The sequence below is a fragment of the Watersipora subatra genome, chromosome 1 (genome assembly GCF_963576615.1).
Source record: "Watersipora subatra chromosome 1, tzWatSuba1.1, whole genome shotgun sequence".
Classification (NCBI taxonomy): domain Eukaryota; kingdom Metazoa; phylum Bryozoa; class Gymnolaemata; order Cheilostomatida; family Watersiporidae; genus Watersipora; species Watersipora subatra.
Genome location: NC_088708.1, coordinates 7,134,536 through 7,206,624, shown reverse-complemented (window position 1 = coordinate 7,206,624; position 72,089 = coordinate 7,134,536). Strand labels below are relative to the sequence as shown.

Below are 72,089 nucleotides of genomic sequence, written 5' to 3'. Positions count from 1 at the left end.
TTAGCCAGTATAACTTGCCTCTGTTTATATTTTGGATAACGTGTATGTTACAATTTCTATTTCCATAATTCATTTCCATATTATTTCCATTTCCATAACATTTCCATAATTCATTTCCATATTATTTCCACTTCCATAATTGATTTCCATATAATTTCCATTTCCATAACATTTCCATAATTCATTTCCATATTATTTCCATTTCCATACCATTTCCATAATTCATTTCCATATTATTTCCATTTCCATAACATTTCCATAATTCATTTCTATATTATTTCCATTTCCATAATTGATTTCCATATAATTTCCATTTCCATAACATTTCCATAATTCATTTCCATATTATTTCCATTTCCATACCATTTCCATAATTCATTTCCATATTATTCCATAACATTTCCATAATTCATTTCCATATTATTTCAATTTCCATAATTGATTTCCATATAATTTCCATTTCCGTAACATTTCCATAATTCATTTCCATATTATTTCCATTTCCATACCATTTCCATAATTCATTTCCACATTATTTCCATTTCCATAACATTTCCATAATTCATTTCTATACTATTTCCATTTCCATAACACTTCTATATTTCTAAAATAAAATTTCCATTTCCATCAAATTATGGAAATATTTATGTTTATGGAAATGGATATGGAGAAGTAAACATTTTTATAACATGTTTAGCGATCCCTGCTTTGAGTGCACTTAAACAGATTTATCTATTGAATAGCTTTTCATCTAGTCTCTTCATGTAAAATCAAATTCATCTGCAAAAGCTTGCAAATCCTGCAACAATTAAAATGTTATGATTAACTTTATTTCCAAAACAGGCAAACTAAAAAAATCAAATTAGAAAAAGTTGTCACCAAACAAAGCTTATAACATTATAGTGCTCATCCATATTTCAGCTTGACGAAACAGTATTAGCAGTACTTCTAGCAAGCTCTTAATGCAAAGAAGCTGTCTATAAAACTCAACTCATATGTTTCTATAATAAACCGAATCAATGCTGCAAGCAAACACACACACACACACACACAGTCTTGTAAACGCATGCAATTGGGGACGCGATATTTTTACCATCACTTTGAGGACAATTTTCATCTATCATTAAAAGCTTTAAAAAATAACCTATTAAAACATTTTTTGTTGGGTTTACAAATGCACTGATTTTTGGAGCTGTCATCTTATCCGTTTTTCAGTTATAGCTCATGAGAATTTAACACTAACTTTGGGGACATCACATAACACATATGTATGAGTTTTTTATCTAATAAACGGGGACTTTTGCGTAGAGAAGATAACTCTGGCTTATTTTTGTTTTTTTCAACCATTTTGGAGTTGTCGGTATGTGATACTTTTCCCACACTTTTGTAAATGTGCTTGTAAAAGTTATCCATCACTTAATTTTTCCCTAAATGTCAACTTAGAAGTTTAATAGTTCTATATTAAACCTATTTAAAGTACTAATTCTACACATGTATGGTGCGCAAAGGTTGAATCGACCTTAGACTTTTATGTTTAGTAATAAATTCAGAGTAATCAATTGCTTCACAGAATTTCCGGTGATCTGTTCAAGTTAAGGTTTTGAATTGCAAACAGCCAGACCTGGGTTGCAGGCTGATGTCTATCTAGATTTAAGACTTTTCAACCTTTAACGCAAGTATGTTCAAGGTAAACATTTTAACATAGTTTTCATAGAACTCTTAAGCCCTGAATAGGCAACAAATTTAATTACTATAATCGATAAAGTATTTTGCTACATGTAATTTTATCACTTCCAAGAGCAGCCATCAGAAAATTTACATTGCGCGATCATGAGTTAACTTTTTTAAAACAAAAGTAAAAATAACCAGGCAAGCAAATGTGAGTAATTTTTTTTAAATCAGGAAGCCAAATAAATTTGGATACAGTTAATTTTAGTCGTACTTTTTTGTTTGGTTGCACACAATGATAACCACTTTTAATTTAAACTTTTGTGCAATTCCTTTGTTTGTAAGCCATGCATGAAAAGCCAAGCATAGGCAGAGACATATTAGAATCAAGCTTTGGAAATGAAGCATTGGTATCTCCAATATGCCTAATGTAAGCCCAATAACTTTAACCTTATAAAAATATCATTATGTTTAATAAAACGTGTTATCCGTACCAAAAATTTGCCTTCTATTACATTTTCCTAAAAATATATTGAGTTGCCCATTTTTGCAAAAACCATACATTTAATTGCAATCTATTCAAATGTTTAATAACAAGATTGACTCAATTTTTAGTGCAGATATGACCAAAAGTATGCAAAATATTTTAACCATCAGCTTGGGAGTGTTAAATAAATACTATCACTGCACACAATGATTTGAGCTATCTCGGTACTATTGAAATAAACTTTGTTCCATTTGAAGGTGTGTACGTCATCCAAATTATGTATGATACTACAGTCAATGTTTTTAGAAGTAATTGGCCAGTTATTGTAACTGCAAACCGTACAATATAGTCTCAAATATGTTGTCATACAATTTTTCTGATGTATGATGTAAACATAAAAAAGTGTGTTTGTATTAGTATACAAGTATATTCGTTATTTAGGTACAATTGACAAACTATTACAAATGCACACGATATCATAAATTCGCTCAATGCTAGTCTAATGGGGAGTCTGTACTTTTCACCATCAACTATTTAGAGGGCAATATGAACACAAGGGAATGTTTGGTGTTTTAATCAGCAAGTTTGTAACCATTAGTTTAACAAATTAGTAGAAATCTTATCATGAAAAGATATCCCCATATTGGTTGTAGAAAAATTATCGCAGGTGTGTATGATATTTTTACCATTGATTTGGGGACATTGACTGATTATTTTATTTGAAATCACAGTCATCATCATTCCTAATACCATTGCTGCTCGATGTTCCAAATTTAATGCCAAAATATCAATCCCAACAAATATGCTTCTTAAGCAGTTTCCTGAGCACATTGACCAATTACAACAAAATAACTCAGTCAGTCATAGACAATGTCAACTCCATTGCAACAATATGTCCCCAATTTGATGGTAAAATTATTCTCACAGATGTGCATGATATTTTAACCATTGATTTGGGGACATTCACTGATTATCTTATTTGATATCACAGTCATGAATATTCCTAATACCATTGCTGCTAGAGTTCCAAATTTAATGCCAAAATACCAACCCCAATAAATATGCTTATTAAGCAGTTTCCTGAGCACATTGACCAATTATAACAAAAGAACACAGTCAGTCATAGAATATGTAAACACCATTGCAACAATATGTCCCCAATTTGATGGTAAAATTATTCTCACAGGTGTGTATGATATTTTAACCATTGATTTGGGGACATTGACTGATTATTTTATTTGAAATCACAGTCATCATCATTCCTAATACCATTGCTGCTCGATGTTCCAAATTTAATGCCAAAATATCAATCCCAACAAATATGCTTCTTAAGCAGTTTCCTGAGCACATTGACCAATTACAACAAAATAACTCAGTCAGTCATAGACAATGTCAACTCCATTGCAACAATATGTCCCCAATTTGATGGTAAAATTATTCTCACAGATGTGCATGATATTTTAACCATTGATTTGGGGACATTCACTGATTATCTTATTTGATATCACAGTCATGAATATTCCTAATACCATTGCTGCTAGAGTTCCAAATTTAATGCCAAAATACCAACCCCAATAAATATGCTTATTAAGCAGTTTCCTGAGCACATTGACCAATTATAACAAAAGAACACAGTCAGTCATAGAATATGTGAACACCATTGCAACAATATGTCCCCAATTTGATGGTAAAATTATTCTCACAGGTGTGTATGATATTTTAACCATTGATTTGGGGACATTGACTGATTATTTTATTTGAAATCACAGTCATCATCATTCCTAATACCATTGCTGCTCGATGTTCCAAATTTAATGCCAAAATATCAATCCCAACAAATATGCTTCTTAAGCAGTTTCCTGAGCACATTGACCAATTACAACAAAATAACTCAGTCAGTCATAGACAATGTCAACTCCATTGCAACAATATGTCCCCAATTTGATGGTAAAATTATTCTCACAGATGTGCATGATATTTTAACCATTGATTTGGGGACATTCACTGATTATCTTATTTGATATCACAGTCATGAATATTCCTAATACCATTGCTGCTAGAGTTCCAAATTTAATGCCAAAATACCAACCCCAATAAATATGCTTATTAAGCAGTTTCCTGAGCACATTGACCAATTATAACAAAAGAACACAGTCAGTCATAGAATATGTGAACACCATTGCAACAATATGTCCCCAATTTGATGGTAAAATTATTCTCACAGGTGTGTATGATATTTTAACCATTGATTTGGGGACATTGACTGATTATTTTATTTGAAATCACAGTCATCATCATTCCTAATACCATTGCTGCTCGATGTTCCAAATTTAATGCCAAAATATCAATCCCAACAAATATGCTTCTTAAGCAGTTTCCTGAGCACATTGACCAATTACAACAAAATAACTCAGTCAGACATAGACAATGTCAACACCATTGCAACAATATGTCCCCAATTTGATGGTAAAATTATTCTCACAGGTGTGTATGACATTTTAACCATTGATTTGGGGACATTGACTGATTATTTTATTTGAAATCACAGTCATCATCATTCCTAATACCAATGCTGCTCGATGTTCCAAATCTAATGCCAAAATATCAATCCCAATAATTATGCTTCTTAAGCAGTTTCCTGAGCACATTGATCAATTATAACAAAAGAACACAGTCAGTCATAGAATATGCCAACACCATTGCAGCAATATGTCCCCAATTTGATGGTAAAATTATTCTCACAGGTGTGTATGATATTTTAACCATTGATTTGGGGACATTGACTGATTATTTTATTTGAAATCACAGTCATCATCATTCCTAATACCATTGCTGCAAGATGTTCCAAATTTAATGCCAAAATACCAACTCCAATGAATATGCTTTTTAAGCAGTTTCCTGAGCACATTGACCAATTAGAACAAAAGAACACAGTCAGTCATAGACAATGTCAACACCATTGCAACAATATGTCCCCAATTTGATGGTAAAATTATTCTCACAGGTGTGTATGATATTTTAACCATTGATTTGGGGACATAGAACAATTATTATGTGTGAACTCACAGTCATGAACAATCTAAAAACCGTTGCTGTAAGATGGCCGTTATTTAACAGCCAAATATCTCAAACATGTTTACGCTATTTTAAACATTTGTATGGTCGCATTAACCAATTATGATAAAATAATGTGCAGTTTTAAGCCATGTAAATTCATCATGCCAAGATGTCTCAATTTGATCACAGAACTATTATCATATATGCATATGACTTTACAAATTTTTGTAAGTTCACTTACAGTCACTAATCATTTCAAAGCATCTGGGCTGTGGGAAAATCTCTCTAATTTAATGGCACAAATATCACAGCAAGTTTTAGTTATATTTGAACCATTAGCTTGAAAAAATTGATCTATAATTGTAAGTGCACACTTATTCGCCAACCATCTTAAAGCGAATGTGTGAGAAGACTTGACCAATTTTGTGCTAAAACTATTATTGCAACTGTGAATGATATTGCTTCCATTAGTTTGAAACATTGATCAATTATTACCAATCTACACACAGTGATCAAGCATCTCATAGCTATTGTGACAAGATGTCCCCAAATAGATGCTAAAATACCATCACCAGTGTTTATAATTATGTAACTATTCTGGGAAGTTGGCCAATATGCAACTCCGCTCACAGTCGTACAACAGCTCAAAATATCTGTAATAAAATGTCCCTAATGCTCGTTTCATTATCTCCACAAAGCTTGTATGATTTTTTAACCATTTGCTTGGGGATATTGAGCAATTATTACAAAAGCAGTTTGAGTGATATAGCATCTCAACGCCATTGTGCTATGTGGTTGCTAATTTGAGGCTTCAAATATAACCACGAGTTTGCATGATCTTTTAACCATTGGTTTGAAACAATTGTCAAAATTTACTGGTGCATACATAGTATTAATTCATATCAAGGATGTTACAAAAAGTTTCCTTCAGTTTGTTGTTACAGTTGATGACAAAGAATAAAATATTTCTCTTTTGGAAAGATGAAGACCACAACAAATACTTATTATATTACAACCATTAGTTTGGAACATTACACAATGATTATTAGAGCACAATTAGTCGCCACCAATCTCAAAACATTTGTAATAAGATGTTCCCAAATTGATGGTAAAAATATCAGTGCATGAACATTTGCTTGTATGGCCATTGGTTTGAAAACCTAAAGCAAATATCATAACTGTACATACAGTCATAAAATTTCTCAATGCTGTTTCAATAACTACGAATATTATCAACACCGTTAATTAAAATAAAACCATTACTTTTAGAATATTAATGAATTAATTAAGTATACTTTCATCCATAAAAAATTCATGGAACATTTAGTAATCGGAGGTGTGTTTGTTGTTTCAACGATTAATTTTGCAAACATTAGTTTAACCAAATAATAGAAATATCATTGCGATAATATATCCTCATTTTAATTTTGGAATTATTATCATGGGTGTGTATGACATTTAACCTATTAGTTTGGGATTTTTACCAATTCTTGTACGAAAACTATTAGGTGTATTAAAATATATTTATTTTCTTTCAAATATTTGCATGATAGAAACTATTGAGCCTATAATTGGCACACATAAACAAGACAACAACACTAATGCAATACAAATATAATATAATTTGTGTACAGCTAAAAGACAATATTGCAACTAAAGGTAATTTGCTGTCCGCTAAGTAGGTATTTGCCAGATTATCTTCAGAATCTGTGAAACAGAATACAACCTTTCAAACACATTTCACTTGCTATGCCTGTTTGGCTTTTAATTCATATTGAAGTTCTTAAAAATAAAAATAGACAGTAACTATCAAATTCTTTAAGTATTTAATAAATTTTAAGTATAACATTTCAGTGTGAAGCCTTCGGCAATATTTTACTAAGTCAGTATTGTTTATGATAATAATTATCTATGTGAGCAACATCCAATAATATGAAATATTTTGATAAGGTGATTCGTCTTTACCGTTAACTGTTGTTCACTTTACTTTTTCGATTCAAAACGCATGGCATAACTCTTTGGCAACTGAGCAGTAAGTTGATAGATTGTGAAAGCTGTTTAGATTGGCAAATATGTACGCATGTCTTTACAAAATGGGCATAGTGGAAACCATGTGATATAAAATAAAAGTGAGCATGACTATCTGATGTTGCAAATAAAGTTTAAAATCTTGTGCCTAGGTAGATTTTCGACAAATTATTTGTAGTGTCTGTGAGATTTACAAGCTACCATTTCATTAACAACATGTCGCACTCACTGAATCTGCTTGGTTTTTAGCTAACCATAAAGCCTCGCACATAATAGAATATTATAGAACTGCGTAGACAGAAAATGTTAAGTTCATTTAATATTTGTAAAGCGTATATGCTATTGAGCACAAACTTTATAAGAGTTTAGGATCTTATTTGTCTTTGATTTAGTGTACAAGCAGAAAATGTTATAATCTTGTCATTGTGCATGAGCAGCGCTGAATTTTACTGATTGCAGTATTGAATAAGTCTCTTTGTTCCCTAAGTTTAATTGATCCTTCTTCAATATTACATAATCATAAGCAGAACAAGACATGTTCAATGTATGACAGGCAAAGTTTCAACAGTGATAAACATGTTGGCTCAGAAAACTCTCAAACAGAGCAGAAAGTTTATCAATGCTGTGAGACTTTTTCAAAGCAATTATTAATAAAAAGGGGTGGCTATATACATGTATGAGCTGCGCAAAGTAAAGTGAGATGAGTTTTCCAATCTTTAAAACTATAGGTAAGCTTTTCAACAAAGGTAGTGAATGGCCAGCTATAGAATAATTCTAAAAAAAATGTTTAGTTCACATTAGCAATCACAATAGAACAATAAGTAGGTTATTGCACTATTGCTATTGATATCTAAAATTATTTTGTTACAATGCAATTTCTAAAAAGACTTGTGTAGTTTTTCAAACCAAATTACAAATTAACAAAACAGGAGTTTTGGCTTGTGACCTTCCTTGAGTAAAAGACCAAAAGTAATAACTTTGTCAGCAGTAATAACAAACAGTTGACAAGGATCTTCAGGTAATTTTGCAAGTGTGCTTTTGCGAATTTTCAACAAGGAATCTACCAGTTGGTAATTATTGGTGCTCAACACAAGTTTTTGTTTAACTTTGTGTCTAAATTATCAGAAATACTTTTGCAAATTGGTATCATTCCTGCAGACTTTTTATTATTGTGAATTTTATAAGCAATTATCAGCCTCTCTTGCTTCATATAAAATTAGCATTGTAATTAAAACCGTTAAATATTTTTAAGTGTAGTATGTTATGGAGAGCATATCTTTAAAGAAAAAATTTCTTCTCTGGATGAGAGACTGTGTAAAAGTCGCAAACCATATGATCTTATTATTGCCTGCAAGTAACCGTATTGCATAATTTCCTTTGTTCTATTAATAGATCTTGTTGCTGTTTGATGTTGCATCATGATTACCTGGACCCTTGCTGCTTAATGTTTAGCAGAAAATAAGTGGAAAGTAATAATATTTACTTGGTTCAGGAGATTCTCTACCAACACTGAAAGTATACCAAAACGACGGATATTAAACAAAAATTATTACAAAAACAACGACACTAGAAAACAACTTTGCAATAATCACTCACTATTAAAGTTCTTGCTGTGCAAGCCGGTACATCAACTGAACTATCTAATGTGATGCAAAAGAAAAAAACTTTGGAAGTGTGATATTCCAACAATCAACTTTGAGAATCATGCATTTTGGGTTTAAAAGATTTTTTCCAATTGCAATTTAAATTAAAAACTAAAGCAAATCAGTAAATACATGACTTCAAACCTTCCATAGTTGGGGTGATATAATTCTATTGTCTATCATAATTTTCTTCTGGTATAAGTTGCTCATGGTTAAATTGCATTAAAATTGTCTAATTACTAAATTTCTCTTGAGAAATTGAAAAAGGTTTTATAAGAAATACCCTTCATATTTGTTTTAAAATATAACTGTTCAACTCTTTGTAAATTCGATAGTCCAATTAAAGAATTAATTTGTGTTCCATATTACGTTTTGTTTTTCATAATGTTATCAAATAAATCATTTGACAATATTGCCCTATGTCAGTATAGCGTATGATAATAGTAGTCTATGGGAACAACATCAATTTAGATGAAATATTTTAAAAATATGATTTGTCTTGATTGTTAGCTTTTGTTCATTTTATTTTTCCTATTTAAGATGCATGTGATAACTCTTCGGAAACTATGCAGTGATTTGATGCACTGCGAAAGCTGTTTAGATAGGCAAATGTGTACGCATTTCCTTAAAAAATTGGCTTAGTGAAAATCATGTGATCTGAAATGAGCGTGAGCATGACTATCATTAATCCAAAACAAATGTAATATTTCCTGTTTGAGGCTAGCTAGGTGTTGTTGCAAATAAAGTTTAAAACCTGGCACCTGGGTAGATTCTTAAAAACTATTTGCAGTGTCTGGAGATTTTGAAGCCACCATAGCATTTACAACATGTATCACTTGCTGAGTCTGCTTGCATTTTAGCTAACCATAAAGCTTTGCGCAGAATAGAATACTGTAGAGCAAAGTAGACAAAAAATACTAAATTCATCAAATATTTGTAAATTATATATGCTAGCAAGAGCAAACTTTATGAGAGTAAACATTTGATTTGTCTTTGATTGGTGTATAAAGCATCAAACGTTATAATCTTGTTATTGTATATGACCGGCAGTACTGAATAAGTTTCTTTGTTCTCCAGATTTAACCCCTAATTCTTCGATATTACATAATCATAAGCAAGACACTACAGGCTCAAGGTATGACAGGAAAGATTGAGAAGCGATAACATGTTGGGTCAGACAAATCGCATATAGCATCAAATATTCACTAATGCCGTGAGACTTTTTCAAAGTAATTATGGAAAAAAGAGCAATTATCAGTAACACAAAGTACAATTAGATGGGTTTTCCAAACATTGAAACTGTAGATAAAATTTACAACCCAAGTTTTCAATGACCAGTTATAAAATAATTCTCATAAAACTGATTAGTTCAAATTAGCAATCACAATAACAATAGAACAATAAGTAAATTATTGCACTATTGATATCTAAAATTAGTTTGCTACACTGCAATCTATAAAAAATTCTTGCGAATGTCAAATAGGATGTTTCCATGGGAAATGTTTGACAACATTGATCTATGTCTGTATAGTTTATGATAACAGTGATCTTTGTGTGCAACATCAATTCAGTTGTAATATTTTGAAATTATGATCCGGCTTGATTATTACAGGTGGTTCACTTTATTTTCTCTATTTAAAACATATAACATTACTCTTTGGTGCCTGAGCAGTAATTTGATGCATTTTGAAAGCTATTTATATTGGCAAATAAGTACGCATTTTCTTAAAAAGATTGGCATAGTAAAAACAATGTGATTTAAAGTGAATGTGAACATGAGTATCATTAATACAAAACAAATACAATTTGTTCTGTTTGAGGCTAACTGGGTGATATTGCAAATGAAGTTCAAAATCTCGCGCCTAGGTAAATTATTGACAAATTATTTGCAGTGTCTGTGAAATTTACAAGCTACTATTTTATTAAAAACATGTCTCACTCACAGAATATTATAGAATAGAGTAAATGGAAAATAATAAACTCATTGAATATTTGTAAATTGTATAGCACAAATTTTATGGAAGTAAACATTTTATTTGTCTTTGATTTGGTGCGTAAAGCATCCGATGTTATAATCTTGTTATTACAGATGACCAGCAGTACTGAATAAGTTTCTTTGTTCTCTATATTTAACTTGTGGTTCTGCGGTGTTACATAATCATAAGCAAGACACTACAGGCTAAATGTATGACAGGCAAAGGTTGAGAAGCGATAACATGTTGGCTCAAACAAATCTCAAATAGCACGAAAATTTTACCAATGCTGTGAGAGTTTTTTAAAGTAACTATTAGAAAAACAAGCAACTATGACCAACAAAAAGTTAAATGAGTCGGTTTTTCAAACATTAAAACTGTAGGTAAGCTTTCCAACAGAAGTAGTCAATGGCGCGCTATAGAATAATTCTCATAAAACTGTTTACTTCAAATTAGGAATCACAATAACAACAGCACCATAATTAATTTATTGCCCTATCGCTATTGATATCTAAAATTAGTTTGTTACAATGCAATCTATAAAAAATAATTGCAAAGTTTTTGGAACAAAATTAAAAATAGCAAAATAACAAACGTTTATCTGTAAACTTTTTTAATTAAAACAGCGCAAGTAATAACTTTGTCAAGAATAATTAAAAAACAGTTAACAAGAAATTGCTAGCAGTTTTGCCAGTGTGATTTTGAAAATCTTTGACCAAGGATCTACTATTTGGTATTTTTTGGTGATCAACAGAAGCTTTGGTTTCATTTTGTGTTTTAATTATAAAAAATGTTTTTCTTTATATTGGTCTAACTTCTTTAGATTTTTTATTGTTGTGAATTTTTACAAATAGGTAGCAGCCTCCTTGCTTTATATAAAACAAGCAGATTGCCCGATTTTGCACGGGTAATAAAAATGACGGTTTCAAATGAAGGTGTTTTTTTTTATTTCTGCGTACTGCATTTATTTCTGTGTACTTTTTATATATTTGTGTAATTTATACTGTGCCTGTTTCAGTTTTACTACAGCTCTCTACTGATTGCAATATTCTTGCTTATCATATCAATCAAGCTTATGAGAGAGTCATATAAGTTATGCATTGTTATGTTAAAACAATGCATACTTATTATAAATGAACATACAATAAAAGACAAAAAGACACTGATAGTTATATGTAGATTTTCAGTATGCATTGCTTATTTGCTGAGACGTTAGCTAAGTGCATTTGGCTTTGTATCGTATAACAAACAAAGTTTCATGCATTCACTGAACCGTATTAGGCTCTTACATATATACACTACTGAAATCCAGCTAAAATTATATATGATGAATACTACAATAAAATTAAAAAAATTTTAATCTGTTGCATTCCCATGAACGAAGTAAAAATAAACATTAAAAAAATCATTCATGTTGAAGATTATTTGCGGTCAGTATTTCACAACCATTTAACACCCCAAAAAAATCTTTTTATTGTTTGCGAGTATGCAAAAACACTTTGCTTTTTTGTATACTTAATTTTTTGCCAATTTCATGTGCTTGGTGGACAATTTCATGTGCAATCTCATGTGCACACTTTCACAATTATGCTATTAAAAGTTTTGCATGACTTCATTTCTACTTCAAACTCAGTTCAAAAGTTCTATAGTTGTCTATGAAATCTTTGTTGAGTAATAAATATACATATTATGACACTTTTTTAATTTACTTTTAGAAACTATTAATGATGATACACATGTATGATGTACAAAGGATAACTCAGCGTTAGGCCATTAGCGATTGACATAAACAGACAACAAATTTAATTATGTTACTGAATTAATTTTGTTGCCGTATCTCATTTTATACTGCTAGCAATGCCAGTCATCAACATATTTACATTGCGTCAGCATGAGTTAACTATTATAAACAAAAGTAAAAAGAACAAGTGAGGTGATGACAAGCACTTTTTCAAAAATCCAAAAGCCAAAAAGAATTAAATATATTCATTAAATGTTGACACTGCTGCTTAGTTTTACACATTGATAACCGCAATTGATTAAACTTGAAACTTGTATAATTCCATTGTTTTCAAGCCATACATAAAAAGCAAGCATAGGGACATAAGAGTTAAATTACAATCAAGCTTTAGATAAAAAGATTGGTATTGTTAACATACTCAATATAAACTTGATGAAATATTTATATTTTCTAAAACAACTATAAGTATTTTCAATAAGGAGCGATAAATGTATGGCGGAATTTTCCATCTAGCTGTTTCATTCTCTAAAGATATACTACTTTGTCAAACAGCAACGAAAGTTTTTTAGTGGAGCTGATGAAAGAATACTACATAGTAAAAAAGTTCAATGATGGACCGTTGGTCTGAGAAAGAAAAAACAAAAAATTTCATTGAATTTTAACAACATACAGATCTCAGATTACAAATTTGCAGAGACACTTGAAATTGGTTTAATAATGTTTGTTTTAAATGTTTTGAACCAAAATTATCAGACATTCAAGTTAGCTTTTAAAATATATTTTAAATCAGAATTTTGACCATTATTATTCATAGATATAGGAAAAATGTAAACGAGTTAGAGAAAGCATTGGAGGCTACATGTTTTATTTTAATATTTTATTCAGTCTAAAAATATCAAGGAAGGATGATGTAGTAAAGTTCTTGCAAAAACATACAATGGATCAAGATTTGAAGTCAATAAAGTACATGTACAGAGATCTTATGCTTAAGACTATGTGAAATTAACCTGAGATTTTATGCAGCTATAACTTATGTAAGAAATGTACGTAATGAATTCAAACAAATCTTTTGAATAATAAAGCGCAATTTTTTTTAATTGCGTATAAACTACAACCATACTAAAAATAAAAGCTAGTAAGTAAAGAAGGATGCATATGTGAGAATATTTGAAAAAGTACAAGAGCTCTCAAGGATTATTAAAGGCCTGAGCTATTGAAGGAAGCAAACGAGACACACTTTCAAATGTCTGCTGAGCGTGTATAACTGCTGACCAAATACATTATATTGTAAAAAAAACTCTGCAAATGCTAAACTACAAAATACATTTGTAATGCAGAAGAGCAAATATAGCCTTTAGCTAAACATAAGTTCAAAAATAATGTAAACGCTCAATTTGCTTCCGAAGCTACATTTAAAAAAAAACTCACAAATATTGTGACTTTTCACTCACAAATATTGTGAGTTTTCATCTCTTGTAATTTCATTCTTGTAGCTACTCGCAAATATTTTGAGTTTTTACAAGGTAGAAATTAGCTCCCCAATAAGATATAATGTCCCCAATTGTTAGGTAAAAAGTTTCTATGAGAAGAAAACTCCGAAAATATTTGCCTACTAACAAATGGAAACAGGTCAAATGTGTGTAAGAATTTAACAAACTTTATGGGGACTTACATATTTTTTCACACTCCCACACTCACAGATGTTCTCGTACAAATGCAGGCAATTGGGGACAGTGCTCAGATTTTGTCGGGAGTTGGATTAAACTATATATTTTTTAGTTTTTTATAAGAAAAAAGGGTTTAAAAGATTGGGGACGTCCCCAATTTCCGAACGTCCCCAATTTGTCTGTTAAATTCTGGTGTGAGTCCCCAATTGCATGCATTTACAAGTTCACACACACACACACGCACGCACGCACGCACACACACACACACACACACACATAAAAATATGTTAGTCAACGTCCCAACCTTATAAAACAAAAGTATTCAACCAACCATATCTCATATTTATGTCTTTAAACCAATCCAAAGAAACCCTATTTATTAGACAAACTTACAATACGTATGGGATATTCTATGGCACATTAAGACTTGTCTATATCTGCATTTCAGCAACAAATAATTCAAGCCTTTTGAGTGTTTTGTCGTTTCACGATGATGTTCATGCAGTCTCGACCATAGTAAGGTTTTTACTTGTTTGCGGCCTATCTGTCGCATTGTCAGCATTGACGCAATTGTTCATCGTCAAACCTAGTGCTTTAGCTACCTCATTAGCAGTTGAAAATTCCTCCATCGATCTCTCAGTTAGTGTCTCCTTTTTAAGATAGTGGCGGCCTGAAGTATCATGTTTGCTAGGGGTTGGTGGCTCTTGGAGAATAAATTCATCTACCTGTTTTGGAGTTTGTGGTTTAGGGGATCTTTTTCTTGAAAAGGGCGGTGTTTCTCCACATATTTTTCGATGTTGCTTGAGAATGTGAGACTCTATGAACAAAATGATCCCCAGCTTTTGTAGATGCCATTGGTCTTGTTTAATATTTGACACTTGTGTACAGGTGTCAGAGAGAATGGCAATTACCATGTTAAGTAGCAAGATATAGGAAGTTATGAGAAAAGCAATGTATAAAAAGATGCCGAGTCCAGGATATTTCACATTTGGAAAAGTTGCATCAAGATCTGCTAATCCAAGCATTAATGAGAACATGGTAAGTGCGGAGTTCCAGAAGTTACTAAATTGATTGGGCTGTTCTGCGGAAGTTCTGTGTATTATTGTCATTGAGGCAGCGTATGGAATGAGAATGAAGATATAAACTACAGTAAACTTTAATACATCTCCTAGAGCAAGTTGCATCATAACGGTGAAAGAGCTCAAAAGCTTAACGCCTCGAGTGAAGAATAGCATGAATAACCATCCAATCAGAAGGCTCAGTGATTGTGTGGGCATTGCCAAATCTTCACTGAAAAACTGTAACAGGAAAGTTAAAAATATACATGGGCCTAGAAGTAGTAATAGCATCGTATAAGGTGCATTTCTATTACGGGTTGGGTTAAGCAACTCACACCATCGTTTCGGTAGCCTTATCAGCAACTGGCCTTCATGGACAGTCAACGCCATCGAGTAGAAAAACATCAGCAAACTGATTACGAAATTTCCCACATCAACTTTATAGAAGGATGGAACTGGTGCTGTTGTGGTAGTGAAGATTGTGTAAAACAACATCAAGACAATGTGAATCAACCCCCAACCAAAGTACCACCATTTATAGCTTTCCCATTTCTCTCGAATTATCTCAAGGACTGGACAAACCTCTGCTAGTTCATAAAACTTCTCTTTTCTTTCCTCATCACCAGTCGTAATGAGCTCCATAGCAGATTTGCCAGGATCGGCCAGGCAACTATCTATTTCCGTCACGTCGTACAAATAAACATTAGACACTGATGTCTCTTCATCGATGTCTGCTAGCCTATAAACATCAGAGTTGACTATGATTTCGAATAGTTGCTTGCAACCAACTTTGGCTGATAAGGTGAGGGGTGTGTAGCCATCTTTGTCTTTTTCATTCAGCACGCATGCGAGATCACGCAAATTTAAAGCTGGCACATTCGGTTCCACTTTTCGTGTTTGGGTTTCAACATTCCTTGTTTTAGCTGGAGTTGGAGATGCCTTCTTTGCTTGCCCTGATGGAGTTTGAGTTGCTTTCGATTTTGATTCTTGTGAAGTTTGAATGGTTTCCTCTGGTCTTTCAGGTCTTACCGGTGCTTTCTTTATTAAGTGTTTAAAGGTCTCTATTACCTTGTTGAGCTCTCCCTGACTATCTGGATCAGATAACATCTGTAATACAGAGACCAGTAGTAGAGAGTCAGGGAAGAACAACTGGTGCACTTTTATAAGTCCAAAAAGCCATAGGGTTTGTTTGCATTTCTTAACTGATGAAATCATAGCCGCTTATCTGCATGCATTAGACTGCGCTCACTCTATATCAAATAACTCTACATTTGAGTGCAATTGAAAAGCAGAGATTAAGCCACCTATTCATGAAAATCTTCCCGTTTCCATTGTTTACACTATTTGATCTTTCTGCAAATTTTAGCTAATTTCATTGGTATTGATTGCTTTTGCAAACAAATAACACCCTTAGCCTTTTTGGAATACGTTATATACACATGTGCGTTAGATTGCGCTCATCATTCATCTAGATATATGATGCAATATAATAAAAGGTTTCCAGGGCATTGCCCATCTCAACACACAAACTTATCATTTGCTGAGAACCTCTATGAGGAATTTTCAAACTCTACTAGGTTATCGAGTGTAAAACATAAAATGCACCTGCAACTTCTTATTGTTTATTTTTATGCTTCTAATTGCAGAATCAGATGAGTACGAACTAGTAATTTAGGAGTTATGATCAATTTTTCATTTTATTCAAACATTAGATCCAATCAAAGTAATTACTTACTTGCACTAAGCTGTGGAACACATTCTGCCCGTAACTGTTGATTTTCTTTATAGATGCTCCATTCTTAAGCAAAAGGTCTATCATTTTTTTATCTCCATTCCAGGCAGCCATAGAAAGAGGAAGTTCAACCTTGAGGCAGCCGTCGTTCTGAGAGTCGCCGCTCTCGTAAGGTACATGGATGTATTCATGCAAAACTACCTCCGAATGCTCCCTCCAAAGTTCCAAGATGAGTTCGGCCGCTTTAATAAAATGTGCAGAGCATCATCAACCAAAATGCTAATGCAAATGGCAAATAGCTTAAATTCCATAGTAGCGTTCAAAAATTATGTATTACCTTTGAAATCTTGTCTTGCAACAGCAATATGTAAGAGGGTTTCCTGTGGTTTCACATTACGAACGAGCTGTTCAGGAAACTTTTCAGCGAGGTACTTAAATATTCCGATATCTGTGTGAGAAAATCAGTGAGATGGTTAATTGTGTAGCGTACAGCATGTGTATTTTGTGTAGTGTATACAAGGTGATGACATGTATATCAGAATATAGCATGTATATTCATTTGCAGCGTGTGTATTGAATATACATTGTACAATGCATTGGTAGATAGTATTTATAGCAGTGCATAGTATGCATATCTGCGTATTGCATTTGTATCAGCATATAGCATGTACATCAGTGTGGACAATGTATATAAGTTTGTAGTGTATATACCTTCTTGCAGTATAGATATAATCAGGCAGCAAGAGTGTCAGAGAATAGTATATTATCGTTGAGACCTAGTAACTGGTAACTAATAATTAAAGAATAAATAATAAATAAATAATTAATATAGAATATTTTGATTACAAAAATTTTGAAGTTTTGCCAAGGTTAATAACAAATAATCCACATTTAATTATGGCAAACTAGCTTATTGTTGACCTACGTTGTAGTACATGATAGATTTGGGCTATTGTCAATCCCTAGAATAACTAAAACCAGAAAAACTACCGACCTTTCAAGGTAATCTTTAGCTCACCAGAACTATTGCAATAACAGACATAATGGGCTCTAATAGCTGGACCTTTGTGGTTCAGGAATATATTAAACCACTAATCGCCAACTGCTACCAAAGCCATCAATATAAACATATAGTAGCATCTTGCCCCAATAATGAAGTCTTCTGTGGAGGTGCATATTACGGTGACAAATGCACTGAGGTCCCCATTGCATTACTTGCAAAGGACAACATCATCTACTTTCTATATACTGCCTTGTATACAGAAAATTACATGCTGCTCTGCAAATTCGTTAATGTTGTGAATCAAGAAAGATTACTCATGATCTTCCTTAAAGGTTTACTTGCAACAAAATTCACATTACAGCTATTTGGTATCAAAAGATTCACCATGTCTTACTCTGTTGTGTTGTAGGTGCAAAATATGTGGAAATGTGATTACAAGCTCTTAAAAGCTCAAAAATGAACAGATAATCGCTGCCATCACGAAAACGCCGTAGGTTGGAATCAATTTATTTTTCTGACATACTCAAACAATTTGGTTATTGTTTTGACACGTGATGTTATCACGTGACATGAAAGGCCAATAAAAGGCTCAATATAAAACGTCTCGTAGCACTAGTTTATGGCAAACACTTTGGGCTCTACAGAAAGGCCCATATCAAATCTAGATGCTCGCTACTTTACAGTTTTGTTCCGGCTTGGTTGAATCGTCTAGTCGTAATCTGATCATGTGACCCATACTTTCTGCCAAACAGCACAAAAAACTTCTGCAGCATTTTTTGACTGTCACAGGTAACCAACAGGCCCGTCATGTTTATCAAAGAATGAAATGCACTCCTTCGAGCTAAGGTTAAAAAAATAAACGAATTTTCACAGTAGGTTTTGAGATATCAGTGTTCAAAGTGACAGCATTACAATGATGATGACACAGACGAGTAAGGACAATAGACATAGTTTTATTGAATGCGTGAAGTATATTTGTGAAAATATTTCGACGAATGAGGTTGCATGAAAGTGTAAACAGAAGCCATCTTGTTCAACTATGTCCCATTTGAGCCGTTTTGGAGAGGGATTCTAACCTACGGCGTTTTCGTGATGGGTGCGGTTAACTGTTCGTTTTTTTAGCTTTAAAGAGCTTTTAATCACATTTCCACATATTTTGCACCTACAACACAGCAGAGTAAGACATGGTGAATCTTTTGATACCAAATAACTCTAATGTAAATTTTTTTGCAAGTCAACCTTTAACTAGTAGACATATATGATGTCAACTACTATAATTCGCTCCCAGACAACTTTGGTATGCTGTCTTCTGTGATTTTTCACAATAGCGAATCACTCAATATTGAGATAATCAATGAACCACATCTTCAAGCAATGAACTATTATCTTATAATGATGACCGAGTCTTGGCTTACTTTAAGCAAAAAACTACTTTACAACATGGATTTTTATGACGAAACATGCTTAGATGGAGGTTTCTTTAATGGTCTTACCATTTTTTTTTCTTGAGATTAGAGCTATTTTTACTATGCTTTGCGTTACTGGCAGCTTGGTCTGAACTTTCTCCTCTTTGGCTACGTCAATGAGAATCTTCACTTTTTTGAGGTTGTTTTTCTTAATGGCTGTAGTTAGTGATTGGTTGAGCTTGAGAAGGTTTAACCATTCAACCTGCGAGTCTTGGTTTTTCAGTACTGCCCGCTTCTTTTCCTTGTAAGCTAATTCTCCTGCAGAGCTACATATAAAGTTGGTATCAGAAACAAAAGCCTGCACATTATTATTAAATGTGTATAGTAAACGTGTAGATCTGTTCTCATACAGAATATAATGAAGCCATGGTATTAGGATTTACAGCTACGGAGTAAATGGTACACTGAGCCATGCTTATCTAGCATGCTATGTTTTAAAATAAAATGAATCTTTTAGAGTTGAAAACTGCAAGCAGAGCTTATAAATTTCTCGAAGAACTGTGTTGCTGAAACGCATCAAAGAGTACCATTTCATGCGTAACTAATTTTTTCAATAAAAACCTCACATGTACAGCGTAGCAAAGTATAGAAGAGGTATTGATATGTCTAAATATCTTCACACGTAAATACCGTATAATAAAAGATAGCATCATGTGTCATGCAGCTATTGATGAGCTACTATAAACCTTTAACTGAACTAAAAATAACTTTTATAACTCACTGGTCAGCCATTTCTCAAGTAGAATCTTGTTGTCAGCGTCTGATGCCAACCTTCACCGCCTGTGTTAATGTTGCTAAGCTATTCTTTATTAATAGATAATTTATACATTGATGTTTTTGTAACCATAACTACGCCTGCCTTCCTTTTGTCACTCATTAATGAGTAAAAAAAAGAACGCTTCAGCTGTATAGTTAGCCTGTAGACCAAACAATAAGAGTGCAAACATTTACATAAAGTACGCTATTTTTCTTGCAGCCTGTTATTGTTTAGCAGCACCCACATATTAATAACAAATGAAGTACTACGATCAATAGCATCCCTAGCGGCCCAGGGCAGATGTTGCAGAGGGCAAAACAGCTAAGCATACTGAACTGGCAGGGTTATAGTGGACTGCAAAGGCCAAAGAAAATGACCCCATATCTGAAATATTATGACATCAGCTTATATGGACATTAGACAATCAATAGATACAGGAATTACATTACACATGTTGTCATATCTTTTATTTCCATATATTGTTAATTTTAGCCCAAAAAGGGAAATGGTGTATAACGTTAACACACGCCAGTATGTTGATATGTCTAAATATCTTCACACGTAAATAAAAGATAGCAGTATGTTGTTATAGCTGAAAATCATGTTTTTAAAATAGCTGTATATTAGCAATGTTCCCACAAACGTAAATGTCAAGAGATTAGTTAATAGGTAGGAAACTTAGCAGTTACAATACATTCCTACAGCATATATTATCTCCCACTAACGGAAACAAGTATGCATCAACAACCATTGTTTACATGCTGCATACGTGTACAATATTCTTACCCTTTGATTGTGGAGTTGGGAATTACTTACTCAGTCCATAGCAACACTATAGTAGGAACACAACTCCTATTCAGTCTATCAATTTATATAGAACTAGCTTTATAGTTATATGCATTCCATGTCTAGCAACTAAGGAAGCAACATCATTTAATTGTATACTAATAGTTGATCGATCAACATGTATATTATATCATAATATCTTACGTCTAAACTGCTAATCTAACCCCAACCCAGTCTTTAGAGGGTTGGTTGGAGGTGTACGTACATTAGCGTATATATGAGGCATCGTTACATGAACTATAGCATTGGATTAGCTTTGTTGTAGAACCAGACCTGCCAACCCAAGAGTGGGGCAACGCGTGAGATTTGGTTTTGGGGCAATTGATGTATCAATGATAGTATATATAAAATTGTGGAAATTGGGGCAAAAATCTCACGCATTTCCATTTTTTCTTTGGGGTGATTGCGTGAGTCTCACGGTAAGGCGCCATACTGATCGGTATTAGTGTGGGACAAGTAATACTTCCCAAATCGAGTAGACAATGCAGGAGGCCTTCCCTCTTTATCAGAACCACTTTCCCTGACTTTAACGCCCACATTTATATCAATATCGCCTCCGACGATTCTACCAAAAATATTTTTACGCTGTCTGGATCGTCTCTCCTCCAGCGATTCAAAAGAAGTATTCTCTCTTAAATTAGTGAAACTAGTAATTCCTTTTTTCTTGAAAATAAATCTCAGTGCTAGGTTTTGTGTCTGCTCTAATGATAAAATATCTTTTTTAAGATGTGGATCCCAAACCACGCACCCATATTCAAGGCCTGGTCTTACCAAGGATGTATATGCAGCCTTTCTAGTTCGAGCATCCGCATCTCGGAGTACCCTTCTAAGCATCCCAATTAATCGCTTCCCTTTAGATTCAATTTTGCAAATGTGTTTATTCCATTTTAAGTCACTCTGGAGCTCTACTCCGAAATACGGATTAGATAAGACGCTTTCTAGTTTTTGGGCACATAAGAAAAAAGATGTCTCTTTATTTGACATGAGATGGGATTTTCCTACTGAAAGGTGGTAACATTTCTTTGGATTAAAACTCATCTGCCAGAGATTCGCCCAAGCCTCAAGTGAATGCATATCTTGTTGCAATGTATTGGCTTGATCTCTTGTGGCATATACCAGGGCATCATCTGCAAAAAGTCTACACTGAGAATTTACCTTATCAGGAAGGTCATTAATAAAAAGTAAAAACAACAATGGTCCAGCACCGAACCCTGCGGCACACCAGAAGTTACAAACACAATATTTGACAGTTCATTTTCTACCTCGACTACTTGAGTTCTATTCTCTAAAAAAGATGTTATCCAGTTTAAGACTTGATCGTGTATTCCATAATTTCGAATTTTATAGACCAGTTTTCGATGATTCACACAATCAAATGCTTTAGAAAAGTCTAGTATTATTATATCTGTAATCAAATTTCTATCAAAGTTCTTAGCTAGATCATCTATTGTGCAAATAAGCTGTGTTTCACAGGATCGTTTAGCACGAAATCCGTGCTGCACATCTGTAAGGATATCATATTTATCTAGGTGGGCACTTATGTGGGAATGGATAATATGTTCCAATAACTTACAACATACGCTAGTTAATGATACTGGCCTATAGTTGGCCGAATCATGCCTTGAACCTTTCTTATAAATAGGCACTACTTTTGCATGTTTCCACACTGAAGGTAATTTCGCTGTGTTTATTGAATATTGAAAAATATTTGGGAGTGGCCGAGCAAGAAAATGCGAAAAAGTTTTTAATGTAATTCCTTTTATGTTGTCAGGACCCCCAGCCTTGCCAACTTTTACACCATTCAAAAGTTTAAGTACACCAATTTCAGTTATTTCTATGGGATTAGTGTCTTTAAAACGAGGTGAAGTTGTTGCAGGTAAGTAATCATTTTTATCCAAAGTAAAAACAGATTGAAATTGTTGGTTTAGTGCATTAGCTTTTTCAATTGGTGTTTTAGCCACCATATCACCCCCTCTCAGTTCAGGAATGATTCCACCATCATTTGAGCGACTGTCTCGCAAATATCTAAAAAAAGGTTTGGTTTCACCCTCCTGCAAAGGAACAAATAACTTGTCAGAGAGATACTGAGCCTTTCTCTTTTTTATAATCTTTTTATTTTGTTTTCTAAGTTTTTCATATTCACTGATGTATGTTTGCAACCCGGTCTGCTTCATTTTGTTGTATGTATTACGCTGTTTTTTTAATAGTCTTTCAGTTTGCCTATCCATCCATGGTGGTTGAGAGGATTGTTTTTGTATCTTAGAAGGCACACATTCAGTGATAACATTTTCCATAGCATGTTCAAAAAGTGACCAGAGGAGGCGATTGTTTGTTAGTTATTGATTGGTTTCTTTGGTGACGGCATGCAGTGGTTTCCAATTTGTTACTTCTACGATCTTCTCAGTAATCTGCAATGAGATTAAATACAACATGGTCTGGTAGTAGATTATATATATGTATACATGTATTTTATACAATCTACTTTTACTACTGTGCATGTACAGTAGTTGTACATGCACAGTAGTAAAAGTATGTAACACAATTATACTGCATGGCTGTAACATGTTTACCACTGCACTGCTAATGCAACTACATAAATTGCCAGGCAAAAACTTACTGCAATGCATTTTGCATCTGGCAGTCAGTGAGTATTTAGCAATGCGCAGTTAGAGTTTTTTACACAACTTTAGTTCCACACGATAGCAGCTACATGTTTCAAAAAATGCTAATATTCAGAGATGATAACTCTCAATCGAGTCGATGGTGATCAGTGGCCATTACACAGACACTATTACTTATATTTGGGACATCCAGCAAAAGGTTTCGTATGCGCATTTTACTGAATTTTGCTATTTGACAACGTTGTGGCATTAATGTATGGGAATATATGAATCCAATTGACAAGACAGAGGGAATCGCACTTTGTCATCATTATAGCAAAACGAAGCTTCAACAAATGCTTATTGACTTGATTCTTTAGGTTAGGTATATATATAATGTACACTAAGCGCATATACAGTGCACCCTCGAATTGACAACATTCCTGTTTTACAGTTTTTTCGCGATGTGGAACCCACAATGTTTTTTCGCGATGTGGAACCCACAATGTTTTTCATGTCTTCCACATGGCATTTTTTCACCATACGATATCAACAAAAATGATTCTTGAATTTCAAAACTGGTGGTCAGTGTGCGGAATAGATTGGAACAACAAAGATGCTGATGTGCTATTCGTCAAAATATCTTCCACAACATCTAAAAGTGTATTCATACATGTACCGTAAGTCCTCATGCTCAAGCCGCGCAGCTTGTGCTCAAAAACAGATGACTCACGTAAGAAAAAATAATCCTCTAACAAGCCGCATATGCCCACAGACCGCGGCTAATGACTGAGGTTTTGTCGTCCTTGACCCCTTCGAGAGCAAGAGTGTTGGGATGGGTTTCGCTATGCCCCCGTCCTCTTGAATAAGAAAACAGGTTACATCAGTACACGTGAAAAGAATTTTCTTTTACTCCCAAGTTCGAATTAAAATTTCTAAACCCTTGCATCAAGAACGGCAAGCAAGTTTAAAATACATGGCAAGCAAATGTCTCAGCTAGATTTTTATTGCGCTGTTAGAGGGCTTCACGTTTATGAAAAGATACCGGTCAAGAATGAAAAGGTGTTAATAACCTATGACTGTGGTGAGTTAAACACGAGCGATAAATTCTTCTTTAGTCTAAAGGATTCCATAAACATGACCTTGAAAATAAACGAGTAGGTCGCCAAAACCCCACACATAAAAGTGTATCATGACTGCGATTCTATGATTATAGCGCGAAACTGAGCAGAGACCGCATTTATCGAGAAGCCGCCCTGAGCCCCACGTATGTTTTAAAAACTTGGCTTTAACCTTGAACCAGAAGCCGCGGCCAACGACAAGATGCGCGGCTTGAGCATAAGGACTTACGGTATATATAGTAAGATTAGAAACCCATAGTGATTGTCTAATTCAAACACCCCCTGGTAAAAATCATCAAACTTTTATATGCGTACTGTACATTTTTAAATTAGTAACATAACAATATGTTAACCTTAGTAACTATATTTACTTACAGTAACTTTAGTGTATTTAGTGGTTATGATTTGCCAGAAAATGCAACATTACAATGTATTACGTGCAGTACATACTGTTGGAAGTTCTTACCTTCGAGACAGAGGTATAACATAGACATTGAATTTAACTTAAATGAATTTAGCTTACTAAACACATACTTGAAGCTATGTTTCGGTATGTATTCTACTAAACTAAACTTCAACTTTGTTATAGGCTAAAATTTTATCACCTTTCTATTTTTGGCTTCGTTCTTATTATAGCAAGTAACGTTGAACTGAGATAACGAGCTTCATATCTTTTTCAGGCGTGAGAGGGATTTCGGCGAATAGCATATCAGCGTTTTCACTATTTTGTTATAATCAGTACACCGACTGCCAAATTTTGAGCGAAATTTTGTTGCTATTGGTAAAAAAAGAATTTAGCATGTGCAATCGTGAAAATGATATACAGTATATGGTAAAAGCGATGGAAGTGGTAAGAACGGCTTATCCTTGCGGTTGGGTGCGCGTTTTTTACAACTTGTGGTTACAACCTTCCTGAGTTCAAATCCAACATGAATCGCGTTTTTCATTCCTTGATTTTAATCGCTATAATTGGTCAGACACACGACTAATTTTGAGATTTATATACAGTCAAACATGGATAACTCGTCCACGGATAGCTCGAACACATGGTTAATTCGAACATTTCCTTTGGTCCGTTCCCACGTAATGATAAATTGCTATAGATAACTCGAACTCAACACTGTTAATTCGAACTGTTTTTTGCCCAACGGCTACCGAAACGGTTGTTATCGCTTTAGAAAATCACTTTATTCAAAGCCATAGAGGTAAACTTCATCTTTTCGTAATTCATAAGCGTCGTTATTACCACCATCGGCAAAATATTTTTGTCAACGACTTTTCTAAAAGTTTGGTGAAATTTGATTTATACTGCGATACGATGAATAGCACGGGCTAGCCGGGTCACGGGCGCAAGGATTTTCGCCACGCACATACAAAACAAAAATCGCATGTTGTTTTGTATGTGCGTGGCGAAAATCCTTGAGTGCGTGACCCAGCTAGTCCGTGATGAATAGTTTTCCGACGTTGATTCCGTGTTGAATCAACGTCGGAATGTTGAATGTTTAAAACGTCTTAAAAAATGTTGTAATTAAACGTATACGTTGTCTGAGCTACAAAAAACTATTCATCGTTTGACCTAAACACAGGATACGTGTGTACATTCAATAAGTATCTATTAAAAAAGCGTGAGTGATATAGAATGTACCGTTAAACCTCGTAAAACTTCTAACTGAACTGCCTCGGAGTGTTGCTCTTAACGAATCCCAGGTAAAGTAAGGTAATCTGCATAAACTTCAAGAAAAAACGGCAAACTTGATCGTGGGTAAAACCCCAAAAGAAAAAAATGTCTTTTCTTTTGAGCATTTCAACAACGATCAAGTTTTGCCAATGTCAATCTGAAAAACGTCCTGGCAATAACATCACCTCAAACAACAAACCAATCTCAAGTGATAGAAAAATCTCTATACTTTTTCATGAAAACGTTTTAAACTTTACATTAGAAGCATTTAATTTGAAACAAGCCATTTGTGCTTTTGATTTATATTATAGTTTGTATATGTACATGTATCTACTAATAAATAAGTAAATACATGGACTTGTGACAGTGCTCTGATAACTTGAACGCTCTGATAATTCGAACACTTTTGCTCGGTCCCTTGAAGTTCGAGTTATCCATGTTTGACTGTATATAGATACACATATATGCATTAATATATTATAGTTGAAACTATCAAAATATATATATTTAATATATATATCCACACCCCAGGAAGTAGTAGGGTGATTGAACACAAAAACAGTAGATCTTGTTTAATAACTGATATATAATTTTTGAGAGGTTTTGCTCTAATATACGACGGGTTTGACATGTGAACAACTATTGTAGCAAATTAAGTTCGCATGCTGAGATTTGCCTTCACGTATCAGAATGTCGCAAAATAATTTTGTTGCTGATTTTAAAAACTAATTGTATTACCTAGAGGTGTTTACTGATATCGTACTATGACCATAACCTGTTCCCTGACCAATTATGCTGCTTTTGTGAGCAGCACTCCATGAGTTGAAAGTAATAACTCGAGTTAGTAAATGTACATATCACCGTGTTTCAAGAAGGGACAACTAAAAAGTATAGAGTGAATCTCAGTGTCGTACATAAAGTTTATAGAGTAGTTTCCTGATCAATTGTTAAAGAAAAATTTATGCATTCTATTTTAAACAATTATAGTTTATTAATGCCACCTTATCGTGTTTGTCAATAACAAGCATGGCATAATATATATATATATATATATATATATATATATATATATATTAAAGAGCTTTGTGCTATTATCAGAATGAATCTGTAAATACTGCAACGGTGCATTAGTAGTCTGGAAAACTTTTACCAATGGAAATATTTTAAGTACAGTAGACGCTCCTATAACTTATACCTCCTATGATGTAAATTGCAAATACCGTAAAGAATTTATGTGAAGTTTTTGCTTTATACTATGTAAAAAATTTCATATTATGTAGTGTTGAGTCGGGCGAGTTCTCACATTTGATTTGAATGGTAACTTATCTCGTCACACTTGTGAGAGAAAAAGCAACCTGCATATAGCATTATATCTAAATATATATACAACTCTTGTGACATTCCAGTTCGTCATGATAGATCGTCATGATAGATTGTCAGATGCGTCGACAAAACTGAGAATAGGTAGCTGCGCAATCATTCATAAACATGGTTAAGGCGATCAATCGGTGCAGGTGTTACAATGAGTCTACCAATTTTACACGGTCTACCAATGTGTTGGAGTATCGTCTAAAGGTGTCTTTTGTCCTCATCTTGACCACTGGATACAGATAGACGAAGAACAGGTAGTACTGCTCTTTTTATAGTAAAAAAATATTTTGTTTTCTTTTGTTGAAGATGTATGAAATAATTGCTACTAGTTTTAATTTGCAGAATAGACTTTGCTGTTTAAAAAGAATAAGCAAATAGTTGTGAATGAATGGCGACGATGTGCGCTCCCCATCAGTTTTCTTGTAAAATTACCGCAATCACAGTCTATAAAACCAGTGAAATTGATCAGCAAGGAGAAAATTTGGTGATGCAAACTAATAATATTGCAGTTGCGGTGCAGCACACAAATTAAAAAGTTCCCTCGTTTTTTTCCTTTTTGCATGGCCACAGGGGTGAGTTTGGAAAGATCTTGGAACGGATTAAAAAATTGTTATGTAATATAATGTAAAATCCCCATAACGTAAACGTTATTGGAACGGATTATTTACGTTGTAGGAGCGCCTACTGTAGTAGGTATAATTATCAAGATAAATCATTAGTTATTAATTACCGGATAAAGTAAGTCATTTTTCCATCCTTATTTGCATCATAGACAAGGATTGACAACAAAAGATACAGTGACACAAGCTTGTATCATGACACAAGCAGAATAATTTCAATCTCAAACATTTTCTCTAAGAAAATACAAAGGTTGCTCTAGCTATTAGCTTGTAACTCACTGTCAACTAGGTTCGCTAATGTGCTTATGTTATGGTTAATGTTTATTCACCTCATTGTTCTCGATCTTAGAGAATTTTGCAGAACTTTGTCTTATGTATTAGATTGTGTAATTCAATGCACATCGTTGTCAACTAATATAGCTAAGGAGTCAAAAACTCGCATTGTAGATACACTTGTGGGTGTGTTGTAATGAATTCCAATTTCCTTGAGCGTGTATTGCAAAAGAATTTGCATATTATTTGCTGCTAATTATCATTACGAGCCGTGTTATATTGCTTTTGTAATGTTTAAAAGCTGGTGAATATTGTTACCAAACCCACCAAAATTAAATTAAACCAAACCTTAATTAAACCAAAAGTAAGGCGTAATTTTGGTTTAAATCAACATGTATTTTACAAACAAAGACATTTCTCACTTTTTAATAATCTAAAAATACAGCAAACAACTAAATTGAGCAAATTTGTTCAATATACACTGATATTGGCAGACAAATGTACCATCCATATAATATCCATCAGGTATGCAATTTAGGCAATTTTTAGAAAATTTAAAAATTCAGAAAATTAGATTCAGGTTTTTATTTTTTCAAATGTATTCAATTATCATGTCGCATCTCCTTTTATTAGTGCCTTTTCTGGAAGTTATTGAAGATATTGATCTCAATCAAACTGAATACTTGAGATGAAGCTACGTTTACATACAATAAGCATCAAGCTTTGCGAGGACGTTAGTGTGATCTGCAACAAAAAGTGTGCAAATGAAATTGTTCAAATTGTTTGTGCATTGTGCTAGTTGACATCTCACAAAATTTTGATTGATTTTCTGTTTAAATTTTAGAATTTCATCGCGAATCCTCTAAATTTTATAACCCAACTTCCATCTACTAAGCATATGGCATGACTATACAACCCTTTAGTATAATTGATATTATTGTTGCTTAGATGTTTTTTTGTAATATTTAACAAATTGCTGTACCATTTATTACTATTTTAATATAATATAATAATAATATTGAATATTTTCTACAAGTGGTAATAGTTCATTTTATTGCTAATATTTTATGCAGATGGTATTGCAAGTGCTAGAAAGAGACCCAGTCGTAATGTCAAACGTAATCGTCGTATCACTCAGCAGGATGCTAAATCAGAATCACCCAGAAAGCAGGCAAAACCAGCTCCTATTCTCAAGAGTGAAAAAGAAATAGCTCAAAGCAATGGTTTGAGGCTAAAGAACATATTGAAGTTGCCCAAAGCCCATAAATGGGTGTGCTATGAGTGGTTCTATTCAACCCTTGATCAGTAGGTGCTTATAACTCACTGGCTGCTAATCTCTTTCTCTACCATATTTAACAGCTTCTTTACAAGTTTTCAGTTGTTCACTTCAGAAACAAATACTAGCATATAATTATGGAGCAGTCGGTTTTTACCAAGCCCTTGTGACTTTAGCTTTGTGAAGTCAGAGTTGTGTTGTGTTCTAGTCTTGTGTTATGTTCTTGCCAACATTTTGTAAACAGTTCAAGACATGAAGGGAGTTTGTGACTTGTTCGCCGAATGCTTTTTTATGGAATTTAGGTGTTGAGATATGAACTGGTCAAAAATATATCACACATTGTTGATCATTACTAGTTACAAAGAACAAAATTAAAAAAAGTTTTTCACATTTTCATCACTAAAAAAAGAGCGGCTAACTCTACGTCTCCTATCTTAATTAATTCTATGCCTCATATTTTATCACAGTTCCTAAACTTGTGATGTCGGGTCTGTTTTGCTGAACAGAACAGGTCACAAATTTATCTTATTAATTGGCTCTAGCTGATTTTCTGCAGGGCGCTTCTTCTTGGTGGAAACGATTTTCAAGCAGTACTGAGGGAAAACTTTCCTGACCTCGGCACCGAGCTCATGCGGAAGTCGGAGTGGAATAAGATACGCCGATTAATGGGTAAACCAAGAAGGTCAGTGATGTGATTTGTTCTTATTTGACACCGAAAATGCTTCTTGATTGTCACCCTTAGGCCGTTTCTGAGCATAGGATGTCAATTTCTTGGATTGATTAATTTTAATGTACTTTCATAAAGCGAGCGGCTTCTTATGTTCATGTACAGTCATACTTCAACTTACGAGCTTAATGCGTTCCGAGACTGAGCTCGTATGTCAATTTACTCGCATGTTGGTGCAATTTATTTATATATAGAACATGTAAATATATATTGATTGGTTTCCATACTCTAAAAAAAGCAAATAAAACACTCAAAACAAGATATTGTAACAGAAAGAACATGTTGGTTATTGTCCTTACGTAGTACATGCTTTCAAAAGGCAACAAATAAAAAATAATGCAAGGAAATGTGATTAATTAAAATGTAAAATTAAACACATACAATAGCAGTTATTCGTTTTGCAAAAATAAATTATTTTCAAGAAAACGATCGTAACTGCTACTCTCAATATGGACGAGGAAGACGTTTTAGGTCATTTAGATTCTGATATTTGCCAGGGAGGGAGATATAAGTTATCCTTTGTTACAACATTTGACTTTGATAAATTTGGATTTTATCAAAGTGTTAAAAGACAAACTTAGAAGCAAACCTAAAAGCAAACTTTCATTTTCAACTAAACGTAATTAAAATTTCTTCGGCGTTCATAGTTTGAAGTTTCTCGCTGGTTAGCGAGAAATTTTTCCTTTTTATTCGCTTTCACGACTACTGGCCGTTTTAAGATAAACCTATCTAAGGACGTTTGTCTTTGTCGCCCTTGCAACATGTTGCGATTAGGACGAACACAGGTGTCGTCACAAATGGTTAATGCACGACCACTAGCCAGCTGGTCCGAATGTCTATTAAACAGTTTGGATAGATAGCGCCGGCCTTTTCACATAGCATCGTGTCAGTTACGCTGTCACCGGCCAATTGTTTGTCCAATGCCATCAGCGGTCGTGAAGATCGCTGCACCGTTTTAAAACTATGGTTTAAAACGGTGCAGCGAAACTAAGTTAAACTTTGCAAACTAAATGCCCTGAATATAATCCTTCTGTTTGATAATTATGAATGTATTTCTGTCATATTGCCGAGTTAGCTCAATCACGCATACACATTTCGCATATTTTTCAATATTTTTTCCGTTTAATATCAATTGTTATCATTTGCTTTTTCTTTATCTTTCATTTTACTGGCAAACTTTCGGTCTACGCACAGTACGTTTAATTCACATGATTCTGCGCAGAAAATCGTGCACAAAGAAAACACGGTACAACAGTATAACCTGAGCAGTTGAAAAATACAGAGTGATGCTGTTCTCATAAAACACCTCCGGCATACTTGGCAACTGACTCAAGTGCTCGTATCTCAAACATGGCTCGTATGTTAGTGCTAAAACTTGCTTAAAAGCTGGCTCGTATCTCAAGTTTCTCGTAAGTTGGAGCACTCGTAAGTTGAAGTATTACTGTAATGTCATTTGCTTTTCTTTGCCGATAATCCTAGGTTTTTCTGGCCAACCAAGATATAAAACCACATGTCAACATGAGCTCAACCACATGTGCAAGTGGTTGACTACTGCGGGAATCCATTGGCCAGCTAAACCATTTCCTACACGTTTACCTCCTAGCTGGCCTAACCTTTTTTATAACATGAACAGAAATTATTTTTAATACTTTAAAATTCTTTGTGACATATACAACCAAATAATGCTTCTTAATAAAAAACAATACATTGCAGAATACCCATCAGATAATAACAGCCACATTCATTTCTTATTATTATGCTTAGCAAATCACTCACACACAAAATCATAACATCTTTTGAAGTAGTATTTCTTAGAACCTTGAGCGTGAATACAAGTGTTTTGGTTAAAATGATGATATGACATGGTTAAAACCATGAAAAACACCAAAATTCCTTGTGGTAATAATATGAGCAAACACCCATGTGCTCATATATCCTAGCTTTGAAGTTGCCAGTCTGGTCTCATAACTAGATAGATCACTGTGATATCACAGTTAGTGAGTCAATATTAATTTGACGAAGTCTCTCCTCTCTCCTCTCGAAGTCAACCTGATAACTTGGTTTTGGATCTATGGATGCTTTCATATTTGGCTTTCCATAACAGTCATATGGCTTTATCTGTATACGATGGGTAGTGACCCTTATAACTTGTAGTCTAGCCTCATTTGGGCACTAAAAAAAACTTTCTCTATGGCTAAGTATCAATATAGCAATGCTGCCGGAAATGTAGTACCTCAGCTTTGACTTAAAAAATTATTGATGGAGGGCGTTGGCATACATGAAGGCATCCAATCTTTATAAAGCGTTGTGACCTGGGAAGTCTAAACTTCCATCTGTATGAGCGTCTAGTTTTTCTCTGTAAATGCATATTGCAATACAATAAATCATTTGCTGGATTCGTGTCATCTTATTTCATAAGTATTTTTGAACAAACTAAATAAACAGTAAAATGCAGATCATAGATCAGTACCTAAAATAAATCAACATGTTGAAAAAGATTTTTAGATGTTTAAATCAATTTTGATGATAAGAAAATTAATATAGCTAGCAAACGATATGAACTAAATTTGAATTTTTCATGGCTGTTTTTCTGGCTCACGCTTGGCCTAACGCATGTTGCTGGCAGAAGTCTCCAAAGCTTAAGCCTTCGTTATTACAACAAAAGGTGCTGTTCACTAGGACATGGTAGCTATATATTAGGTACAGCTGCTTTGCATTCAACATTTAACCTGAACATAAATTTAAAAGAAAAGTAATGTTTGAATTACATATCCTTCATGAGAAATTGTTTCATCTTACACAGTTGAATCAATGATGTTGCAGCGATACTGATCATAGTTAACAAAACATTCTGGTCTGAAGTACTAAAATCACAACTGAATGCATGGGCTGACCTTAAAGTTAACAACTGTGTTTCTCAAGTATAAGTTTATAAATTGATTAAATGAACCAATTAACAATGAAAATATGTTTCACATTAGTAATATATACCTACCACAGTCATACGTTGCTAGTCTATAATTAAGAATCTGCTGGTTAGGTTTTCACGTCAATCTTCTGTACATGCCGGGTAAAGCTGACTAAGATTTCACAAATACCGAAAGACAAGTCTTATTTCGTGTTCCTCATTAGTTATTGGTTGGTGTTTACAGCAGCAACGTAGCTTGCGCGGCTCAGCTTGCGGATTGCGATACCAATAACCTCTTTGACACAAATTTGAAATATTTTCTTGGAAAATTTGCCAGAATACATGACGCTTGCATGAATAAGAATTTCCTATGGGCAATGTTTAGGTAGTCAAATTTTGAATGGACAATTAGCTAATCAAACACAAAACTGAGCAATTCACAATAAGTATACATGTATAGCAACACAACCGTTTCTGATTGATAGTTTGCAAAATCATGAATCTTTCCAACGACTCGAAAATGTTGATCAAACCCCAGTTTGTAATGTTATCTACTACGGTTGACGCATTAATATTTTGTGCCACTAGTAATCCTTGGTTGTGAACCATTGGGCACAGACATTGTTTTATTGAATCTTTCAGCATGTGTCACTATCATCTTCAGCAGATGTTCGACAGTTTTTAGTTGCTAATGTTATGTTCCGGTAGGTGTTCAGCGGCATTCTTCCAAGAAGAGCGAAACAACCTTGAGCAGCGGAGACAGAAAATACGGCTGATACAACAGCGAAAAATGACAGAGCTTTCCGAGGCTGACATGAAGGACTTGCCGGATCAGATACCTCTGCCTCTAGTCATTGGCACAGGTGTCACAGGTAACTATTTATCAGCGAGGTCTTTCAGCCATGCTATCTTTGAAACTTAGGCTAAAGCTAATCATAGCATTTTTATTTCCTCATGTGTACATTTGTTGCTGTGACATTTATAGTCGCACGCATTTTGCAATATTTTCTATACATCGGAACCTCTACTTATGAAAGACTCTACACACGAAATTTGCAAGTTACAGCACATCATTTGTTAGAAATTTTGCTTCGACCTATGAAAGATATTTGTAGATAAGAAAAGCCAAAAGCCCTTTCATAATTTTAGCCGTTGGTTTGTTTCATGACTTGACCAGTTTGTTTTTTTGTTTGTTTCGTGTCTTGGCCCATTTGTTTCTTTGTTTGTTTCGTGTCTTGGCCCGTTTGCTTCTCATGATACGACATACAATGCTACCCAGTTTCCTTTTCCATCTTAAGTCAGTAAACAACAAATGTTTTGTTTTTGTTCGTTATGTAATTTGAAATTATCATTTATCACATACATAATAAAACAACCTTCGCTTTTAGCAAATCAATTTCTGTGTGATGATATACAATCATGTCTCAACATACATGTACAAACTTCATGTTTCTCTCATAAATCAAACCAATCTTTCTGTATAAATTAACTACCGTACTTTTCGGACTATAAACCGCACCCCTATATAAGCCGCATCTGCTTAATTTTCCAAAAAACCGATAATAAAACAATACATAGGCCGCACCTTTGTATAGGCCGCAGACCTCAGGACAGTGCTTTTTAACCTGGCAGCAACTTTGCTGTTTAAAACGGAAAAGTGTCTAACGGCACTGTTTCATATTAACCGACGCTTTTTAATCTAGTGCCTAACGGAACAGTACCGTAAGGCATTGTTTCGTATTTTCTTTCACCGCTAGAGGCGCACTAACCGGAGATTCTTGTTAATGAGCCCTAGCGGTAAAAAAAGCCACAAAATAGCCGCACCCTTATATAAGCTGCATGGCTCAAATCATCAGAAAAGAGTAGTGGCTAATAGTCCGAAAAGTACGGTAAATACAAATTTATTCATTTTCACCCACTGGAAATATTACCTAAAACAGGATATTACCATAAAAAAACTCTAGGAAAACCACCTAAAACAGGATATTACCATAAAAAAAAGAAGTTGAGCTCTTACATTACACTAAACTTTATTCTTTTTTACTTTTTCCGGCTCGGGTCTTTTTGCGTCGCTTTTTTACTTGACTCTGTTTCACCTTCCCTTTTAGCCGGCTTTTTAAATCTTTTTTCAAATGAAAAAGACTGAGCGATGTTGTTATCGAAAGCTGCCTCTCGCATACTTGGCCACTTAGCTGCGACCACTCAATGACCGTCTCATATGATTGTATCTCAAATTTGTCTTGTATCTCAAGGCAAAAATTTGCTCAGATTTTTATTTGTATCGTAAATTTATCGCATGTTGGAACACTTGTATGTCGAGGTATGGCTGTAGCTTTCCAGCCATACCAGTTTTCCATGGCTTTCTACTTACATTCTTAAAGTATTTATTCTGAGCAAAACAAAACTAAGACAACAGTACAACACTTACCTCTTTTGGCCGCTTCCCAGTTCCCGCGGTCTTCGCTTAGCCTAGTCTAGACAGCCAAATATACACAAACAGATATACTTTTCATAATTTTTATTTGTTATTTCTCTGTTCTTCTGTTCATGTGTACTTGTTCTATTGATTCTGTGGGAATTTAAATGTATATTTGTTATAGGTTTTAACCATTGCATCTATTTGAAAATAATACTAATGTTATATCTGAACTTTTTGGGGGCTTGGAACGGGCTTGGTGCATTTATGTGGTGAAATCAGTTTCTACTTGCGAAATTGTCTACATATGAAATAACTTTCGGAATGAATTACTTCTCTAAGTTTTAAAAGTTCCACTGCACTAAGCTTTGTTTTTAACAATTGCTTGGGTAAAACTATCTTAGCAGTTTGGTAAGAATGTGGCAGTTGCAAAAATAATATATGTTAAAAATATCCACCTTGTTTACATGCTTGCGGTCAGTCTATCTTTTTGTGTACGCATGTTATTTTATGTACCAACGGAAGTCAACAAAAACCAAGATATCAATAATTTCAACCTGCCTCATTTACGAACATTTACTACCAAAAACCTCTATTTGAATGCCACCTTTATTTGAACGCCACCTTTACATTCTATGATTTTTACGAACCCATAATAGAAAGTGATCAGTAGAAAATGGTCCACAAAATAGTACTAATAATGTCTCGATTATATCAATAAAAATTATTTTGTTCATAGTTTTTGTTCGGGTTCCGGTGTCCATTTTCCAACTCAAATGCTTGTGGTTGTTCTTAAAAACTTTGACACCAATGCCATAGAAATAATAACTGTATCAGGCTAATAGTATTTCTTTGTTTAACCCAAGTTCTGACCAAGCCGATCTAATCGGCTTTTCGGCCGAATTTGATTTTGACCAAGCCGATCAAATCGGCTGTTACAATATTGCTCTATATTGTTTCTGATTAGCTCAAATTTGTCAGTTTCCCGAATCATAGCAGAGGAAACAAAACAAAGAAACGCTTTCAGTTGGAGTCGTTGTGATAATATCCGTTTTACTCATTTTGCAAAAAGAAATTATTTTCAAGAAAACGATCGTAACTGCTACTCTCAATATGGACGAGGAAGACGTTTTAGGTCATTTAGATTCTGATAGCAGTGATTTTGAGGCCGACCAGTCTAATGATGATTACTCCGAAAGCTCTTCTGAATAAGATGATGATGAATGTAAGTAAAATCATTTAGCTTTTTATTCGTTGGTGTTCGTAATTCATTAGAGTGTTAGTCACAGTCGCACTAGTAATTAGACATCAAACTGAAGTTTCAACATGTAGTCAGTCACACGAAAGTTGATCTAGAGCTGATTTTTCTGAGCAGAATAAATTTTCATTACTGTGAGAGGGTTAGATTAGATCACGTTTATGTGTCAGCCTGTAAAAATAAATAAAATAATTTGTTGTTACATTTATTATACATGTCATTGTCACGACTGATAATAATAGAGCTAGTATCCTGTATGAGTGAACAAATATTGAAGCAGCTGGTATGTAGCCTCAATATTCTCTTGTTCTTGTAATTGTTTTATCAACAAATTCCTGGTCTACGGGTTGTTGTAATCAATGTTGCAATGCTTGTCTTCTTTTTCTAGCTGTAACTCCAGTTGTTGATGCTCTACAAGGTGCCAGAGTGGGAGCTCGAGGCCAGAGATCCGGCAGAGAGAGACAAGCTGTACATGGCTAGCAGGCAGCTGTGCAATCTGATGCTGGCTGGAGTGAGGTTACTGCAGATGTGATTGAGGGCGGGAGCTATGAGCTTGCTGATGATGTGCCAGATTTTACAGTGTGGCAACCTGGTTCCACAAACATATCCGATGATTGTGTTACCCCTCTCCAGTTCTTCGAGCTATTCATCGCAACCGCTTTGATTTCAACTATGCTGGTGTGCAGCATGCAAAATAGGCTGTCATTTAGACTGCTATGAGATATTTACTCATAAGCTGTGATTACTTTAATTAAATTATTTTTAATTATATTATTATATTATATTTTTATAATATAAAATTATATTGTATTATATAGCATATTATTGTATTATCAATATTGATTAGTAATAATATTAAGTTACTGTAATTTTCTGTTTGCGTTCATCTTGTGCAGTTTGTACAGTCAAATATTATTAATTTGTTTTCTCTCCTTTTTTTTGATTTTGTCGGTTTAGAATAAAACTGCAATAAACTGAAAAATAATGAAGATAATTCTTAGAAATTTTGTGTAGATGTTCTTAACACTTAGTTTTGCTGGATAATGTAAAAACACTTTTGAGAGAAGGACACTACCTTTGCTTACAACTCCTGAAACATTAGAAAAACTTTATGAAATTGTCTCCCCGTGATTTATGGTCAAAGATGGTGGATGTAATGAGCATCTACAACTTAGATTATTGTGTAGTTAGATTCTTCACTTTGTTAGCTTTCAGAAAATGTATGCATTATCCAGGTTTGGTTTATAGCATTTAGATTTCTTGGGGATTAGCCACTTGCCTCAATTATCCCTGAAATAACGGTCATTTGAGAAATTTTTATGGTCGGTACTTGGGTTAACACGGTCTTGATACTTCGACATGTGTAAAAACAGTTTAGCAATTATGAAGGAATTTGTTCAGCTATTTTCAGGCTAACTTTTTAACATTATTTTCGCGAAAAGTTTTCCAAATAGCAACGTGTAAAAGTTTTTACTTTGCTGACAAAGTTGTTTGGGCGCTAATATCGACTAGTTCTGCAGTGAGGAACAAGAGCTGAGGTCAGCAGAGACTGTGGAAGACATTGAACAGCCAGAAGAAGTTAAAATGATTCCATATGAAAGCAACAATCAGAACGTCACCTGTCGAGCAAACGACTCAAATATTTTTGTTTCAAAATGTTAATTTTGGTTTTTGCATTTATTATAATTATGGTTTGTTTATGTCACTGGTTCTTCTCTAGAGATTTGTAGCAGTTGATAGATTATCATAATATAACTTTCAAGTTTGCAGACTTATAGCATATTTGATAGTATCAGAGTGGTTATCTTAACTCAGCTTACAATGGATCAACGCTCATAACTCCTTTTCTATTGCACATTAAAAGCCTGTCTTAGCTGCAAACTGTAGCGGACATATCAATGAGTGCAATGAGCTTTAAACATTTTAAAAATATAGTTATAAAATAAAAATATGCCTTCGAATTTAAAATGAAACAAAAAACTTTGAAGCTCCAACAAATTGCAACGAAAGCTATAAGATCGGTAAAGCTATAATAGGTAAATTGCAAGCAATAGATATCAACTGATAGAGATATTTCTCAGCTTCCTAATGCATTTTTATTTAGAGATCTACAACAAGTTGGAGGTAAGTGATAGCAGATTGATCGCACACAAAAAAGGGTTACTGTGGCTCAGCTCAAATGAGAGTGCATAATATAGGCGGCATTCGCTTCGCCTGTAAAAGGATTAAATTTAGCTTTACAAAATTCTGGCAAGCTATTTGAAAATTACAATGCCACCCTGTATTTGAATGTCACCTCTAATAAAACGCCACTACAGGGGAAGTTTTGAAAAATTGAGTGCCATGACATTCAAATAGAGGTTTTACAGTATATGTTATAAGGTACATACATACATTGTATATAGATGGTATTGTTGGAAAAAACCAATTTGCATGCCAACAACCTCGCCTACTATCAGTATTTCTTACATCATTTACTGTTCATTTGTTGTCGTGTTTGAACAGCGCTGCTGAGAAGCCCTCAGGATGGGCTCTATGCTGGCACCATCGACGCTGTTGACACAATGAACAACACATACAGAATAACATTTGATAGGGCAGGTCTGGGCACACATACAGTACCTGACTACGAAGTGCTCTCTAACAGGTAGGCAAGCCTCCTATCTATAATGCATAGAGAATGTTTATGGCAGAAACTGAGCTTTGCGCCTTCTACAACCAAAGAGCTTATGAGAGTAATTTTAGACCAAACTGATCAATCGACTTTGATAGCTTCATCTATATAGATGGAAGGCTGATAGAACAAGTACTTAGCTCAAGAATTATATGTTATGAGAGGCACATCTTAAACTTCATAAAACTCTTGTTAAAGCTTTTGAGTTGTTTCAAGGGGAGTGCCAGCTTCTTAGGCCTAATCTCAATCACGTGCAGTAAGATGTCTTCATAAACATAAAGCTTTTCGTTCGCATAGCTTGGCTATATGTTGATCGATTCATACTAAACCTTTCATTATACAGCGGACCCTATCATGCGACATTAATTATATGTCATTAATATGTCATACAGAAAGGTATAGAAACTCATAGTAGTTAGTGTATCTAATCCAAACACCCCTATTGTAAAAACCTTAAAGGTTGACTTGCAACAAAATTCACATTGCAAAATATGCGGAAAGGTGATTACAAGCTCTTAAAAGCTAAAAAGCGAACCGAAAATCGCCGTAGAACGAGACCGCCGTAGTTTGGATTCCCTTTCCAAAATGGCTCAAATGTGATGTAGTTGTGAGAGATGATTTCTGTTTACACTTTCATGCAATCTTATTCGTCGAAATATTTTCACAAATATACTTCACGCATTCAATAAAACTATGTCTATTGTTATTACGCGTCAGTTTTATCATCATTGTAATGCCGCCACTTTTAGCAGTGATATCTTATAACTTACCGTAAAAATTCATTAAACATTTTAACCTTACCTCGAAAGAGTACATATCATTGTCTGATAATCATGACGAGCCTGTTGGTCATCTGTGATAATCGAAAAGTGCTGCAAAAATTATTTGCGAAGTATTGGGTCACATGATCAGATTACGACTTGACGATTGAATAATTTTGAAACAAAACTAAAGTAGCGAGCATCTATATTTGATACGGGGTCTTTGGTACAACTCGAAGTGTTTGTCATAAACTAGTGCTACGATAAGTTTTATATTGAGCTTTTTATTGGCCTTTCAGTTCACGTGAGAACATACGTGACAAGATGATAACCAAATTTCGTGGTTACGTCATCGAAATAAAGAGATTCCAATCTATGGCGGCTTTTCGTTTTTGAGCTTTTAAAAGCTTGTAATCACATTTCCACATATTTGGCACTTACAACACAACAGAGTAAGACATGGTGAATCTTTTGATACCAAATAACTGTAATGTGAATTTTGTTGCAAGTCAACCTTTAAAGTTATGTATATATATATATGCATACTGTATATGTTAAAAATCAGCATCAAAATAGTATATTAACTTCAGTAACTTAACATTTATAGTAAATATTATATTAAACGCTAGAAAGCACAATAAATTCGATAGATTTCACTCACTGTAAAAACCGTAAAAGAGGAACGTCATAACCTGTGATGCACTGTACCCTCCTCTTACAGTCGATCCCGGTCGTTACGACATCCCTGTTTGAGGGTTTTTCACCTTACGATCTTGCACAAGTGAAACGATATCGAATTTATTGGGCATTCTAGTGTTTAATATAATATTTACTATAAATTTTAAGTTACCATGGTTAATATACTATTTTGATGCTGATTTTTACTAGGTACTGTAGGTATGTAACATTTTGATGTTTTTTTAACGGTTGGGGTGTTTGCATTAGATTATTACTATGGGTTTCTACACCCCTCTATACGACATTTTCGCCTTACTATCTCAGCACTAGAACGAATTAATGTCGATGGTGGGGTTAACTGTAATTGTTTAAAACTATAACTTCCGTGAAGACTAAGCCTGTCATAGTAACAGTTAAAAAAAGGCGATATTACTCCTGAACTTAAGACAAGGGATCATAAAAGCCATAAACAAACATCTTTGAATCATTTTTTGAAGAAGGCTGAAGTAGTGTAGTAGTTATTGAGAGGAAGGAGTAAAAATAGTGGTAAGAGTTGAAAACCTGAAATGAGCAAAGATTAAAAAACTGGCCATAATAATTAATGATAAATTTAAAAAAATCATGAATAAAAATAAAGTGTAGATATAAATAAATGTCAGCGAGTCCTGTTAATTTAAAGTTCATTTAAACTACTGTATGGTAGACGATTTCTATATCTCCATCGTTCAACTATTCTTCTCAATTCCTCAGTTTTAATGTAATGGCAATGTCTCAACTGCCCGTTTTATCGATTAATAATTCATAAAGTTTTTCACGTAATTTTGTTTTACATTGATTTTTACATATTTATACATTGAATTTGTTTTAATACAACATGGCTACATTGTTTGATACAATGCTACATTGCAACGCCATTGCAATGTAATTAAAATGTCACTGCCATTGTAATTATGTGTGAACACGAGATAAGAAGCACTCATGTTGGCTGTCATTCTAATACATTTCTCCCTAGTAGTTGCTATGCTACGTTGTTATGGCTGCACAAAATGACAGATAATTATAACGCAAGGTCAACAAGGATTCCAACAATGTCTGCATCGTATTTAAGCGTCCCACTTTAATTTTTGTTGTAAAATTACACCCATTGGTTTGTGTGTATCATCTTGAGGAGCGTGCCTGCAAAAAAGTTTTCTTTTACATAAGTAAGAAATTAAAAAAATTGTGCCAAAAATTTGCTATTCTAGGAAGTCATACATTTAAAACTTATTAAGGTATGCTCTGCTTTTATGAATAAGTAACGTGAACAAATAGTTTTTAGAAAATCGAGTTCGAAAAATGAGGCTTTAATGCAATTGTGTAGCATCACAGCCAGTTGATATTTTGCAAACGCTGATCAAACTGATAAAGCTGATTTGGTTGAAATTACACAAAAATATTCAAACCATGATGTTATCTGTTTCTGTTAGTGCAATAATATCTTGTGCTAACCTTTAACTCTCCTCCTGTCGGTCGAATTTATAGCTGCGCTATTACCTGAAATTCCCTTCTCATGGTTTATGGAAACATTTGTTTTTTACTGAATTGAAAAGCAAACAAATTATGGATTCAATCAACTGGAAATTTTTATGGTAGCTTGCCAATATATGCACCAAAAATATTTAAAATTTAGCTAAATTTTAATGCACCAACATAGAAATCAATTAACTAACTTATGATCCGGTTGAAAAGTTCATTTCACTTTTGGAAATAGTTTATATGCTTTAATAATGCTTTTAACCATTAACAATTGCTAAAGCAAGTCTTAAGTGTTGTAGTATTCTGTCCCGTAGGCTGCAAGATACAATACCCCTATCCTCATTCCAACACAGAATTCGTCCTGCACGATACACCGGCACAATATCTCCTCCTCACAGAAGTAGTCATCTCCAACTGGTGAGTGTCCCTGGAAAGTGAAGTTAGTTTCAAGCCTATTAAGTTGATTACGATCACATTTCATTTATGTACTACCTGAATGCCCGGAGTTGCAGGTGGAGTAAAAAGATGTTGCGCAAAAAATTCATTATGAATAAACATATACAACATTCATCATTCTAACTTTTAAATGAAGGTGTTTGTTTATTTCTGTGTGCGCTACAAGTTTAATTAAGTTTATGCTATATATATATATATATATATTTATAGCATTTTGGGGCAGTCTGGGCACATTTTTTCTAGTATTTCATGCGTGGTAGCTGAAGATTGGCTACGATGATCTTGTAGCCTGTGTTGCAATTCGTTGGAGCTTTAAAGTTTTTAATTTCATTTTAATTGGAAGGCATAGTTTTATTTTATAATTCTATTTAACAATGTTCCATAGCAGCTCATTGCACTCATCGATGTTTGCTACAGTTTGCAGCCAAAACTTAATTTTTATGTGCGATAGAACAAGAGTTACGAGCTTCGACTCATTGTAAGCTGAGTTCAGATTACCGCAAATAATATGCTATAAATCTGCAAATTTATAAGGTTGATAATAATCTATTGAATGCTACAAGTATATATTTAAGAACAATTGACACAAACCATAACTATAATACATGCAGAAACAAAAATTAACATTTTAAAACAAATATTGACATTTTTAGAACAAAAATATTAGCATCGTAGGCTCAGCCAGTTGCGTTGCAATTGTTGCTTCTGTTTGGAACCATTTCATATTTTTCCGGCTGTTCAATAATTTCCACAATGCCTTCTGACCTCAACCCGTTTTCTGCACAGTTGAGCTGGTTGATATTAGCGTCCAAACAATTTTTTAGCAGAGAAAAACTTTTGCGATGCCATTTTGAATAGAAACTTCTAGCGCAAATAAAGAGAAACCTCGTTTAATCAAAATGGCTTCAAAATATTAGCCTCAAAATATGTAGTAACACATTTTTCATCATAAATGCGGAAACTTTTTCCCATATCCATTGAAGTATCAAGGCTGCGTTAAAGAAGGAACTACTATTAGCCCTTATACAATTACTAGATGTTTCTGTCGTGTTGCAATCAAAGTTTTTAACGAAAAAACCTAAAGACTTTGAGTTGGAGAACAGACTTCGAACATGAACAGAAACAATGAACGAATTAATTGTTATCGATGTAATTGAGTCATTGTTGGTACGGTTTTGTGGACACTTTTCCATAAAAATTTATCACTTGCTATTGTGGGTTCGTAAAGATTAAGAATGTCAAATAGTACCAGTCAAATAGAAAGGGCGTTCAAATATAAGTGGCGTTCAATTAAAGGGTGCCATTGTAAATCAACCCTTTTCCCGTAGTGGCACTCAAATAAAGGTTGCACTCAAATAGAGGTGGCATTCAAATAAAGGTGGCACTCAAATAGAGGTGGCATTCAAATAAAGGTGGCGTTCAAATACAGGTTTTACGGAATGTTTGGAAATTTATTCTAGCAGTATAAGTAGCAAATTTTTTTCAGATTGCAAAGAATTGAAACTAAAATTGTTTTCATATATTATTTGTTGATTAGTAAAACCAAGCAACAATTACATTTATTACAATTCCCTGCTGGCTGCACCCAGAATATTTTACTGTACTTATTCAACTCCTTGTGAGCTTAAAGCTTGTGACGACATGAAGCATGATATGTAGCAAACCTTCACATGTTCTTGCTTAAAATTCTCATTTCTCAAACTCATTCTCAAACTGTCCAACTTCATTTGCTAAGATTCTCCGAGACAATAAATCTCTGAATCAATATTGTTTTACTGTTAATAACGAATATGAAAAGTTGTATTTTAGCTCTATAACTAATGTTGTAGTCGAGTTACAGAGGTAAAATAATATCCCACCTTTTAAGGACAGATTTTCGTATACAAATATAGCAAGCTGCCTGTCATGTATTGGTAGCAACTGGTTTATATATCAAGTGCTTGGCAGTTGGGTCAGATGAAAAACACATGCAGTTACTGTACTTTTCGGACTATTAGCTGCTACTTTTTTCTGATATTTTGAGCCATGCGGCTTGTTTAGAGGGTGCAGCCATTCTGTGGTTTTTTTCTTTCACCGCTAGGGCGCATTAACTGGAATCTTCAGTTAGTGCTCCTCTAGTGGTGAAATAAAAACCGAAACAATGCCTAGCGGTACTGTTCCTTTAGGCACTAGGTTAAAAAGCGTTGGTTAATACGGAACAGTGCCTAACGGCACTGTTCCATATTAACCAGCAAAGTTATTGCCATGTTAAAAAGCACTGTCATGAGTTGTGCGACCTATACAAAAAGTGCAGCCTATGTATTGTTTTATTATCGTTTTTGGAAATAAAGCAGATGCGGCTTATATAGGGTGCGGTTAATAGTCTGAAAAGTACGGTAGTTGCCAGGTATCTGTCCACCTTTTTCTGCTATTCTTTTGCCTTCATTATAGTTGAATGCGATTTCCTATGTAAGGTCGAATTTTTACATTGTAGATAAGAAACTTAGCCCTTTTGCTACCAAATTAATTTCCTTTCCAGGACATACCGTAATTTCATATTTGGTAAAACCTAATATTTGACAAGGCCGCATATAAATTGTCATAACTTTTGAACAACACGGTCTATAAAAAGATGTTTCAATATCAAATTTATCAGCATAAGATTTTAGCCAAAAATGTGTTGCAGAATAAGCTCTGACACTTGTTGGTCATTCACACTACGACCATGGGTATGTCTGATTTGGACAATCAATATTATTACAGCTTACGGCAATATTATTACCGCTAAAAATAGAGTAATCACTCTCAGTAGTACTGTTATTCAATGAAAATCGCTCATATTCCATAAATCTAAAATTAGATGAACCTTTGAAGCTGTAATCCGTCTGACATGACAGGCCATTGCTAAAAAGAAATTGCGATCAAAAATTAAGTTTTTGCGAAGTGAAACTTCGCTTAGGATTAATTGTAAACATATTTTCTATTCGCTCAACACATGCAGATAATTGTTTACCTTTTGTTTTAATACGGATACAATAGGCTAATTAATTAACTATTGACTAATCAGAAACGTTTTCTATGAAGCCTACTAAAGCCACACCATAATGCTCTTGCCCATACACAAATGCTTTGCCAAGCCATATTACGCGAATGAGTACGTAGCGAAAGAGTTAACACATGTATTGTAATCCTGGCAACAGTTTAGGCTGTCATAGCATGTAGAAAGCTGATCCATGTTATAGGATAATGACCCGTTGCTTGGATTCGCCCCACTTCACTCGCGCCTTCTCGGTGACCAGTCAGGGACCATTGGGGGATTTCCAGTCAAGTTCCTTGTGCAGGTCACCAAACTTTCCAAGTCACTTTCCATCAAACGTGAGAAAGTTGATGAACTGAAATCAATGAATGCCAAAGCAGAAAAATTTCAATCTTATTTAGAACCCCTTTCTGTAGAATTTCAAAAGAGGTAAGGAGTCTCCTCGCTAATCTTTTTGTTTGCTTTTCTTGTTTGTGGTTTGTGCTCCACGAATTCTTAACATGTGCCTGTCATCAAGTATGCTTGTCATCAAGTATGCCTGGCATCAAGTATGCTTGTCATCAAGTATGCCTGTCATCAAGTATGCTTGTCATCAAGTATGCCTGTCATCAAGTATGCCTGTCATCAAGTATGCTTGTCATCAAGTATGCCTGTCATCAAGTATGCCTGTCATCAAGTATGCTTGTCATCAAGTATGCCTGTCATCAAGTATGCCTGTCATCAAGTATGCTTGTCATCAAATATGCTTGTCATCAAGTATGCCTGTCATCAAGTATGCCTGTCATCAAGTATGCCTGCCTTCACGTATGCCTGTCATCAAGTATGCCTGTCATCAAGTATGCCTGTCATCAAGTATGCTTGTCATCAAATATGCTTGTCATCAAGTATGCCTGTCATCAAGTATGCCTGTCATCAAGTATGCCTGCCTTCACGTATGCCTGTCATCAAGTATGCCTGTCATCAAGTATGCCTGTCATCAAGTATGCCTGTCATCAAGTATGCCTGCCTTCACGTATGCCTGTCATCAAGTATGCCTGTCATCAAGATCTTTAAATCCTCTATCAAGCAGAAACTTGACAGAGGATTTCATTAATATTCAAATCGTATCTATCAGTTGATACCAATTAGAGGTAGTTTAAAGATACTTTTTCATTTCATCTAGGTATGCCTATGATATACTAGAATTAGAAGAGATAAATCGGCGTCTGGAAGAACAACTGTCAGCTGTTCAGATCTATAGCCACGAGCTGTCAATGGAACAAGGGGTTGATGGGGCAGACACATCACAGGAAACGAGGCATGGTTGTGATTTAGAGGCTAAGGCCATGTTTGAACGGCGCATGGAAGACCTCAAATGCACGATTCAGTCGCCTAGTATGGCCGCACTCATTACCAAACTAACAGCCATGCTGTTACAACTTAAGGTAGGCTCAGGCTTGGACTCCAAGACAGTCGTAAAACTTAGATTTGCATTCAGCACTTACATATTTTTCTTTCAGGGTAAAATTGCTGGTCTGTTCATGCTTGCTCTGGTTAAACCATACTGCAGCGAACTTGTTGGCATAAACACCACAATTATACTGCCACATTCTTTATCGGTAGTACACAACTCAAATTCAGGTTCTATTATTTTTATGATAATGTTTTGCTTGCTAACTAGCGAGAGAGAGCCACATTTGCTAGCCAGTTGTGATATACATATAGCTACAAAAGCTACTTGGTTTCAACTAACTAGAGCTTAACTACGAGGTGCAAGCTAGCAATATATAGACTTGAGTGGATACCTAGATTGATTTTTTGCCCAATGTAGCCAGTCTCTAAGTCTAATTACAACGAGCTAATTTGTATTAATTCTCAATTAAATATATTTTACTTATTTCAGGCTGTCAGCGAGGGAGATGTCAATGCGCTTGACTTGCGATCTATACAGAATGCACTAGAAGGTATCAGACTCTCTACAGATTCAACTAATAGCAGGTCTGTTTCTAAATTTAGTTCAGTAGTTTGATAGTTTTATCTCATCTCACCGCCATGATCATGCCTGGTTTGCAATTACCATAAAACCTTTATTTGAACGCCATGGCCTTCTATTTTTCGACCCTTCCCTTTGGGCGGGCCCTTATGAGAGGTGACGTTCACATAAGGGGTGACGTTGTATTTGTCAAATATCTCATCGGAATGTTGAGAAGACAAATTTAACACTTTCACAGGCAATTCGAATGTTGCCTATATTTTGCACTTTCCTTCGGGCCGTGCGACATCAACCCTTTTGGATACAAGAAATTTGCTAACTTACCTCCAACTTGTATTAGATCTCTAAATAAATATGCACGAGAAAGCTTATACATGTCTCTACCACTTGGTATCTATTGCTTGCAATTAACCTGCAATGATCTTATAGCCTGAGTGGCAATTTTTCGGAGCTTTTCAAGTTTTTTATTCATTTTAAATTTGAAGGCATATTTCATTTTATAATTATATTCAACAATGTTGCATAAAAGCTCATTGCACTCATCGGTATGTTTGCTACAGTTTGCAGCCAAAACTGTTTTTTTATGTTTGGTAGAACAGGAGTTACAAGCGTCGATCCGTTGTAAGCTGAGTTCACGTTACCGCAATCATGCTATCAAATAATATGCTATAAAACTACAAATTTATAAGTTTTGTAATAATCTATCAAATGCTACAAATATATATTTAAGAACAAGTGGCATAAACAAACCACAATTATAATACATGCAGCAACAAAAATTAACATTTTAAAAACAAATATTAACATTTTTAAAACAAAAATATTGCGTCATTTGCTCTACCAGTTGCATTCTGATTTTTGTTCTGTTTGGAACCATTTCATATTCTTCTGGTTCAATACTTTCCACGGTGTCTTCTGACCTCAACCCACCTACTGAACAGCTGAGCTAGTGGATATGAGCATCCAAACAATTTTTTAGCAGAGCAAAACTTTTACACGTTGCCCATTGTAATAGACATTTCTACACAAATTAAGAGAATCTGCGTGTAATCAAAATGGCCTCAAAATATGTAGTAGCACAGATTCCATTGTGAATGCGAAAAGTTTTTTCACGTACATCGAAGTATCAAGATCGCGTTTAAAAATGAACTACTGATGGAGTTATTAATTATTTCTATGGTGTTGCAGTCAAAGTTTCTGACGAAAAAACTTGAAGACTTGGAGTTGAAAAACGGAATTTGATATGAACAGAAACTGTGAACAAATGAATTTTTATTGATGTAGTCGAATTATTATTAGTACGGTTTAGTGGACTCATTTTTACTGATCAATTGCTATTAAGGGTTCGTAAAGATTAATAATGGCAAATAGTGATGCTCAAATAAAGGTCGCATTCAAATACTGGTTTTACAGTAATTGCAGTAGTGATTGAGTATTGGCGCGTTTGCATTGCATAAGTGTACCCAAGGTCTTGTCATCGGAGGAAATGTGTTGAACCCTACTATCGAGTAGGGCTCACGCTATCCAAATGATTTACCAAGGATTGGCATGATTACAACATTTACCAAGGATTGGCATGATTACAACATTTACCAAGGATTGGCATGATTACAACATTTACCAAGGATTGGCATTATTACAACATTTACTAAGGATTGGCATGATTACAACATTTACCAAGGATTGACATGATTACAACATTTACCAAGGATTGGCATTATTACAACATTTACTAAGGATTGGCATGATTACAACATTTACCAAGGATTGGCATTATTACAACATTTACTAAGGATTGGCATGATTACAACATTTACCAAGGATTGGCATTATTACAACATTTACCAAGGATTGGCATTATTACAACATTTACCAAGGATTGGCATGATTACAACATTTACCAAGGATTGGCATTATTACAACATTTACTAAGGATTGGCATGATTACAACATTTACCAAGGATTGGCATGATTACAACATTTACCAAGGATTGGCATTATTACAACATTTACCAAGGATTGGCATTATTACAACATTTACCAAGGATTGGCATGATTACAACATTTACCAAGGATTGGCATTATTACAACATTTACTAAGGATTGGCATGATTACAACATTTACCAAGGATTGGCATTATTACAACATTTACTAAGGATTGGCATGATTACAACATTTACCAAGGATTGGCATGATTACAACATTTACCAAGGATTGGCATTATTACAACATTTGCGATTTAATTCAGAAGTATTTATCACTTACTACTTGGTGGCTATTTAAACCTATATTGCAATACACTTTTTCTGTAAAAAATCTAATATTTGAAAGAAATTGTTCGCGGTAGTAATGAAATCCATGGCAGATTTTATGAACGTCTCAGGTAAACTGAAACTGCATATTATGCAATGTGCATTATAAACCCATACCAAGTAAATACTCATACCAATATAAACCATACCTTTGCAAGCAGGAAAAAATCTAACCTATCATTCATTTTCTTTGCAGTCGGTAAAACTGAAATGCTAGTAGCTACAGCAATAGTAATAAATTTTTACTGTTTTCGGATTTTCTGTCAGCTGATATTATTCAAGCAATAACTAGCCATGACAGTTGCTCACATATCCCTTGAGATGCATTAAAATATTCATGAGTAAATTAATTTTTTTTTTCTCAATGGTACAATATCCGAACTGCGTTTTTGATATTTTTTTAATTATGTTGGATTACACATATAGAATTTATCCAGTATTTCCTCAACAGTTGCATGATTGTAGTAGATTGATGTGATGCAAACCATGTAAATTGGAAATAGTTTTTTCCAAGTGGTAGTCATATATCATGATGGTTTTAGTCTGGCAAACATGGATTTCTGTTACTGCAAGTAGGACTTACTGTTGGCTCATTATAAACATTGATATTGTGAATTGTGTTCATTTTGTGGTTTGATTTGAGAACAAACTATATCATTATTTCGCTACGATGTGTGCTCATTGGATATGCAAAAGTCACTCCATAAAACATTCTTTTAATTATTCCAACACATTAAGCGGTAATGTAGATTCTACATGTTTGATGAATCGCAAAAATTAAATATTGAAATAGATCATTATGACAGGAAACGGATAGCTGGGCTCCAATAAGATTCGGGAAGAAGAATAAGCTTCGTTTGAAAATGCATCATACAAACTTTGGTTTACTTAAAGTTAGCATTTTCAGTAACTTCGTGGTTAGGGTGTTTGAATCTGTGCCAGAAACATGAGCTAAGAACCTTAGGTGACATGATAGTTTAAGTTTACAAGAACATTTGTTTATATGAACATGAGTTTATATGAACATGAGTTTATATGAACGTGAGTTTGCAAGAACATGAGTTTATATGAACATGTGTTTATATGAACGTGAGTTTATATGAACGTGAGTTTATATGAACGTGAGTTTATATGAACGTGAGTTTATATGAACGTGAGTTTATATGAACGTGAGTTTATATGAACATGAGTTTATGTGAACATAACTTTACAGTATATGAACATGAGTTTACAAGAACATGAGTTTATATGAACATGAGTTTATATGAACATGAGTTTATATGAACATGAGTTTGCAAGAACATAAGTTTTTAAGAGCGTGAGTTTACAAGAACATGAATTTACAAGAACATGAATTTACAAGAGCATGAATTTACAAGAACATGAGTTTTTAAGAACATGAGTTTACAAGAATATGAGTTTGCAAGGACATGAGTTTGCAAGAACATGAGTTTACAAGAACATGAATTTACAAGAATATGAATTTACAAGAACATGAATTTACAGGAATATGAGTTTACAAGAACATGAGTTTACAAGAACATAAATTTACAAGAACATGAATTTACAGGAACATGAGTTTACAAGAAAATGAATTTACAAGAACATAAGTCGATAAGAACATGAGTTCACAAGAACATAAGTTGATAAGAACATGAGTTCACAAGAACATGATATCGTTTAAATGAGTAACCTTTCTCGTAGTAGACTTCTCTGAATCATGTTTTAACACGTGTGTGCTCTAAACTGTTTCCTGATTGAGATAACTGTTGAAGGCCAACAACAGTCGGTGGGTGAACTAGAGCTTCAAGTTTGTTCATTCTGCATGTCTCTTACATTGTCAAGCTGTATGCAAAGAATGAATCATTACAAGATGAAGAGCTCATTGTTAGGGTCAATAGCTGTTAAAGAAGAGCGTAGTGTTTGTGTTGAAAATACTAGTTTTCAAGGCATGATGAACCTGTGTTATACTCAATTGTGTCTGTCTGGTATTGATCTCATTCATGTGAATCACCATTTTAGTTGCTTCAGGAACAATGTAGAAGTGCACGTAAATCACATTCAGAGCTGTCTCACTCAAATGGGCAACCTCCACGCATTTACCTCATCTGCTGATCGATATTTGTAGCAACTGTAAGGATGCTAATTGTATAGCGTAGTACTTTATTTATTTTTTTCATTGAATATTTTTAAAGCGGTTTTTATGAGCTTTTTGCAAAGATAGATTGTAATATAAAAGTAGCATCTATAAAAGGGCTTTCGACTTGCGGCAGTTTTCATGCTATAAAAATTGTTCTACTTGAAAGTTTTCTTAACATGTATAGCACAATTTTTCGTCACATACCTTGAGCTTTTATCAATGATTTTGAATTCGATACCTTCATTTTCTGCTCACTTTGGAGTGCAATTTTATTGTCATTTTTATTATCTTATTTATGAATGTACAGCCCTGACTCAATAGTACCATTCAATATTATACTCTAATTGTTAGATACAAAATTTTTAAAAGTGCACTAGTTTTTATTGTTTGCTGTCATTTTTAATGTTCACGAGTTGTTCATCGGTAATAAATGATCTGCTTAATATAAATAAGATCTTTTATGATTATTGTAGTTTCTTGCAATCATTTCTTCTAGTAACTTTTGATTTTCTCTAGTGGTTCTTAATCTAATCTAGTAGTTGCATACCTCATCTCGTAGCACTATATCTCATCTAGTACCATTATATCTTATCTAGTAATACTATATCCTAACTAGTGCTGGGACGATATCAAAAATTAGTTTCGGTACGATATGATAACGTAGTCAACAAATATATCGAAATATCGGTTATGTTATTAGGAGTTGTCTTACCTGCCAGAAAAAGCTACCATGAAAGAACAACTCCCTAATGAATTTATATACCGGTATAATTAGCCCAGTGTATCTTATAGCAAATCGAATCTCGGCGTATTACGTCAGAACGTCTACATTCGACGTATTCTCGTGCACGATCACTGCACATAGACGTACTGCAAGACGTACTGCACCTGATGCATCAGGTGCACTCATAGAGAGTTGTCCTCTTCCGTCTATGTGGTTAAAGCATCAGACTTGTAAGGCCGGCGGCATACTTTCGGCACATTAGCATGGCTTGACCTCTTAAAATGTTGTGGCATTAGCGATCGTAGTTGTATGAGAGAGATATTGCGAGCCACAGATCCCAAAATCAAACGGGCTTACTTTGACAATGATTCGATATGCGAGTAAGGTTCTGGGTTACATAACATTTGTAATTACATGTGGCTTGCGCGTTGGATGGAAATTCCCGATGGTTAGTTAGGCATGTCGTCAGCTGGCTCTACCAGTGTCGTATAGGGAGAGTTACGTCATTTTCGAGAGTTCCAAACAAACTTGCTTTGCTATACATGTATGAAGTTCTGTTGAAAATTAAGGTGCCGAATCAGAAACACGACTTATACACAGTCGAATCACCATTTTTTTTAGCCTTTTTATATACCACAAAGATCGTCAGAATTTTCTGATTTTTTCATGTATAACATGAAGAACCTATATGTGGTTAGTTAGATTTACACCAGGCTAAACGCAAAATTCCGTTTATCTGACAGCATGGAGTTATTTCGATCTTTGCGTCAACACTTTTCCCCTTAATTTTTTATGATTTGAAATCTAATTGTGTTTTAAGCAGCATCTTCGTCATAATGGTTAATTGTTGGGCTGTGAGATACTCAAGGCAGATCAGAGTTAGGCTTACAGGTTTTCAGTTCTCAAAAGATCCTAAAAGAAGGAATGCATGTGTAGTATTATTGCGTTTGGCTAAAGGTAGAATTGTAGAGTTGCGGTTTTATTCGTAGTTTATTGCGTTAACTTGCGCCCAGAATGATCACCGATGTCAAGGTCAAAAACTACGTAACATTACATAAGCAAGGAAAGACAACTCTTAGAGTATAGCCAGCCTAGTTCCACTACATCTCCCCTTCTGGGATTAGAAACAAGCACCAAATGCAACTTAAAGTGTGTACAGCAAAAGATAGGGTATACAACAAAAATGATTATCAGTAGGATTTATCTCAGTACAAAAAAGTACATCATAGGATATATATGTCATAATTATCCGAGGGATGTTTGGTAGTTTTTTACAAGATATGGCGGTGGCTTGCGATCACGTCGCGGTCTACTGTTGATGTTCGGAGACTGAATGTCTTGCCCCTTTTCCGGTATATCCACTGGTCTACACTGTAGCTTAGCTGGTGTGATCACCTGAGTATCTGAGGGGACTGTCATTGGAACGAGGGCTGATCTATTTCGGCGTACTGTGTTGTCTGCTTCATTAGTTATAGTGTAGGAACGAGGAGCTACTTGTCGTAAGACTACTCCTGTGGCTTTCTGATCACGGATGTATACCTGTTGACCTGGTTTCATCTCTGGAAGGTCTTTAGCACGATGACGTTTATTGTAATGCTCCGCTGCATACTTTCGTCTGTCCTTCTCCCGGCTGCAAATCTCTTGTTGATTGGCAAGAGCAGGCATAAGGTGATCCGGAAGGACCAGTATACGTGTTTTGAGGCGTCGGCTCATCAGAAGCTGTGAGGGAGAGGATCCATTTTCCAGAGGGGTTGATCGATAATTCAACAGAGCTGTGGAGAGGTCCCCTGTCTTAACCATTAGGCGTTTCATGGTGCCCACTGCGTGTTCAGCCTCACCGTTAGCTCGTGGATAGCGGGGTGATGAGGTAATGAGTGTAAAATTGTTGTCTCTTGCATATCGCTCAAAGCTTTGTGATGCAAACTGAGGACCATTGTCTGATACGATATAGTCTGGGAACCCATGTGTTGCAAAGACTTTGTCTAGGATGGCTACTGTGTTAGCAGAAGTCTGGTTCTTCGTGGTTTCATGAACCTCAATCCAACGACTATAGTAGTCTACAATCAGAAGGTAGACCTTCCCGTCTAATTCAAACAGATCCATCCCGAGTCTCTCCCATGGGCGATCAGGGAAGGAACTGGGTGCCAGTGTTTCTCTTGGGGTAGGCAGAACTTGTTGGCAGATGTTGCATTGACGAACTACCGCTTCTATGTCACCACTCATACCTGGCCACCATATATCTCTCCTTGCTCTCGCTCTACATCTCGCTATGCCCTGATGGCCCTCGTGTACGAGATTGAGCATCTCCAGCTGAAGACCGCCAGGTATTACAAGTCTCCCATCATAGAGCAACACTTCCTTATCTACAGTCAGATGGCCCTGATGATCAAAATAAGGTGTAAGTGATGGATGTTCACTTTTGTAGGCTGGCCAGCCACGTTGACAGAATTCTATTACCTTCCGCAGGATTGGGTCATCGTTTTGAGCATCCCGTATGCGATTCACAGATGAGTGCTTTGGTATGAACACCTTATTGAAGTATTCCACTTCATCAATGAACTGCACTTCGCTAACAGTAGTCGGCGCTCCATTAGTCCTTGATAGATAGTCTGCTACATGGTGTTTCGACCCTGGGATATAGGTAACTGTGGGAGAATACTTCATCAGACGAAGACGAAATCGAAGAACACGGGCCGGCATATCCGCAAGATTCCTTGAATTGAGCAGCGTGACTAGAGGCTTGTGGTCTACCTCTACGGTGAACATTAGCCCGTGTAAGTACTGGTTGAATCGTTCACAGCCCCAGGCTACTGCCAGCGCCTCTTTCTCGATGACTGCATATCTTCCTTCAACCTCCGTTAAGGATCTTGAAGCAAAGCTGACTGGTCGTCGTGTACCATCAGCTTGAATCTGAAACAAGGCCGCTCCTACTCCGCTGTTACACGCATCTGTGGCAAGTACTGTCTCCAGTTTTGGGTCATACGGAGCAAGAACTTTGTCAGAAGCCAGTATTCCTTTCAGTCTTGCAAATGCTTCCTGCTGAGCCGTGCCCCAGACCCACTCTCGGTTTTCTCGGAGTAACTGACGAATCGGTGCCGTGAGCTCCGCTAGATTAGGGATGAACTTCATTAGCTGATTCAACATACCGTTTAGGCGTCTGATGTCTGATTGGTTCTGAGGTTCAGGAAACTTTAAAATGGCCTTGGTCTTCTCTGTGTCAGGGTGTATACCCTCCCCATCTATGATATGTCCAAGAAATTGGACCGATGTCTGCCTAAATAGACACTTTTTCCTATTTAGAGTCATGCCTGAGTGAGCGATACGATTAAGAACCTTCCTGAACCGGTCATCGTGGATTTCCCTAGTAGCGGCATGGATCAGAATATCATCCATGTGAATTATTACGCCCTCGATATCACCTAGTAGTTCATTCATATATCGCTGAAAAACCTCTGGTGCGGCTGAGATTCCAAATGGCAGTCTGTTGAATGCATATCTACCAGACGGTGTAAGGAAAGTGGTCAGCAATCGAGAGTGTTTTGTAAGGTTGATCTGATGATACCCAGAATTGGCATCCAGACGGGAAAAAACCTTACTCTGTCCAAGTTTGGCCAGGCTGTCCTCGACACAAGCAGTTGGGTAAATCTCTCGCCTAACTGATTGATTTAGGTGGGACAGATCCACACATATGCGCACGGATCCATCTGGTTTTGGTACCGGCACCATTCCACTACACCATTCCGTGGCCTCCTTCACCGGGGATATAACGCCCATTTTTACCATCTCCTGGAGTTTATCTTTAACCTTCGGTAACAGAGGTTGTGGTACAGAGCGGGCCGTATATATACACATAGGTCGGGTATCTTCTTTGAGACTTATTTCGTAAGAGTAGTCCTTGACAAAACCCAGTCCATTGAAGACTGTAGGGTATTGCTGATATATTGTCTCTATGTCTGTCTCAACCTGGTACACATTGCATGTTAGCAGCCCAAGGTTTTTGCAGGCCTCCCGACTCAGTAGGTTGGTGTTCTGGTTAGCTATCACATATATAGTCTCGTTGGTAGATTTTCTGCCATATCTGAGGCACGCTGTAAAAGTTCCTAAGCAATTAATGCTGTGGTTTCCAGGACCACGAAGACGAGACCGGGCTTGGTCTAGATTGACCCTCTGAACCATGGGTTCCGTAATTTTCATAACTGAAGCATCTGCGCCAGAATCGAGCTTGAATTTCACTGGTGTCTTATCAACTTCTATAGTAGCTGACCATCCTGGATGGTTGTGGACACTATCAATCTTGAGGTCCTCGCAGAACAGAGTTTCTTCGGCAGGGCCATCAGACTCTGTTTCCGCCAAATTGATTCGCTTGGAATAGATCGCTGATCTGCAAGCCTTTCCCCAGTGGCCAACTTTGTTGCATTCCTTGCACCTATCTGACCGAGCTGGGCATTGAGACCTTGGATGTGTTGTTCCTCCACAGTAGCCACATGTGCCTGACTTGCCAACACTTGGTTTACTGACATGGGCTGGTTTTTGTCGTCGTGATGACCGGGAGACAGCTTCGACTGGTTTAGTTGGCAAATCAGAGGCGAGTGCTTGTGAGCTAATATCTTTCATCGCCCTGGCAGCCAATTCTTGTGATCTGCAGATTTTTACGGCCTCTTCCAGTGTGAGATTATTCCCGAAGGCTATCAGCTTTTTCCTAGTACAGTCTTCGCGGATGCCTAGAACAATCCTGTCGCGGATGAGGTCTGATTCTACATAACCGAATTGGCACTTCTGAGCCTTTTGGCGCAACTCAAGATAAAATGCCTCAAATAACTGTCCTTCAGTCTGTGACGTAGAGTTGAATAAATATCGATCATGGATGACATTACGTTCTCCGACACAGTATAAGTGTAAGATTTTAAGAATATCGTCCACTTTACACGAATCTTCCTCATACTGTGGGCTTGTTTCAATGATTTTAACCGCTTCAACGCCTACGCAATGTTTTAGCATAGCCACTTGGTATTCATTTGGCCGTTTGTTTAGCTCGGTTAGTATATAAAACGTTTTCCAGCTTGACACAAATGACCTGTAACTTTCCTCCTTGTCTTGCAGTAAGTCAATTGCAGCAGGCTGTTGTATGACAGGTTGATATACAGTTGACATGTTGCCGGTCGACTCAAAGCTCACAAAAACAGTTTGGTCAGTTGCTATATCTTCGGTACTTGAGTTCAATAATTGGCTCTCTGGTTCAACAGAAAACACTGGACATGGGAATCACCAAACCAACTCGCTGCCACCATGTAGTATTATTGCGTTTGGCTAAAGGTAGAATTGTAGAGTTGCGGTTTTATTCGTAGTTTATTGCGTTAACTTGCGCCCAGAATGATCACCGATGTCAAGGTCAAAAACTACGTAACATTACATAAGCAAGGAAAGACAACTCTTAGAGTATAGCCAGCCTAGTTCCACTACAGCATGGATTGTTATAGTGGGCAGGTAAGATTCACGTTGTTTTTAGTGTTTGTATAGATTTAGATATTACTATTAATTTAATGTTTAACTGATTAGTAGGAAAGCTAAAGATGGTTGTAGACTATTATTCACAGCCATGGCTGGCCTATGTGAACAGAGTAATTTTTTATTATTTTATTTAAACAGTGTCGATGTGAAAATTACAGGTTGGATTATGGAAGTAGCAAAAGGAATCCAAAACTTCTGCGGCAAACCGTTTCTTCTACACTTTGTGAGGTTAGCCAAAATATAATATAAAACTATCTTGTTATACGTATATCGGTTTTTAAACCATGTTGGTATTCTTATTGTCATTGTAATTATTGCTGTTAGTTGTTAGAATACATTTTATAATTATCATAAATGCTATTCATAAGTTTAGTTGTTTGTATAGTACCACTATTGTTTTTTGTCATGTTTTTTATTGGTATATTACCAAAGTTTTCTTATCTGTTGTATTGCTTTGCATTTGTGTTATTATTGAAGTTAATAAAAATAGCATATAGTATTTTGCATATTGCATTTACAAGCTTCTTTTATTTAGGCTGCGAGTATGGATGAGAGGGGTCGACAGTGTTGCCTTGTGTTGGATGAGATGGAGATTACTGAAGCCCTTGAGTATGATGCTAGCAACAGCTCCGTAATAGGAGGAGTGACATTACCTGGCCATAGTGGCCTTGCTAGTCATAGTTTAGTGGTTATATTTGGAGGTTGGTGAGGTTAGTTTCTTGTTTATTGCATTTATTACTTTCTTTTTTGTGTCTGCAGTTTTACCACTAATATTACATGTACTTTGAATCCAAGTGTTGGCTGTATCTTTGCAGGAATTACTGAAATATGGAAACAAATTATCGCATTCCATCTCACTGGTGAATCTATTTCCGGGACAGTCTAGTTTCTCTTATTATTGATGTCATAACACATGCAAGCGGTATTGGTCTGAAAGTTGTTGCTGTTACTTCAGACACGGGGTCAAGCATCCAAGCGATTTGGAAGATTGATATTGATATGCCATTTATATTGAATATTGATATGCCACGTCAACTGCTCACTTGTCATCCTATATTGCAGAAACTAGTGAGGAAGTTTGTGAATGTTAGACTTCATATTTTATGTCAAAAACATACCTCCACCTCACAGTCAGTGTAGTTTGGTAGCAAAAGCATGGCCATGTGAACATTAGCTCAGAATATTCATCAGTTGTTGACATCAGTGTTGTTGAAATTTGATGCTTTCTGTATTTTTACTGTACTCATTCTTGTTGACTAGTATAATATGTATATATGTTATAAACATGTGTAAGTCAGCCATTGCACACAAAATACTACTTTGGCATACCTTATTATAGTACTAGTACTGTAACAGCTTAGCTTCTTTGACTTGTTTATTCGAAGTTAATAATTTGTTATTGCAACAATACTATGGAAGATTTTCTATGTAGTTTAATATGCCCTTTTAGTATTCCGTTTTATTATAGAAAGCTGTTCAATTTTTATGTTGTACTTCATACTTCTTGCACGTTTAATTAAAATCATTGTCCGTAATAAATTTGCGGTTGGCCATTAATTTGCATAAAACAAGCCTGTTTATAATTTTTATGAACAATAAATTGGCAAGTGATGGTATTATAAATATAATTATCATTGTGAATACATTAAATTGTTTGTTTGGCCGCCCAAAGTTGTGAAATTGCAAGTACACACAATTTAGCTAAAACATTCTAGTGCAGATAATAGGAGTTATTTACTATGAAGCTCGAGCGCTAATAATTAGTAAAATGTAGTTGAAAATTCCAAGTGAATGAGTTTAGACTGCAATTCTCAGTACTCAGCCACCGAAAATTACTAAAAGGTTGGGGGCGGTTCAGCCACCCTAGCAAATACGGGCCTGCTACCACTACCACTAATAGAGCCAGCTGACGACTTTCCTAACTAACCATCGATAATTTCCATCCAATGCGCAAGCCACATGTAATTACAAATGTTATGTAACCCAGAACCTTACTCGCATATCGAATCATTGTCAAAGTAAGCCCGTTTGATTTTGGGATCTGTGGCTCGCAATATCTCTCTCATACAACTACGATCGCTAATGCCACAACATTTAAGAGGTCAAGCCATGCTAATTAGAGATGCCCCGATTCTAAATTCACCAGCCGATTCAGATACCGATCCTAATTGAAAAATAATCCGATTCAGATCTTTTGTGTTGCATAGATAGTTCTTCATTTTATTATGCAAATACAAACATAATGCAAAGAAAACATGAATATTCTTGTATTTATTTGTTTGCATTTATGGAAAAAATAAATATACATATTCACATACTGACATACCGTGCATGCAGTAACAAAACAGTCCATGTTTCTTGTAATTTGTAAATAAAGGTAATTACTGTTAGTAGTGCAGTTCTATCTGTGATAACGAAGTCCCTCTTCTATTGTTGGATGAACTGCTGTGCCAGTACAAGTTTAGAGCAAATCAATGTTTCTTTTAATTACCGTTAGTGATTCAATTATCTCAGTAAGACGTCTCTTTCTTCCATCATTATCAATGTAGCCAAGAGTACTGAAGGGGGATTGACTTGCCACAGATGTTGGAGGACAGGCTACATACCGATACGCCACTGGGGTTAACGTTTTTTGTACAATACAAACGATCCATTGTATCGTCAGGATCAAGAGAGTGATAGATAACTTTATGCGTCGACTGTTTAAATTACTTTCGTAATGCTAGTAAATAGAAATATTACACTGCGTTCTTGCCTCCCATTTTTGTTATCTTGTTCGTGATTGCCTGCAATAAATCCTATCGCAGTAATTGGGAAATACCACACTTTTTGTTTACGTTCTGGCTAAAAAGTTTCCTTCGCTGTGTTGATCAGGCTATAGACATGAAATAAATTGTGTGGCAGGCCTGAAATTCATTAAGTAAAAGTGAGAAGCTTACAGTTGATGCTTTTTTATTAGTATAGCAAGCTAAGATACAGTTTTCTGCTAAATGGTTGATCTGTAAAAAGTATCGGAAGGTTCAGATTTTTTAAGAAAAGATCGGCCGATACCGATTCAGATACTTGACACCCATATCGGCACCGATACCGATTCCGATACCAAAATCGGGGCAACTCTACTCGCTAGTACATAGAGCAAACATCTGATGTATAACACTATAGCTACACATATTAGGTTATAGTGCTATACATCATATGTTTGCTCTATGTACTAGCTAGACATGTGAGGTTATAGTGTTGTACATCAGATGTTTGCTCAATGTAATAGCTAGACATGTCAGGTTATAGTGTTATACATCAGATGTTTGCTCTATGTACTAGCTAGACATGTTAGGTTAGTGTTATAACAGCAAGACTGCATTGGTCTAACAATCTGCTGCCTGGTTATAGTAGAGCTGTAATATCTCAAAGAACTAATAAACAGAAAACAATCATAACTTAACTTGGGGTTTTACCAAAATATTTTGAAGTGCATTTGTACGTATGTTCGAGAAAGTATGTATACTTTATTACCATTTGTTGCCAAGATCTAGTTTTATTACCAATTAAGATTGACCTACTTTTAGTATAGCTGTTGAATTCTTTACAGCATTTCAGTTGTTCTGTTATCAAACTTAAAAAATAAAATGAAAACGTTAGTTGCCAACGAAGTTTAAAAATTATGAAGTGTTTACAAAACACAAAAGTTGTTGAATGTAATCCCAGCGCTTTCTATGTTTTAGTAGTAAGACGACTCTCAGTTTATATTGCCTTAGGCAACTTATTAACACTAGTTAACTGCTCTTATTCTACAGATAATCTTTAAAGAAGCTATAATCATTGATTTAATTTGTTGTTTTATTCACGTTAATTTTGTTATTTGCTGAACATTAACAAAATTTAAAAGAAAACATCTATCAAAGACAACTTGACGTTTTATTAAAAAATCTCGTGTTGTTCATAACTAACAACATGACAAACTTCTACTTTTAAACACAAAAATATAAATATTATATTTGTTTGACGCTCTGCTGTTATAATAGAGCTGTAATATCTCAAAGAGTCTGTAAGCAGAACATAACCAATAAGTAATTTGGGGTTTTACTACAGCATTTTAAATGGTTAAATTCTAAGTAGCTCATTGTTGTAAAATTACATTATTACAAATTAGAAAACCGGATGAATGCAACTGGTACCTATAAAGACATACAATCACAGTGTCTTTTTAAAAATAAAAAGTGAACCAAAATGGTGCATTTATAATGCCAAGCGAATTAGAGAAATTATGTCTTAAAAAGACTATAGCATTTTTATGATCAAAGATATTTAAAACGAAAATGTTTAAATGAGACATGACAACCACTCTTGGCTACTCCTTTGATTTACTGTAGATAGAAGGCATGTCTGGAGAGTTATCCACTCAACTTCCATGTTAGCTGATTCCAGTGACAGTCATTCTCAAGATGTACCCTGTGTTGTTGGTATTGACTGAGTACTGAGTTATTATTAGAAGCTCAACAGTTAGTTATTAGGAAAAATAAATATGAAAAACTCTTTTTTGTAAACAACCATAATATGCTTAAACAATTTTTCAAAGAAACAAAGAAGTGTGCCCAGTATTGTATGAACCAAAGTTTGTCTGTCTCCGTCTGAAGTTTATTTATGATGACAACCTTAGTAAGTGTGTAGGGTTGTACTAGATGACAACCTTAGCAAGTGTGTGATAACCTTAGCAAGTGTCTAGGGTTGTACTAATTACTTCACATTGATGTTTAGTTGAGTCTCTTTCACATGGAATCAACTCAATACCTCCAAGTATATTTTGACTCAAGTCTAAGGATGGTCACTAAGCAGTTATTGTTTCTCTGCATTGTATAGACCATCTCTAAATATAACTATGAACACCAAGTATGTGCTACAGCATAAGAAACATAATAAAACAAAAAAGTTTTTAAATAATTGTTTCCCGAGTTCAATAAAAAAGTTGTGATTCTTTGTTTCTTCAGCAGTTACAGTATGGGTAAGGAAAGCTAAAGCAATATATCCTCTTTGCTGTATACTTATCCTCTTAATGCTGTACACATCGCCGGTTTCTTAAAAAAAAAGTGTCCACTTTTTATTATGTATTTGACCGAAAATGAACCATCTTTATAAGCTCTCTGCACTTAGACAACAGAATTAGCTTTCTCATAACTACTTATGTACTCTTTTTTATCTTTTCAAATCAGCAACACCGTCACAGACCACTAGTTATCTGCATGCTTGAGATGTTATTTAATGATTAATCTGTGTAATGAGTCATAATGGGTATTAGATAATACTAAAAAACTAAGCGAGAAACAAGTTCACGAATAGCAGAAAAGCAATTTCAATCTGAATCCTAACTCAGCTGCTACCAATGTTTCTGTCTGACTCATTGCAGTACACGCTCGTACTTTGAATTCAGTATCAAAGTTCAGTGCAGAGCAAATACAAGCTGGGAGACAATTAATTAGTTATATGTAACTACAATGTAAGTATATTTATTTAGAGCTGTGCTTGAAGGTCAATATTGTAGATTCCCAGCTTGAGGTAGAAAAATAGAGCGCCATGGTGTTCAAAAAGAGGTTTTACGGTATTTGAATTACAACAAATTGGTTATTTCTCCTATAAACCTTTGCAAACGACTGTTGGTACTAAATATTGAACAGCAAAATAACATGAATTTGTTAGACTTTGGAATTTTGATAAACTATTTTGTATAACATACTTTCTGCAGTTAGAAATTGCATTTGCATTATAGAGCGAGAGAGGGAGATAGAGAGCGAGAGAGGGAGGGAGAGAGGGAGGGAGAGAAGGAGGAGCGAGAGAGGGAGAAGGAGAGAGATGGAGAGGGAGAAGGAGAGAGAGAGAGGGAGAGAGAGAGAGAGAGGGAGAGAGAGGGGGAGAGAGAGGAAGGGAGAGAGGGAGGAAGAAAGAGAGAGGGAGAGAGAGGGAAAGAGAGGAAAGGAGAGGGGGGGGAGAGAGAGGGAGAGAGAGCGAGAGAGAGAGAGAGAGGGAGAGAGAGGGAGGGAGAGAGAGAGAGGGAGAGAAAGAGGGAGGGAGAGAGAGGGAAAGGGGGAGAGAGAGGGAAAGAGAGGGGGAGAGAGGGAAAGAGAGGGAGAAAGAGAGGAGGAGAGGGAGTGAGGGAGAGAGAGGGGGAGAGGGAGAGAGAGGGAGAGAAAGAGGGAGGGAGAGAGAGGGAAAGAGAGGGGGAGAGAGGGGGAGAGAAGTCTATGGTTAAGGATGTTCATAACAGTCTCTTGTTTCATTTTGAATATAATGGAAGATAATACCATGTTTATTATAGGTGGCTGTGCTAGGGAAAACCTGAACAGATAAAAATATCAGAATGACAGTAAAAACTCAATACATGCTAATAAAGTTCTAAGCATTTGTTTCAGCCCAAACTTGTGCAGAGTACAAAAAGTAGCGCACTGTATGTACTTTTATTGACATCATGGTTGAAATATGTATTCAGAATAGCCACACATGACAGAACTGGGAGCAGAGAAAGTGAAAGCGTTACTCTTATCCAAAAAAGTGTATACAAATAGATGATGCCTAAGGCTGTTGTACAAATTACATTAAAAAATGTAAGAAGCTGCAAATCCTGCAAGCGGGAAGGGAAGATTCTCTGCAAATCCTGCGAGAGGGAAATACTGCACAAGGAGAGACTATATAAAACTGTTGCAAGCAAGGATCTTTGTTGTTTCTAGTAGCACACAGCCAGTCTATGCTGTCACATAAAGTAGCTTAGGTATGCTTCTTGTCAAACTTATGTTGTTGCTGCTCTATGTATGCGCATGTATGTGGTGGCACATCATTCTAGGAATAAACACTGACAAATGTTTCCTAAAACTGTGCTGGCGCAGTAAAACTTACCAAGTTATTTGCAAAGCGAGATACTTTTCAGCTTCATGAGTAACTAAGTTTTCTAACAAACATTATGATCAATAGATAGATATAAACATTATTTACATCGAAAAATCAGACCGTGAAACGAAAAGAATAGTAACGTAAAGTAAATTATGTGTATTGAAAGAACAAGCTCCTTTTCTTGTTTTCCTTTTTTTCGCTGTTCTGCAATGTAAATTGGCAAGGTCTTGGTCTCTAGTATAAGGTATCGTAGTTTTTTGGGGAAATAGGAGTGTAATGGATGGTCAGGCGGATTGAAGATACATTTGAGTATTTTAAACAGCAAATATCTAAAAACGCATTTAGCTCCTCAGTATATGGGCATTTAGACGCTGATTATAACTGTCCTTATATAACTGTCTGTATATAACTGTCCTTATATAACTGTCCCTATATAACTGTCCGTATCAGGTAGAATAAGGTTGAAGCATAGTTTTTAAAATTGCTCTAATTTTCTTTATCAGTTTTCGATAGAAAGAGATACCAGCTTGGAGCAGCGTAAGATAAAATGAACAATATACGATTCTGGTAAAAGGGTGCTAAGCCTTTATGCTTTATACCTATCTTTCTGTTATTTGTTATTTTTATATTTGTTATTTATTATTGTTATTTGTTGCAGTTGGAAAGCAAATGGCACATACATTAGCTTACTTTAAAAATAAGTAAAACAGAATTGAGATTATGTTTGAAGTTTAACGCTTCAGACCAATAAGAAAAGAGTCAATCTCTTCTTTACCTAAGTTAAGTTAGCGATACATTGAAGAACGGGTATTATGTCCGCTTAGTTTACTGCAAGCAGATGCTCTGCACAAAACGCAGTAAGAGTTGAATTTCATGTGAACATAATTTCAATTCTGTTTTACTTATTTCCAAAGTAAGTTAATGTGTGTGCCATTTGCTCTCCAACCACGACAATTGCGACTAATGGTCTTTGTTATTTGTTTCAATCGTGCGCTGATCCTTCTATTGCTCTAGTAACTCTCGTGATGATCCTTCTATTGCTCTAGTAACTCTCGTGATGATCCTTCTATTGCTCTAGTAACTCTCGTGATGATCCTTCTATTGCTCTAGTAACTCTCGTGATGATCCTTCTATTGCTCTAGTAACTCTCGTGATGATCCTTCTATTGCTCTAGTAACTCTCGTGATGATCCTTCTATTGCTCTAGTAACTCTCGTGATGATGAAGTTCCAGCAAAGTCACCGACAAGGGTGAAGGTTACGAAGAAAAGGTGACTATTGATACTGACATGGTAAGCGTTTCAGCAGCAGTGACTTTATGAAGCTTATATCGGCTGACTCGCTGTCTCACAAACAAAAATGAGGACTGTTTCATAATTAGAGTGTTTGATTAAGCGAGTATGTTGAGTGCCAGACATCAATTCAAGGAGAAATAAGGTGAGAAAGATTTTGTAACAGGAGAGGATGATTGGAATAAGTTTACAGAGTATGATGTACATTTTTATTTGTACATATAGAAGGAGAAGACAACACTTTGCTATTTGTCAGAGGATCAGTAGTTTATTATTATTTTAGAAAAACATCGACTATGTTTATCAGCATACCAACACTTTACTGAAGAGAGTACTTACTATTTTTCTATGCATCACAATGCATAGGAAAATAGCTGTTATCAAATATGATGTTTCCAGTTCAGAATACATCCATAAAAATGAAAAGATCAGCTCCCTTCAGCTCCTCTAATGATATGCGCAATGGCTGCAGTGGAGAATCAACTAGAGGTAACTGGAGCATAGTACAAAATGTGCTATTGTATCACATAGCACTATATGTGCTATAGTACAAAAGGCTCGCTTACAAAATGGGCAGAATTCAATCAGTGTTTTGACATTAACCATATAGCTAAAGGCATGAACACTCTGCCTGCCGGTAAACCGGTAAAATCAAAGCCTGGCTAAAAACACCGACGAATTGAGTTGTTTGCGTTGCCAACGTGTCTCCCAACGCGTACCCAGCGCGTAGTGTGGAGACAAAGATGTTATTCTATGTAAGTGAAAAAGAAATTAACTCTTCTCTTATTAGTCTGAAGCCGTTAAACTTCAAATGAGTATAATCTCAATTATGTTTTATTGATTACCGATGTGAGCTAATGCATGCTTGATTTGCTTTCCAATCACGACAATTGTGCCTTCAACAATAAACTTTTCACATATTGAAAAATATTTGTTTACCTACTTAAAAGAAGTGGATTGCCAATTGTGAAAAGTTCATTGTCTGTCTTCATGAAATTCTCTAGCTAATTACAAATACCAGTTACAGCAAGCAGCAATTTGATCAAGCATATTCATAACTGGAGCTCTTTGCAAAATTGATCTCTTGCCATGGCAAGCATCCTACCATAAACTATATATAGTCATATTCTTGATGTCGCCACAGCTCTAATAATTATCCAACTAAGCTGGAGCAACGTATAATGTTCCGTATTTAGATTAGGTATATAAACCTACTCATAAAGTTTAGAGACACTAGTAAGGCGCATCTACACCAAATAATTCCGGCCTGCAACCTCCTTTGCTTTATAGTACTACATCATCAGAAGCTAGAAAGTTCTAAAAGAAACTGAAGTCTAGAATAATCAAAACTTTTCGGTTGACTGCATTAACATATGAATTTTCTAACATGCTGCGTAAAATTTCAGCAAATATTTGATTCAACACTGAATTAATTTCCAGCTTACGAGGCTCAAAGCTTTTTAAAACATCTCTGTCCTCAATGTTAAAAGGAGAATGTACTGTGATATAAAAATAATGAAAAGGAGTTGGCATATTGGGAATTTACTAGCTTCACTACAAAGATGAGTGATAATGCTAGAATGGGTAAAGATGGCATATATCTAAATACATCATTAATTCATTCCGAAATCTGTTTTGTATGTTAAAACTGTCATAAGTTGATGCAAATATTACTATAAGAATACACTATAATTGGTTTAATTCATTCCACAGCTTAAAAATGCACGATAACAGTTTAATACTGCTGGTGATTATATGTTATATAATTATAGTTATATGTAACTACCATGTATGTATATATATTGAGAGCTGTGCTTGAAGGTCAATATTGTAGATTCCCAGCTTGAGGTAGAAAAATAGAGCGCCAAGGTGTTCAAAAGGTTTTACGGTATTTGAATTACAACAAATTGTTATTTCTCCTATAAACCTTTGCAAACAACTGTTGGTACTAAATATTAAACAGCAAAATAACATGAATTTGCTAGACTTTGGAATTTTAATAAACTAATTTGTATAACATCATTTCTGCAGTTAGAAGTTGCATTTGCATTATAGAGCGAGAGAGGGAGATAGAGAGCGAGAGGGAGAAAGAGGGAGAGAGAGGGTGAGAGAAAGGGAGAGAGAGGGATAGAGGGAGAAGGAGAGAGAGGGTGAGAGGAAGAGAAAGGGAGAGAGAGAGAGAGAGAGAGAGGGAGAGAGAGAGAGAGAGAGGGAGAGAGAGGGGGAGAGAGAGGGAGAGGGAGAGAAAGAGAGAGGGAAAGAGAGAGAGAAAGAGAGGGAGAGAGAAGTCTATGGTTAAGGATGTTCATAACAGTCTCTTGTTTCATTTTGAATATAATGGAAGATAATACCATGTTTATTATAGGTGGCCTGTGCTAGGGAAAACCTGAACAGATAAAAATATCAGAATGACAGTAAAAACTCAATACATGCTAATAAAGTTCTAAGCATTTGTTTCAGCCCAAACTTGTGCAGAGTACAAGAAGTAGCGCACAGTATATGTACTTCTATTGACATCATAGTTGAAATATGTATTCAGAATAGCCGCACTTAACAGAACTGGGAGCAGAGAAAGTGAAAGCGTTACTCTCATCCAAAAAATGTCTATACAAATAGATGATGCCCAAGGCTGTTGTACAAATTACATTAAAAAATGTAAGCAGCTGCAAATCCTGCAAGCCATTAAGGAGAGGGAAATACTGCACAAGGAGAGACTATATAAAACTGTTGCAAGCAAGGATGTTTGTTGTTTCTAGTAGCACACAGCCAGTCTATGCTGTCACATAAAGTAGCTTAGGTATGCTTCTTGTCAAACTTATGTTGTTGCTGCTCTATGTATGCCCATGTATGTGGTGGCATATCATTCTAGGAATAAACACTGACAAATGTTTCCTAAAACTGGGCTGGCGCAGTAAAACTAGCCAAGTTATTTGCAAAGCGAGATACTTTTCAGCTTCATGAGTGACTAGGTTTTCTAACAAACTTTTTGATCAATATATAGATATAAACATTATTTACATCGAAAAATCAGACCGTGAAACGAAAAGAATAGTAACGTAAAGTAAATTATGTGTATTGAAAGAACAAGCTCTTTTTCTTGTTTTCCTTTTTTTTCTCGCTGTTCTGCAACGTAAATTGGCAAGGTCTTGGTCTCTGGCATAAGGTATCGTGGTTTTTTGGGGAAATAGGAGTGTAATGGATGGTCAGGCGGATTGGAGATACATTTGAGTATTTTAAACAGCAAATATCTAAAAACGCATTTAGCTCCTCAGTATATGGGCATTTAGACGCTGATTATAACTGTCCTTATATAACTGTCTGTATATAACTGTCCTTATATAACTGTCCGTATATAACTGTCCTTATATAACTGTCCGTATATAACTGTCCGTATCAGGTAGAATAAGGTTGAAGCATAGTTTTTAAAATTGCTCTAATTTTCTTTATCAGTTTTCGATACAAAGAGATACCAGCTTGGAGCAGCGTAAGATAAAATGAACAATATACGATTCTGGTAAAAGGGTGCTAAGCCTTTATGCTTTATACCTAACTTTCTGTTATTTGTTATCTTTATATTTGTTATTTATTATTGTTATTTGTTGCAGTTGGAAAGCAAATGGCACATACATTAGCTTACTTTAAAAATAAGTAAAACAGAATTGAGATTATGTTTGAAGTCAAAAACTTCAGACTAATAAGAAAAGAGTCAATCTCTTCTTTACCTAAGTTAAGTTAGCGATACATTGAAGAACGGGTATTATGTCTGCTTAGTTTACTGCAAGCAGATGCTCTGCACAAAACGCAGTAAGAGTTGAATTTCATGTGAACATAATTTCAATTCTGTTTTACTTATTTCCAAAGTAAGTTAATGTGTGTGCCATTTGCTCTCCAACCACGACAATTGCGACTAATGGTCTTTGTTATTGGTTTCAATCGTGCGCTGATCCTTCTATTGCTCTAGTAACTCTCGTGATGATGAAGTTCCATCAAAGTCACAGACAAGGGTGAAGGTTACGAAGAAAAGGTGACTATTGATACTGACATGGTAAGCGTTTCAGCAGCAGTGACTTTATGAAGCTTATATCGGCTGACTCGCTGTCTCACAAACAAAAATGAGGACTGTTTCATAATTAGAGTGTTTGATTAAGCGAGTATGTTGAGTGCCAGACATCAATTCAAGGAGAAATAAGGTGAGAAAGATTTTGTAACAGGAGAGGATGATTGGAATAAGTTTACAAAGTATGATGTACATTTTTATTTGTACGTATAGAAGGAGAAGACAACACTTTGCTATTTGTCAGAGGATCAGTAGTTTATTATTATTTTAGAAAAACATCGACTATGTTTATCAGCATACCAACACTTTACTGAAGAGAGTACTTACTATTTTTCTATGCATCACAATGCATAGGAAAATAGCTGTTATCAAATATGATGTTTCCAGTCCAGAATACATTCATGAGGATGAAAAGATCAGCTCCCTTCAGCTCCTTTAATGATATGCGCAATGGCTGCAGTGGAGAATCAACTAGAGGTAACTGGAGCATAGTATAAAATGTGCTATTGTATCACATAGCACTATATGTGCTATAGTACAAAAGGCTCGCTTACAAAATGGGCAGAATTCAATCAGTGTTTTGACATTAACCATATAGCTAAAGGCATGAACACTCTGCCTGCCGGTAAACCGGTAAAATCAAAGCCTGGCTAAAAACACCGACGAATTGAGTTGTTTGCGTTGCCAACGTGTCTCCCAACGCGTACCCAGCGCGTAGTGTGGAGACAAAGATGT

At 35.2% G+C, this 72,089-nt stretch overlaps 1 protein-coding gene across 1 annotated transcript; it reads left to right on the top strand.

Moving 5' to 3' along the window:
* Positions 1-22,962: 22,962 nt before the first annotated feature.
* LOC137394186 (protein lin-9 homolog) lies at positions 22,963-53,341 on the top strand. Its single transcript, XM_068080938.1, has 11 exons — positions 22,963-23,002; positions 23,084-23,161; positions 29,863-30,094; positions 30,622-30,747; positions 34,409-34,572; positions 39,880-40,021; positions 43,317-43,419; positions 46,680-46,903; positions 47,637-47,898; positions 48,357-48,451; positions 52,782-53,341. Exons 1-11 carry the CDS (start codon positions 22,963-22,965, stop codon positions 52,885-52,887), a joined length of 1,572 nt encoding a protein of 523 aa, XP_067937039.1. The 3' UTR covers positions 52,888-53,341.
* Positions 53,342-72,089: the final 18,748 nt, after the last annotated feature.

Bases quoted from the DNA above. Each gene is read 5' to 3' on its own strand.
- LOC137394186 (XM_068080938.1), top strand. From the start codon at position 22,963: ATGGGATTAGTGTCTTTAAAACGAGGTGAAGTTGTTGCAG. The intron at 23,003-23,083 runs GTAAGTAATCAT...TTGGTGTTTTAG, and splicing joins ACGAGGTGAAGTTGTTGCAG to CCACCATATCACCCCCTCTC. The intron at 30,095-30,621 runs GTAGGTGCTTAT...GATTTTCTGCAG, and splicing joins TTCTATTCAACCCTTGATCA to GGCGCTTCTTCTTGGTGGAA.